At 45.3% G+C, this 72,089-nt stretch overlaps 1 protein-coding gene and 1 pseudogene across 1 annotated transcript; one reads left to right on the top strand and one right to left on the bottom strand.

Annotated features, from left to right (window-relative positions):
• Positions 1 to 33,390: 33,390 nt before the first annotated feature.
• LOC121565544 lies at positions 33,391 to 36,507 on the bottom strand (annotated as a pseudogene).
• On the top strand, positions 36,398 to 48,139 carry LOC121540006 (tripartite motif-containing protein 16-like). Its single transcript, XM_045207877.1, has 6 exons — positions 36,398 to 37,156; positions 37,567 to 37,662; positions 46,627 to 46,860; positions 46,985 to 47,144; positions 47,270 to 47,329; positions 47,566 to 48,139. The coding sequence occupies exons 1-6, from the start codon at positions 36,575 to 36,577 to the stop codon at positions 48,111 to 48,113; spliced, it is 1,680 nt and encodes a 559-aa protein (XP_045063812.1). The 5' UTR covers positions 36,398 to 36,574; the 3' UTR covers positions 48,114 to 48,139.
• Positions 48,140 to 72,089: the final 23,950 nt, after the last annotated feature.

Raw genomic sequence — 72,089 nt, 5'->3', positions numbered from 1 at the left:
TTACCTTCATGACCTCATAGCCCAGGGTTGGGTTAGGAAGTCAAACTCTTCATATTCTTCACCTGTCGTGTGCGTTAGGAAGAAGGACGGGACCCTCCGGTTGTGTATAGATTACAGAGACCTGAACAGAAAGACACATCCCGACCGCCAGCCCATCCCTCGGGTCCAGGACATCATGGACAGTTTAGGTGGTAATTCCTGGTTCTCCCTTTTAGATCAGGGAAAAGCATATCACCAAGGGTTCATCTCTGAAGAAAGCAGATCACTGACAGCATTTGTGACCCCATGGGGACTCTATGAGTGGATACGTATGCCATTCGGCCTCATGAACGCTCCTGCAGCTTTTCAGCGTTGTATGGAGGAATGTTTGGAAGGGCTCCGGGACAACATCTGCATTCCTTATCTGGACGACACGCTAGTTTTCAGTAAAACTTTCGACAGCCATGTGAATGATGTGCAAAAGGTTTTGCAGCGTCTCAGAGAGTATGGCATCAAACTCAAGCCAAGTAAGTGTGATCTCTTTAAACCCCAGGTCCGTTATTTGGGCAGAATAGTGTCTGCAGACGGCAGCAAAGTTGACCCAGCCGATTTTGAAGCAGTAAGAGCATTGAAAGAGATCAGACCACAGACTGTGGGCCAGCTCAGAAAAATGCTTGGTTTACTCACTTACTACAGACAGTACATCAAAGACTTTTCTAGGAGGGCCAGCTGTCTGTATGACCTCAGATTCAGAGAAATTACCTGACCACCCACGGAAAGCAAAAACAAAGAAAGTAAGTCATGTGGTGCCCTCAAACAAGCCAATCCTGTGGACTGACCAGCATCAACAGGCACTTGAACAGCTGATTGAGTGTCTGCTTCACCCACCAGTCTTAGGTTTCCCTGACTTCACTCAGCCATTTGTTGTACACACTGATGCGTCACATCAAGGCTTGGGAGCAGTTCTTTATCAAGAGCAAGATGGGAAGCTTAGGGTCATTGCTTATGGCTCTCGAACCTTAACAGCAGCTGAGAAGAACTATCACTACCACTCTGGCAAGCTAGAATTTCTAGCTCTGAAATGGGCAATCACTGATAAGTTCCATGATTATTTGTACTATGCTCCGACCTTCACTGTATACAGTGATAACAACCCGCTCAGCTACATTCTGTCTACTGCAAAACTGAACGCAACCACTTCCAGGTGGGTTGCAGAATTGGCTGATTTCCACTTTACAATAAAGTACAGGCCAGGCAGAGAGAACGGTGATGCAGATGCTTTGTCGAGGATGCCACTGGATGTAGAGTCACTGATGAGAGAATGTTCTGAGGAGCTTCCACCAGACACCATTGCCGCCACTATACAAGCAGTAGAGGTACAGAAAGAGCCTTTTGTGCCTTGGTCAATTTCAGCTGCATCTATGTCAGTATCAGCTGAAGGTGAGACAACTACAGCAACAATCAGCTCGATCCCAAAAGAGGGGATAAGAGAGGCACAAGAGTCTGATCCGGTCATCCGTCCTGTGCTCGATTTCAAGCTGTCTGGTTCCAAACCGCCAGTTAAAGAGCAAAAGGAATTCAGTCCAAAGACAAAATGCCTATTCAGAGAATGGGACAAATTGACAATCGACAGTGATGGTATTCTTTACAGAATCACTACAGCCCGCAAGCAGTTAGTTCTACCAGAGCAGTACAAAGGTAAAGTGATGGAAGAGTTGCACAATAACATGGGACACCAAGGTACTGACCGCACTGTATCACTAGTACGTGACCGCTTCTTCTGGCCTTATATGCAATCTGACATCGAGCACTATGTGACTAAAACTTGTAGCTGTGTCAAGCAGAAAAAGCCAGGCCATGAAACAAGAGCTCCTCTGACAAACATTGTGACAACACAGCCATTTGAACTGGTATGTATAGATTTCCTCCATCTCGACAGATGCAAAGGGGGGATATGAGTACATCCTCGTGATTGTTGATCATTTTACACGTTACACTCAAGCCTACGCCACCACATCAAAGTCAGGAAAAACTGCTGCAAATCTCATCTTCAATGACTTTGCCCTGAAGTTTGGGTTCCCCTCCCGCATCCACCATGACCAAGGGGGGAGAATTCGAAAATCAGTTGTTCCATCAGTTAAAGAAACTCAGTGGCATGGCGGGGTCCAGAACAACACCCTACCACCCGATGGGGAACGGTCAAGTGGAACGAATGAACAGAACATTGTTGCAAATGCTAAAGACACTAACTGAGACACAAAAGTCAAACTGGAAGGAGTCTCTAAACAAACTGGTTTATGCCTATAACTGCACCCGTTGCGAAGTGACTGGCTATTCACCATTTTATCTTCTGTTTGGGAGATCACCCAGGCTTCCAGTTGATATGTTCTTTGGATTGTGCACAGAGGCAGGTTCCAGTAACCAGCGAGACTACGTGGAGAACTGGAAACGAGGAATGGAAGAAGCATACGCCATTGCAAATGAAAATGCTCAGAAAGCTGCTGAAAGAAGTAAAAAGTACTATGACACTAAAGTTAGGAGTTCAGTGCTACAGCCTGGCGAGCGAGTTCTGATTAAAAACCTGACACCAAGAGGAGGACCAGGCAAACTCCGTAACTATTGGGAAGATCAAATTCACACAGTAGTGAGACAAATGGGTTCAGACCTGCCGATTTATGAGTTGAGACCAGAAAAGGGTAGGGGACGCTCCCGGGTCCTGCACAGAAACCTGCTCATGTCCTGTGACCACTTACCTTTTGAGAGACAACCAGAAATGACTAAAGATGACAAAAGTAAGAAAAAGAGACATCAGCCTGGATCACAGCCTCTAGATTCTGATGAAGACAGCGGGGATGAATATGACCTTCATCATGAGCCGCTACAGGTCCCCACATCTCCTACAGTACCTGAGAGGTATGCTGAACCAGCGAGAGAGTCGGAAAACAGGCCCCCCACCAGTGAAACAAACAGTTGCGGTGCCAGTTCCTGATACGCTACCAGCACAGCCTCTTGTTGAAAATCAGCTGGAGGAGAAAACAACAGTTAAAGAACTGCCTGCTGAGGAGATGAACTTGCCTGCTGAAAATGTGCTGGATGATCGTCCACTAAGTGCCTTTCCTTCATTAACTGCTGCTGCTGAACCTGAGGAACCAGCTTACCAGCTGCCACAAAGAGAGAGACACCCTCCAAGACGTATCACCTATGATCAGCTTGGTATCCCTTCCTGCTACAGTATACAGCCACAGCCACAGTTGTTCCCTGTCTACCCTGCACCAGGACTGGTTCCATGGCTGCCATCACTACAGGGATATTACCTTCAGCCACCCTACATGTATGGACTTCAGCAAACTTGAGGCCACAGACAGAGTTGACATGTTTGACCATGGACTACTGACTGATTTCACAGACTTTCACAAGACAATTAGCAGACTATGCATATAGATCATTAAAACTGATGGACTGTTGACAATAGTATGAGAAAAGACTGCTTATGGACTGTTTATACAGCTGGTCAACAGATATGGACTGTGAATATAACTTCTTGGTTCTATTTGAACTGTGAACTTTGACCTCTGCTCAAGGACTAGCTTACAGAAGAGGATTTTCTACGTCCAGTGCTTATAGACTGTTTAAGAAGATAATGTTGGTAATGTTGGGACAACATTTATTTTGTCGGGGAGAGTGTGACAGGTTAAAGGACATATTCATAGCCTGTTATACACTAAAAAGTATTAGTAAGTTCATGGTATGTAAGGATCTTAAAATATCTAAGGTTAAAAAGATTATGCATCCAGTACTAGTTCATAGAGATTGATAAAATGCATAAATGTGTTTAAAATCCGTCAAGAGTCAAAGGGTTAATATTGTAAGAGGAATGTGTAAATGTTATATTGACTACTTTATTTTGTGGTGCCTAATTTAAGGGTAAAAGTGTTAATCTGTGATCTACTAAATGCTCTTAATCTATGAGCCTGAGATCGATTGCTCTGGTCTCCACCCAACTTCCTGGGGAAATCGCGGTCTTTTTCTCATTACACTAAATTTGTCAGTGAGGAAACATAACTGCGTCACGTTCGTGATTATTTCTTCCCTTTTTCAGGGGTGTAACACAATCACTTTAACAGAGTCTGTAAACACCACAGAACGTAGAGTAGACAATGTGTCCTTACACTCCCAAGCCACCTGGACTATATTTCATCGTTGTGAGCAGGTAATACAGGGAATAATCTTTTTACAAGATGCTCCATTAGTTTATGATAAGTGCTGTATGTCACACACAAGGCCCTTCGTCTCCATCGCACTTTTCCAGAACAATGACAAGAAGTATCAAATAAATGCTCAATTTGACTTTTATAAGACCGTATAAGAAGAAGGTATTAGTTTTTTTCCAACAATCTCTGAATCTCTGATTCTTCTTCTTTTTTCTTTTTTTTTTTTACAGTAAATGCCATACATGTTGCGAACAAATAATGTGTTAGATGATGAATACTCATAAACATGTATTGGAAATAGTAGAGGGGGAGAGGTCAATGCTAAATAGTGATCTATCGCCAGACATCAGAGAACTGCCAAGTTTATATTTATTCACATGAGTTATCAATTCAGCACACCAACTTTAGCAGAGGGCTGGTGGTCAATGCACTACAGTGGTTGAGTGACTGAATAAAGGCATGATTTAAGCTCATCAACCCCCTGCTCTTTCACTGCACTGTTCGATGCTGCTTTCTGGGACACACGCTCACACACGCACACATATAACCACACGCACGCATGCACACACACACACACGTTTAGCCATGTTTAGACATGTTTAGCCATTTATGCATGGCAAGAAGGGAAACTGTTTGTGTACTGCGTCTTGCACAGAATATTGGTTTATTTATTCTGATGTGGGCCCACGTCCGTGATGTGGGATGTAATCTCTTTGTGCAAACAGAAGATTCACAATAGTTGGCACATTGGTTTGTCACTTCTTCAAACCTAGACAATATCCTACTCTGTGTCACCCTGGCCCTTTTTAACAGAAAATCCTACAGACTGCCCCCGAATAGACCAGGAACATGTCTTTATTTTCCACCATAATTTGCAAATAAATTCATAAAAAATCCTACAATGTGATTTTCTGGAGAAAAAAAATCTCAATTTGTCTGTCATAGTTGACGTGTACCTATGATGAAAATTACAGGCCTCTCTCATCTTTTTAAGTGGGAGAACTTGCACAATTTGTGGCTGACTAAATACTTTTTTTCCCCACTGTAAATCCCCCTCATTTACATTACATTACATTTTAGTCATTTAGCAGACGCTCTTATCCAGAGCAACTTACAGTTAGCGCATACATTATTTTATCGAACCCACAACCCTGGCGTTGCAAACGCCATGCTCTACCAACTGAGCTACATCCCCTGCCGGCCATTCCCTCCCCTACCCTGGACGACGCTGGGCCAATTGTGCGCCGCCACATTGGTCTCCCGGTCGCGGCCGGCTACGACAGAGCCTGGATTCGAACCAGGATCTCTAGGGGCACAGCTAGCACTGCGATGCAGTGCCTTAGACCACTGCGCCACTCGGGAGACCCTCCCTCACATCACTGTTTTGTCATGCTGTCAGGAATTGACCAGATGGATAAATGATTTCAAACAATTCACATTTTAACCTTAAAAATATTACACAGCGCCATTTAGATTGGGACTAATTAGCACTGTGACAACCAATCCGTGAGACAACCAACCCCAGTCGCCCCTAATTGGATTAATCTCCATCATAAAAAAGGTAGAAGATCATCTTCCTTGATATACTTGATATACTTTACAGACCATGAAGGTATACCTTCTAGCCTAATAAACACTTCACATTAGTCATAGCAAGGTTTTCACTGCTACATAGAGGTATATAAGTCTCTGATCTACCCACTAGGTTCTCTCTCCATGTTCTTTTTCATATTTGAACTCTTCCTTTGTGAAGAGACCAGCCTGGCAGATGTATTTGTATTGCTCTCAACACTTCAATAATTTAGCCACAGGAAAATTCTCATACGACCTGCTTTCACTTGAGTCCCAGCTAGATTATCGTTTGTGCTTTTATTAAAGAATGAATATTGAAAATGGAATTTGCACACAGCAATGGGATGGGCTGTGCTAACAAATAGATGCTTGACAATCAGCTGGTTAATTTGCCACATGTCTGTGCTCTGGGGTTTTCTTTTTATTACGGTGCAAAATTGTATTTTCTTATCAAGGGTGAAGTATGGTAATTCGTTTTGCTATGTCGTTGGAAATGGAGGTCGGTTCAGTGTTGTGTATTGAGGGTAAATAAATGCTATATTGATTCTAGCCTAATCTTTTACAATACAGTACAATATGTATGTGTACATGTATTATACATGAAATATTTGTACTATGTTCTCTTCTCATGTTTTTTTCTTCTTTGTTTTTTGCTCTTGAGCTAGAGATGAGGGATAACAAAGAGCTTGACATTCTGAGAAGGTATCCTATCCCTGTCTTATAGCTAACTTCCACACTGTACTGTAGCAGAGCAGGTCTCCATATTGTCTCAAAGGACCTCCAGTCGCTGGCACTTTCATTCAGATTCAATGGGCTGGCATGCCGCCTCAGCTAGAAAGGTATCAGCTTTCTAGCTGAACAAGAGAGACATCCCTTTGTTTCCCTTACCGTGTTATAAATAAACCTGCCAGAGACATCGCTACCCTAGTGCGATGGATGCTATAGCAATGGATGCTATATCTGAGTGCAATCATCCAAAACAATGTGAAACCATACAGGGACGGCCTGTTCAATAGGGCGATATGGGCGACGCACTGCCAAACGGGAAAAGGAAGGGATTTTTTTTCTAATCAATTATATCACGGCAACAGTAGTTATCAGTGTTGTAATCTATACGTCTGATCTGCCACAGTGCCACACTGCCACTAAATGTCGAATCAGGCTAAAGTCGTGCTTCAAATGGCTCCACCCCCTTTTGGGGCGATTTCAGTCAGATTGAAAATCGCCCAGAACTTCTGTCATAGACTCCCATGTAAAATCTATTTTTTTCAAATTTCAGAGCCTTCAATACAATCTCAATGGGTGTCTGTGGGCTTGCACTTACGCGCTTTCGTCACATGAACGTAACTAAGAAAAGAGAGGGTAGCAGCGTCAATCAATTCACTACTACTATCAACATGGCTAGGCTTCAGTGCAACTCGATTGTGTCTTTGAAAGAATTTCCTTTTTGTCGGCGAACAAATGAAGATAAATTGGCAACGAAACAATTAGGACCTCCCAGACCAAATTTAATAATTCAACAGGTTTCTACTAAAGGGGGGAAGTCCTACACCCGAGGATTTTCCAAAAATTGGTATGAACGAAAATCTGGCTAGCAGGCTGCGATGTAGCTAATGCAGTTTTCTGCTACCCCTGCTTACTCATTCACCCTGAAGGCGGCACGGCAGACAGCACCGCTTGGACAGCGACTGGTGTAACCGACATGCACCATCTTTCAGAAAAGATTAAGAAACATGAGCTGTCAAAGACCCACATGGATAGCTGTTTGAGAATTTCTGCTTTGGGGAGAGTGAATATTGCCACTCAACTGGATGAGGGATACAGGCTAGCTGTCCGCCGCCACAACGATGAGGTTAGCAAGAACCGCCATATCCTCAGCCGGCTAATCCAGTGTGTGAAGTTTTGCGGCGTGTTTGAGTTAGCTTTTGCGAGGCAAAGATGAAACTGAGGGCTCCACCAACCCTGGTATTTTTCTTGGACTTGTCAACTTTGTGGCACAATTAGATGAGGTGTTTGATGACCATCTTAAAAATGCTAAAGTTTTCAAGGGCACATCAAAGACCATTCAAAACGAGCTACTGGAGTGTATGCTAGCGGTCACGAGGGAACATATTGTGGAGGAGGTGAAGTCTGCGAACTTCGTAGCTATCCAAGCTGACGAGACCACGGACGTTTCTACACAGACACAGTTGGTGCTTGTGCTGAGGTACATAGATAGCAAGCACAAAGTGCAGGAGCGATTTTTTGAGTTCCTTCCCATCTCGGAATCAACCTCAGTCTCAATCGCCAGTGTACTTTTGGAGAGACTGAACGGTCTTTTTCCCGATGACGAGAAAGTCAAACTCATTGCGCAAGCTTACGATGGAGCCAGTGTGATGAGGGGAGAGAAGGCTGGTGTGCAGAAAAAGGTGCGTGAGCATTTCAAGAATGCCCATTACGTGCATTGCTATGCGCATCAGCTGAATTTGATCATGCAGCAAGCTACTTCTCGCATCAAAAAAGTGAACATTTTCTTTTCCGATCTGAGCGGGATTACAACTTTTTTTCCCGGTCACCCAAACGCACCAGCATTCTTGACCAGACTGTTGCACGAAGACTGCCCAGACCTTCATCCACACGGTGGAACTTCAACAGCAGAGTCGTGAACACTGTCTACGAGAATCGAGACGACCTCATAGAATGTTTTGAAGCCATCCGGACGGGTTCATTGGGTTCATTTGACCAGGGCACAGTGAGAGAGGCATCTGGCTACGTGAGGATGCTGCATGATGAAGATTTTATTTTTTTTCCTGCGGCTTTTTCACAAAATCATGCCCCACGTCGACATTCTGTACCAGAAGCTACAGAAGAAGGACATCGATGCTGTCTTTATCAAAAGTGCCCTCGACAGCTTCACAAGCAGTGTGCAGGCCATAAGGTAAGATTAAACAATATCATTCGATCTTTCTCAAAGCAGAGCTTTATTTGAAAATGTATGCATGAAAGGAGACTGCATTTGTGTTTGAAATTACATTATTCTCATTATATATGGCCAGTGGTGTAATCTATTTTATTTTATATACTATGTGTACTGTGCAGTGGTGCTCATAAGTGTATGAACACATTCTAAAGTTGACTAAAAGAGGAATAAAAAAATAAAAAAATAATCTTTTGGAAATTTATCTTAATGACTTAATTAAAAAAGTTGGAAAATCCAACCTTTATGGACACCAATTTTCTTTTCTTTTTATTCCTCTTTTTAGTCAACTTTAGCATGGGATCATGCTTATGAGCACCACTGTATACTGTGCTGAACATCCAGGCTATGTGAGACACAAAGGCTAACTTAAACACTAAAGACTTTATGCATCCCTGCCCATTTTAAGTGGAACTGAAGTATTTGTACTATACATCATGGATACATTGCATATACCTGTGCATCACATAGACAACAATACTGTACAAAGCCAACAAACACATTGGTCTGTTTGCCTTCAGGGACTCCTCTCAACAGCAGCTGCAAGAAGCAACAGGAGCCAAAAGACCCAGAACAGCTTTGAGAGAAGAGGAGAAGCAGAGGCTGTCTGAAGAGGTCTGCAACACCATCCTGGATCACATCAAAGAAAGGTTCTCTTTCTCTGGCCACCTTGTGAGTGCTACCTTACTGCAAGCAGACATGTTTGAAAGGTACTGCCATTCATTTCCTGATGAGGCTCTGAATGCCACTGTGAATGCATACCCCATGCTGAGCAAGGCAAAGCTCAAGACAGAACTATCTCTGATCTATGAGAATCCTGAATTCAAGGGAGGCTGTGGTGCACTGGCACTGTACCAGGTTCTCATGAGCTACAACCTCCAGGAGACGTTCTCTGAGACTGTGACTCTGTTGAACATCCTCATAACTACTCCCATGACAACAGCTGAAGCTGAGAGATGTTTCTCAACTTTGACACGAGTTAAGACATTCCTGCGAAATTCAATGGGCCAGGAACGTCTGAATGCACTGGCCATGCTTTCCATGGAGAGGGAACTAGTCCTCAGCATGCCTGATTTCAATGAGAAAGTCATTGAACGCTTTGCTGTATTGAAACAGAGAAGAGAACAGTTTCAGTACAAGTAATGTAGCCTCTCTCTCTCTTTGTCCCTCCCTCCCTGTCTCTTTAACACACACACGCCCAAATCAGTTCACAGTTGATGTTGTTTAAAATAGTTATTTTTCATTTAAAAAAAAGTAAAACAAAAAAAAATATCTGTTCATGTTCATTTTTACAAATCTATACAATTGGCCAGAATATGGTTGTTCATATTTACAAATCTATACAATTGGCCAGAATATGGTTGTTCATTTTTACAAAGCCATACAGATAGCTGTGTTTACCTTTTCTAGAAATTACTTTCAAATTCTGTTTTCAAGCAAAATGTCTATCACTGTTCATTTTCACAAATCTATACAAGAGGGCAGAATATGGAAGTCTATAAAAATGTCTTATTACCAATAACTTGCATCAATGTTTTCAGTAGCCTCTATCAAAAGCTCCTGCTTGCTTGTTGTGAATTATGCTCAGGTGCACATATTTCCAATTCAACCATGAGGCAAAAAATGTGGTAAAAGCTCTTGTTGATCCTGCAATCTGAACAAATACCAAGATGCTGTATTTTCAGCTGATATTTCATTTGTTTATGGAAATGCATATTGTTTATGCAGTGTTGAGGAATGTGAAAGAACACCCTTGATTATTTTTACTGTGATAACTTATTTTGATTTTGTAAGCCAACACTTTTGAGATCAGTCAATAAATGCTTCTGGTATTGACTTATATGCTGCCCCTGTCTTCATGTTGTTGCTGGACATATCTTTTTAAAAATGTGTGTAGGTCACCTAAATCATCAGAAAAATTGCCCCCCCTGAGAATTTTTTCAGGAGCCGCCACTGAAACCATACATGCAGAGAGAATCAGAGTTCTTTAGTGTGTGTTTTGGTGTGTGTTTTGGTGTGTTTGTTTGAAGTTGTGAATGCGCGCAGGGGGTGAACATCGCCATTTAGCCTTCAGCATTTATTTTAAAACTACAACAATAAAAACTGTATAAAGCGCTAACGAGTTGAATCCCCATTAAAGCCACAACCTGCTGAGAAGGGAGCTTACATCCTGTATTGGGGACGAGGCCCACACTATCCCAGCTTTTCCAGTCTGATGCATCTGAGAGGTGGGTCTCGTACACAACTTGGAAGTAGCGACCTTGAGATCATCAGCCAAACCATCAACCGATGGAGGTGTGTGTGTGTCCAAGGAGGTTGCACCTTACACAATGTTCAGATAGAAATACATTGTGAGGGGATATGTCTGTCATGAATAGTGAATCATGCCTGCTCTAGTGATTACATTTCTGTCTGCAACGTTCTGAGCCTCAATGAAAATAACCCCAGGCAGTGGCCCCTGCAACATGTCTCAGACAGAGCCACAGCCCCCTATGTCTCATGAGGATTATGGTCTAGAATGAGCATTGACAAAACCAGCTGCTGGATAGAGATATCAGAGCTTTTCTAGCAGTGATACATATGTTAATATTTTCTTGAGTGAAGTCAAATGAAAATCGGTCTCTGCCAAAATACTTAGAACTGTTGAAGGATGTTTTGAGCATTATGATTCTGTCAGTAATGTATTTATTTGACCTGATGAAATTTATATTTCTAATGGGCCAGAGCGCAATTAGACTACAGTACCACTGTGAGCCACCATGAAAGCTCCCTCATTCTGGCTATCGCTGGGGTTCCGGGTTCCAGCCCCTTACTCTGAACAGGGCTGTCATTCTTTTAGGATGCAATGCACGGGCCATAGTGAAGACTTCCACACACATAGTGAAGACTTCCACACACATAGGGAAGACTTCCACACACATAGGGAAGACTTCCACACACATAGGGAAGACTTCCACACACATAGTGAAGACTTCAACACACATAGGGAAGACTTCCACACACATAGGGAAGACTTCCACACACATAGTGAAGAGACTTCCACACACATTGTGAAGAGACTTCCACACACATTGTGAAGAGACTTCCACACACATTGTGAAGAGACTTCCACACACATAGGGAAGAGACTTCCACACACATTGTGAAGAGACTTCCACACACATAGGGAAGACTTCCACACACATAGTGAAGACTTCCACACACATAGGGAAGACTTCCACACACATAGGGAAGACTTCCACACACATAGGGAAGACTTCCACACACATAGGGAAGACTTCCACACACATAGGGAAGACTTCCACACACATAGTGAAGACTTCCACACACATAGTGAATACTTCCACACACATAGTGGAGACTTCCACACACATTGTGAAGAGACTTCCACACACATTGTGAAGAGACTTCCACACACATAGGGAAGAGACTTCCACACACATTGTGAAGAGACTTCCACACACATAGGGAAGATACTTCCACACACATAGTGAAGAGACTTCCACACACATAGTGAAGAGACTTCCACACAGCCCCCATGAGAGGAAGAGATTAAACAGATGAGTCCAACAAGAGAGCAACTTTCCCTCTGCCCATGATAAATGACTCGTCCCTCACCGGCAGGTACCACAGCACGATACGGGGAGATTGGTCATTGTCCAGACAGGTCAGGGTTATAGAATACAGATGGTGTGGCCTTTGTTACCGCTCTTGTGCTCTGTGATGCATCATTTTATGAGGCCTCCCCAGCTGTGTCCACTCAGGTGATGTCATCTCAAATGGACGACTCCGGTGCACTGGAGCAGATGTCCCCAGCGCCATTCGGCTGGAGCCATACTCTCTGCCTTACCAACTGATCACTGGTCAGCTCTCCCAACAGCAGTTCTAGTCTTTGCCATTTAGAGCAAGGCAATGAAACTGGTATTGAACGGGGGTCACAGGTACCCTCCCTGGAGAGAGAAAATGTACATTACTGTCTGACTGAGATAAATGCAACATTTGGGAATTATAATAGATTGTTTAATTAACAAAGGGGCGTACAAATTTATTGTCAATTTTTTTGCGTCTGGCTGTGCCAATGAGGATTCAAAGGTGCACAAAGAGAAGAGACAGCCCATGCACGACTTCAGGTTTAATGAGTTGTGTGCTTTCCTCCATTAAGTTTCATTGCCTTGCCCGTTATACAGCTAGTTGGAACTCAGTGTGTCAAGCTCTCAAGCATCTCCAAATTTATATGAGTGCCTACATTGGTATGCACATGTGTGTGTGTGTGTGTGTGTGTGTGTGTGTGTGTGTGTGTGTGTGTGTGAATCTCACTCCACCTGGAGCCCACTGTCTGGAGCCAGCGAAATGGATCATAATTAATGACCTCCTCCTCTTCATTTTAATTGTCTCCATGATATCTGAGGGAGGCCGCATAGCACGCTTTAAATAAAGTGTGCCCTTATGTTCTGACAAGTGAGCACTTCCTCCTTCGACCTGCTGGGACCTCCAGAGGCGTTTAATTATGGGCTGGTAGAGGGCTGAGACCACTGCGCCCTTAACACTTAAGGAACTGTGATCTGCTTTGGCTCACCAAGCCTAGTGTAATGATCATACTTATCATCTCTGTTGAATGGAGGGGGAGCCCATAGAGAGTCACAGTGGTCTTGTGGTGTACTCTGCTGTAAATATTAAAGAGGTGCTATGGTGTCTTTGTTTGAATGTTTGCTTTTTGAATTTTTTGTATTTTTATATCTCACTGCCATACTGTATACAACCGTGTTGCCATCTTGTTACAAGAGGACCACAATGGAAATAGGTCCCAGACTTTATTGTGTGATATCCTCCATGATTTTACTCATGTGCATGTATGGCTTTTTCAAGTTTAATTTGTGCTTGTTTTTAAAATGGTCTAATTAATAAACTAAACTAAACTAAAGGGCTGTAAATGCCATAGTTATATTTTGGCCATTACTGTTATGGGTAGAATGAAGATGCCAGATCTACACTGTGGGGGATATTCCAGAGCAGGGTTTTTAAAATATTTTTGTATTGAATTTTAAAACATACAATCTACCTGCAGTGAAGACACTCAACATTTGCATTACATTCAGTCATCTAGCAGACACTCCCATCAACAGCGACCTACAGGAGCAACCAGGGTCAAGCGCCCCGCCCAAGGGCACAAGGACAGATCACCCACCCAGTAGAATCGGGGACCTGAACCAAGCTCCCAACCGCCAGGCCACCAACCATCCAAGATCCCCCCACAGCTCCCCTCGAGAGCTGCCCCTCAACAGAGCAGGGGGTTTCAATTTCAACCTGTGTTGTCAGCTGGCCTGTACTCTCATTGGGATGAAGTTGTTAGTGTAAATTCCCAAATTTGCCACTCAAACAAAAGCACTCAAGCTCAAAAGATTAAAAACTGCCACAAAGTTTCTGCCACAACAATGGTGTTATATGAAAGTGTAGTTGGGCCTTTCCACGAAATCAGTCCATTTTGGGTAGTGTAACTTGGTGAAAAATATTAATAGTAACATTCTATCATAAAGAGCACGTCTAACTTTTAAAAAACTGTTTTCCTATCTCAAGAGGTAAAACAATAATAATATCTATAGCAAGTGCCTATTAAGCGCCAAATAAAGTAACAGGGTTGACCGTAACAGGGTTGACGATTTCTTATTAAATCAGCCATTAATCATCTGTCACACCCTGGCTCTGGGACTCATTATGTTGAGCCAGGGTGTGTGCATTCTATGTGTTCATTTTCTATGTTTGTATTTCTGTTGGGTTTATTTCTATGTTTGGTCAATGACTCCCAATCGGAGGTAACGAGTGTCAGCTGTCGGCTCGTTATCTCTGATTGGGAGCCATATTTAATCTGTATGTTTTCCTGTGGGTGTTGTGGGTTTTTGTTCCTTAGTCGGTCAGTGTAACCGTGGACTTCACGAGTCGTGTTTTGTTTGTTATTTAGATACTTTAACTAAATAAAGTCATGTTCATTTCACACGCTGCGCCTTGGTCTACTACTCCTTTTGAAGACGATCGTGACAGAAAAACCCACCTCAAAAGGACCAAGCAGCGTGTCCAGGAGCAAGGAGATTGGACATGGGAGGAAGCGCCGGGTAAGGAGATCGAGAGGCTGGCGATGGCCCAGGTGGGCAAATCGTGGTCCTGGGAGGACATGCTCGGGGGCAAGGGACCTTGGGGGAGGATCAAGGCCCTGGCGAGAGAGGAGCAACGGCGGCAGCAGGGCCATCGTCGGAAGGACGAGAGGCAACCCCAAGAACTTTTTAGGGGGGGGCACACGGCATGGACGACGGAGGCAAAGATGGGGCGAATCCAGGAGGCCACCAGGCCAGGGGTACACCGCCCTGTACGTCCTGTGCGGATGCCTCACACAGAGTGTGTGAGGGTAGGCATTCAGCCAGGACGGGTGGTGGCCGCTGTTCACTCCAGGCCTCCTATCCGTCTCCACAGCCCGGTCCGGCCTGTTCCTGCCACCCGCACCAAGTCTACGGTGCGCGTCGCCAGCCCGACCCGGCCTGTTCCTGCCACCCGCACCAAGTCTACGGTGCGCGTCGCCAGCCCGGTCCGGCCTGTTCCTGCCACCCGCACCAAGTCTACGGTGCGCGTCGCCAGCCCGACCCGGCCTGTTCCTGCCACCCGCACCAAGTCTACGGTGCGCGTCGCCAGCCCGGTCCGGCCTGTTCCTGCCACCCGCACCAAGTCTACGGTGCGCGTCGCCAGCCCGACCCGGCCTGTTCCTGCCACCCGCACCAAGTCTACGGTGCGCGTCGCCAGCCCGGTCCGGCCTGTTCCTGCCACCCGCACCAAGTCTACGGTGCGCGTCGCCAGCCCGACCCGGCCTGTTCCTGCCAATCGCACCAAACCGACGGTGCGCGTCGCCAGCCCGGTCCGGCCTGTTCCTGCCACCCGCACCAAGTCTACGGTGCGCGTCGCCAGCCCGACCCGGCCTGTTCCTGCCACTCGCACCAAACCGACGGTGCGCGTCGCCAGCCCGGTCCGGCCTGTTCCTGCCACTCGCACTAACCCAGGGGTGCGAGAAGTCAGCCTGGTAAGGCCTGTTCCTCCTCCACGCACAAAGCCAGGGGTGCGAGTCGTCAGCCTGGTAAGGCCCGTTCCTCCTCCACGCACCAGGCCTACGGGGTGCGTCGTCAGCCCTGTCCGGCTCGTTCCTGCTCTCCGCACCAGGTCTGTGGTGCGCGTCGCCAGCCCATTCCGGTCCATTCCTGTTCCACGCACCAAGCCAGGGGCGCGTGTCGTCAGTCCGGCTCCGGCCAGCGGGGCTAGACAGGACCAGGGGTACTTTGGGGGGTGTATCGGAGGGTGGTGGTCTAGGCCGGAGCCAGAACCGCCACCGAGGAGGTATGCCCGCCCAGCCCTCCCCTGTTTGGGGTTTTTGAGGCGCGGTCGCAGTCCGCGCCTTTAGGGGGGGGGTACTGTCACACCCTGGCTCTGGGACTCATTATGTTGAGCCAGGGTGTGTGCATTCTATGTGTTCATTTTCTATGTTTGTATTTCTGTTGGGTTTATTTCTATGTTTGGTCAATGACTCCCAATCGGAGGTAACGAGTGTCAGCTGTCGGCTCGTTATCTCTGATTGGGAGCCATATTTAATCTGTATGTTTTCCTGTGGGTGTTGTGGGTTTCTGTTCCTTAGTCGGTCAGTGTAACCGTGGACTTCACGAGTCGTGTTTTGTTTGTTATTTAGATACTTTAACTAAATAAAGTCATGTTCATTTCACACGCTGCGCCTTGGTCTACTACTCCTTTTGAAGACGATCGTGACATCATCTTGTGACAGGAGGAATGGAAGCATGAATTGAATGCAAGCTTCACCATTTTTTTGAAATGTTATAGGTCCAATGCAGCCGTTTTTATCTCAATACCGCCGGATGATGTCAACATGGCAGGCCAAAACTCCATCCCACTAAACCAGGCTCAATACCGCCGGATGATGTCAACATGGCAGGCCAAAACTCCATCCCACTAAACCAGGCTCAATACCGCCGGATGATGTCAACATGGCAGGCCAAAACTCCATCCCACTAAAACAGGCTGAAATTTCACAAAGCTCTTACACTAAAAGGGCATTATCATCATTTTCACAATTTCCCAGTATTATTCCAACCTCATAGTGTGGAAATATATATACACACACAGGGCCGTTAAGACATATCAAGCCTGTCTATGGGTAACAGGGTTGACGTGTTATGCTTCGACCCGCTCAGTTTTCCACCACAAAACATCAGAAAATAGTAGAACAAGCTCACCTGCTTTTACACTCTGATTTTACTATTAGATGTTCAATGTTTCTTAAAAAAAAAAAAAAAAGGAATAGTTTCACCATTATTCAAATGAGGGACACATTTTTTCTTTGTTTTACCTTAAAGCAGCAATCAGCAGTAGAAACAATAACAAAGCGTACTCCCAACTCTTGTTTTAGTAAAAAGCTGAGGGATGGGGCTGGAGAAATGTAATCCCTTTCAAATTCAAATACAGAGCTATGGAAGCAAGGACTGACCATCCATGACATAAAAATGATAGTTTTAACAATATTTTGAGGCTATACAGTATTTGTTTACATTTACTTTGTTTACAAACATCGGAGTAAAACAAGCTTATATTTTGGGTTCTGATGGGGTACGACAGTTGAACTAAGCTCATGAGGCATTTATAGGTTATATTCTTCAAGAATCAATGGATGTTGCAACTGCTGATTGCCCCTTTAAAATGAATCACTAATCACATTAAATAAATCACAATCTCCCGAACTGACGTTGTCAAAGCAACAAAATAACTAGGGCTTTACAATGATCCTGACAACTTGGGGGAATTATGGGGTTAAGTTGGTTAAAATAGTCCTAGAAGTCACAGAGGGTGCACAGAGGGACATGCCAAAATGCAGAATTTTAGCACTTTTGCAAGTCTTTATTCATATAAAAAATCTGATTTATTGAATTTTACACGTGGTCTATATTAAAGGGCACTTCATTTAATATAACAGGCTTTTAAAAATGCAATATTGTTGCACAATTTGTATGTAGCCCTTTACAGTATACAGGTTGAAAATGGCACTGATAAACGCCTAAATTGGTACGCAGTGGCTGTACAGTAACATGCTATACATGACTTCAGACCACAGGCTCTACGCTTCAGAGGACTCAATGTATTTTGAAAGATGAGACGTTGAGGACTATAATAAATACTGCTTTGATGTCATACAAGCAAGCCAAACACCCATGAGTCCAAATGTGCACTTCAAATTTCCTTATTATAAAACTCATGTCAAATACAGTGTCAACATTTATGATCACTATATTTGATGTATAGTTACAAGATGACATGACGTCATACCCTGGGTTTTTCTGAACAGAATGAGCCTGTTTGTCTACTGTGAATAAACTTAGCCGTGGCATACGCACCTGAATGCACTCATGATTCCTATGCGCATCAAAATTACAATCTGTTTCCAGGAATTTTATTGTGAAAGCCTAACTCTGTAATATACTTTTTTATAACTTAGCTAATCATGTTGGCAATAGAACAAGTTTTCAAATGATGCCCACCTGACCCAGATTGCGATTTATAGTGGACCGTTTTTGGATTGCGTAAATAACAAAGTGTAGAGATGGCGCCGACAGAAAGGGCTAACTCGCTTCTAGTCCTTAGGAAACTTTGCAGTATTTTGTTTTTTTTTATGTATTATTTCTTACATTGTTAGCCCAGAAAATCTTAAGTGTTATTACATACAGCCGGGAATAACTATTGGATATCAGAGCGGTGTCAACTTACCAGCACTACGACCAGGAATACGACTTTCCCGAAGCGGATCCTTTGTCCGCACCACCCAGGGCATTTGAAATGATTCCAGAGGCCGACCCAAAACAACGCTGCCTGAGGAGAGGGAGCCGGAGCGGTCTCCTAGTCAGACACACCACCCATCGCTTCCGAGTATATTACTCGCTAATGTCCAGTCCCTAAACAACAAAGTTGACGAGATCAGGGCAAGGGTTGCTTTCCAGAGAGACATCAGGGATTGTAAAATACTCTGTTTCACGGAAACATGGCTCTCTCGGGATATACTGTCCCCGTCCATACAGCCATCTGTGTTCTCAGTACATCGCGCCGACAGGAATAAACATCTCTCCGGGAAGAAGAAAGGTGGGGGGTATGTTTCATGACTAACGACTCATGGTGTAATTGTACCAACATACAGGAAGTAATTTTGTTCACCTGACCTAGAATTCCTCACAGTCAAATGCAGAGCGTATTATCACCCAAGATAATTATCTTTGGTTATTGTTACAGCCGTGTATATCCCCCCTCAAGCCGATACCACGACGGCCCTCAAGGAACTTCACTGGACTTTATGCAAACTAGAAACCATATATCCTGAGGCTGCATTTATTGTACATACGATAAAGCAAATTTGAGAAAAAGGCTACCTAAATTCTATCAGCATATTGACTGTAGCACTCACACTGGAAAAACACTGGACCATTGTTACACTAATTTCCACTATGCATACAAGCCCTCCCCCGCCCTCCTTTTGGCAAATCTGACCACGACTCAATTTTTCTCCTTCTTTCCTATAGGCAGAAACTCAAACAGGAAGCACCCGTGCTTAGGACTATTCAACGCTGGTCTGACCAATCGGAATCCACGCTTCAAGATTGTTGTGATCACGCGGACTGGGATATGTTCCGGGTAGCCTCTTAGAATAAGATAGACGTATACGCTGATCCGGTGAGTGGGTTTATAAGGAAATGTATCGGAGATGTCGTACCCACTGTGACTATTAAAACCTACCCTAACCAGAAACCATGGATAGATGGCAGCATTGTGGCAGGGTTTACAGACAATCACGGACTACAATTGCTAAACAAGTTAGTTGCCCTCTTTGAGGATAAAACACAGTGCCACCAACGCGGCCAGCTACCAAGGACTGTGGGCTCTCCTTCTCCGTGGCCAACGTGAGTAAGACATTTAAACGTGTTAACCCTCGCAAGGCTGCAGGCCCAGACGGCATTCCTAGCAACGTCCTCAGAATATGCGCAGACCAGCTGGCTGGGGTGTTTACGGACATATTCAATCTCTCCCTATACCAATCTGCTGTCCCCACATGCTTCAAGATGGCCACCATTGTTCCTGTACCCAAGAATGCAAAGGTAATTGAACTAAATTACTATCTCTAGTAGCACTCACTTCTGTCATCATGAAGTGCTTTGAGAGACTAGTCAAGGATCATATCACCTCAACCTTACCTGTCACCCTAGACCCACTTTAATTTGCTTACCACCCCAATAGGTCCACAGACGATGCAATCACCATCACACTGCACACTGCCCTATCCCATTTGGAAAAGAGGAATACCTATGTAAGAATGCTGTTCATTGACTATAGCTCAGCATTCAACACCATAGTACCCTCCAAGCTCATCATCAAGCTTGAGGCCCTGGGTCTCAACCCTGCCCTGTGCAATTGGGTCCTGGACTTCATGACGGGCCGCCCCCAGGTGGTGAAGGTAGGAAACAACATCTCCACTTCGCTGATCCTCAACACTGGGGCCCAACAAGGGTGTGTGCTCAGCCCCCTCCTGTACTCCCTGTTCACTCATGACTGCGTAGCCATGCACGCCTCCAACTCAATCATCAAGTTCACAGTAGTAGGCTTGAATACCAACAACGATGAGAAAGCCTACAGGCAGGAGGTGAGGGCTCTCGGAGTGTGGTGTCAGGAAAATTACCTCTCACTCAATGTCAACAAAACAAAGGAGATGATCGTGGAAAACAGCAGAGGGAGTACTCCCCTATCCACCATTGACGGGACAGCAGTTGAGAAGGTGGAAAGTTTTAAGTTCATCGGCGTAAATATCACTGACAAACTGAAATGGTCCACTCACACAGACAGTGTGGTGAAGAAGGCACAACAGCATCTCTTCAACCTCAGGAGGCTGAAGAAATTTGGCCTGTCACCTAAAACCCTGACAAACTTTTACAGATGCACAATTGAGAGAATCCTGTCGGGCTGTATCACTGCCTGGTACAGCAACTGCACCGCCCACAACTGCAGGGCTCTCCAGAGGCTGGTGCGGTCTGCACAATGCATCACCGGGGGCAAACTACCTGCCCTCCAGGACACCTACAGCACCCGATGTCACAGGAAGGCCAAAAAGATATAGCACAGAGATGCTGCTGCCTACATACAGACTTGAAAATCACTGGCCACTTTAATAAATGGAACACTAGTCACTTTAATGATCTTTACATATCTTGCATTACCCATCTCATATGTATATACTGTATTCTATACTATCTATTGCATCTTAGCCTATGCCACTCTGATAATGACATTGCTGCACTGTCGGAACTAGAAGCACAAGCACTTTGCTACACTTGCAATAACATCTGCTAACCATGTGTATGTGACCAATACATTTGATTTGATTTGATTTGTAATTGTGTGATGGCAAGGATGCAGGGTTGTGTTCCAAACAAAACATCTACAAGTGTGCTTGCTCTAGTTCCTCAACGGCACAGCTAGGAGAACTCAAAAAGCACTTTATAAACTCAGCAAAAAAAGAAAAGTCCTCTCACTGTCAACTGCGTTTATTTTCAGCAAACTTAACATGTGTAAATATTTGTATGAACATAACAAGATTCAACAACTGAGACATAAACTGAACAAGTTCCACAGACATGTGACTAACAGAAATGGAATAATGTGTCCCTGAACAAAGGGGGTGTCAAAATCAAAAGTAACAGTCAGTATCTGGTGTGGCCACCAGCTGCATTATGTACTGCAGTGCATCTCCTCCTCATGGACTGCACCGGATTTGCCAGTTCTTGCTGTGAGATGTTACCCCACTCTTCCACCAAGGCACCTGCAAGTTCCCGGACATTTTTTGGGGGAATGGCCCTAGCCCTCGCCCTCCGATCCAACAGGTCCCAGACGTGCTCAATGGGATTGAGATCCGGGCTCTTCGCTGGCCATGGCAGAACACTGACATACCTGTCTTGCAGGAAATCACGCACAGAATGAGCAGTATGGCTGGTGGCATTGTCATGCTGGAGGGTCATGTCAGGATGAGCCTGCAGGAAGGGTACCACATGAGGGAGGAGGATGTCTTCCATGTAACGCACAGCGTTGAGATTGCCTGCAATGACAACAAGCGCAGTCCGATGATGCTGTGACACACCGCCCCAGACCATGACGGACCCTCCACCTCCAAATCGATCCCACTCCAGAGTATAGGCCTCGGCGTAACGCTCATTTTTCGACAATAAACGAAATTCCGACCATCCCCCTTGGTGAGACAAAACCGCGACTCGTCAGTGAAGAGCACTTTTTGCCAGTCCTGTCTGTTCCAGCGATGGTGGGTTTGTGCCCTTAGGCGACGTTGTTGCCGGTGATGTCTGGTGAAGACCTGCCTTACAATAGGCTTACAAGCCCTCAGTCCAGCCTCTCTCAGCCTATTGCAGACAGTCTGAGCACTGATGGAGGGATTGTGCGTTGTTGTTGTTGTTGCCATCCTGTACCTGTCCCGATGGTGTGATATTCGGATGTACCGATCCTGTGCAGGTGTTGTTACACGTGGTCTGCCACTGCGAGGACAATCAGCTGTCCGTCCTGTCTCCCTGTAGCGCTGTCTTACACGTCTCACAGTACCGACATTAGAATTTATTGTGCTGGCCACATCTGCAGTCCTCATGTCTCCTTGCAGCTTGCCTAAGGCACGTTTACACAGATGAGCATGAACCCTGGGCATCTTTCTTTTGGTGTTTTTCAGAGTCAGTAGAAAGGCCTCTTTAGTGTACTAACAGAGCTCTGCACAAGCAGCAGTGGAGGACAGTGATAAGATCTTTACTGAGCTGATCCGCTCCATTGAGAGAAGGCGCTCTGAGGTGAAGGAGCTGATCATAGCCCAAGAGAAGGCTCAAGTGAGTCAAGCTGAAGGACTCCTGGAGCAACTGGAGCAGGAGAAAGCTGAGCTGAGGAAGAGAAGCATTGAACTGGAGCAGCTCTCAGACACAGAGGATCACATCCATTTCCTCCAGGTAACTAAATTGCCTTGTTACATGTGATATGAAATTAACTTCATGTGAAACTCTCAATCATTCTATTCTTGTCTGTCTGTGTGTCCATCTGTCTCTCTCTCTGTCTCCAGAGTTATCAGTCTCTCTCCAGTATCAGTGTATCTTCAGACTTACCCAGTATCGTTGTCGGTCCTCTTCAGTACTTTGGAGATGTGAGTAAGACTGTGTCTGAACTGAGAGAGAAACTAGAAGACGTCCTTAAAGGAGAATGGACCAAGATCTCCACTACAGGTGTGTTGAAAATAATAAGAACATCAACTTTAGACCATTGAAAGTTCCCTACTAGTCATATACATGTGGAATATGGTATGATGATAACATTCCCTCTCTCTGTGAATGTGTTTGTGTGTCTGTAGTGAATATAGTGGATGTTGTACTGCCTCCAGAGCCCAAGACCAGAGAACAGTTCTTACAATGTGAGTCTCTTTATTCTGAAGTAACTAACAGTCTCTTTTTACTGACACTCCTAACAATCCCTCTAGAAATATATACAGTGCCTTGCAAAAGTATTCATCCCCCATGGCATGTTTCCTATTTTGTTGCATTACAACCTGTAATTTAAATGGATTTTTATTTGGATTTCATGTCATGGACATACACAAAATTGTCCAAATTGGTGAAGTGAAATGAAAAAAATAACTTGTTTCAAAACATTCTAAAAAATAAATAACGGAAAAGTGGTGCGTTCATATGAATTCACCCCTTTTGCTATGAAGCCCCTAAATAATATCTGGTGCCACCAATTACCTTCAGAAGTCACATAATTAATGAAATAAAGTCCACCTGTGTGCAACCTAAGTGTCATATGATCTGTCACATGATCTCAGTATATATACACCTGTTCTGAAAGGCCCCAGAGTCTGCAACACCACTAAGCAAGGGGCACCACCAAGGAAGCGTCACCATGAAGACCATGTAGCTCTCCAAAGAGGTCAGGAACAAAGTTGTGGAGAAGTACAGATCAGGGTTGGGTTTTTTTAAAATATCAGAAACTTTGAACATTTCACGGAGCACCATTAAATCCATTATTATAAAATGGAAAGAATATGGCACCACAGCAAACCTGCCAAGAGAGGGACGTCCACCAAAACTCACGGATCAGGCAAGGAGGGCATTAATCATAGAGGCAACAAAGAGACCAAAGATATCCCTGAAGGAGCTGCAAAGCTCCACAGCGGAGATTGGCGTATCTGTCCATAGGACCACTTTAAGTCGTACACTCCAAAGAGCTGGGCTTTACGGAAGAGTGGCCAGAAAAAAGCCATTGCTTTAAGAAAAAAATAAGCAAACACGTTTGCTGTTCGCCAAAAGGCATGTGGGAGACTCCCCAAACATATGGAAGAAGATACTCTGGTCAGATAAGACTAAAATTGAGCTTTTTGGCCATCAAGGAAAACGCTATGTCTGGCGCAAACCCAACACCTCTCATCACCCCGAGAACACCATCTGAGGATGTTTTTCATCGGCAGGGACTGGGAAACTGGTCAGAATTGAAGGAATGATGGATGGCGCTAAATACAGGGAAATTCTTGTGGGAAACCTGTTTCAGTCTTCCAGAGATTTGAGACTGGGACGGAGGTTCACCTTCCAGCAGGACAATGACCCTAAGCATACTGCTAAAGCAACACTTGAGTGGTTTAAGGAGAAACATTTAAATGTCTTGGAATGGCCTAGTCAGCCCAGACCTCAATCCAATTGAGAATCTGTGGTATGACTTAAAGATTGCTGTACACCAGCGGAACCCATCCAACTTGAAGGAGCAGGAGCAGTTTTGCCTTGAAGAATGGGCAAAAATCCCAGTGGCTAGATGTGCCAAGCTTATAGAGACATACCTCAAAAGACTTGCAGCTGTAATTGCTGCAAAAGGTGGCTCTATAAAGTATTGACTTTGGGGGGAGGGTGAATAGTTATGCACAATCACAATAAACAATATTTTGCATCTTCAAAATGGTAAGCATGTTGTGTAAATCAAATGATACAAATTCCCAAAAAATCAATTTTTTATTCCAGGTCGTAAGGCAACAAAATAGGAAAAATGCCAAGGGGGGTGAATACTTTCGTAAGCCACTGTCGCAATAGTAGATTTAATCAAAGACTGGGTATCTATCTGACTCCTCATATCTCTCTGATTTTATCTCTGCTGTGCTCTAATCAAAGACAGGGTAGATACAGTATCTGACTTAACTCATTGTTCTAACTCCCCTCATTGGTCTCTGCTCTGCTCTTCTCCCAGATTCCTGTCAGCTCACACTGGACCCAAACACAGCACACACATACCTATCTCTGTCTGAAGGGAACAGAAAGGTGACCTATACAGGTCAAGTCCAACCATATCCTGATCATCCAGACAGATTCACCAACGACTACCAGGTTATGTGTAGAGAGGGTCTGTCTGGATGCTGTTACTGGGAAGTGGAGTGGAGTGGTAATGTTGTTACAGCAGTCTCATATAAAGACATCAGCCGAACAGAGACAGGTAATGATGGTGTATTTGGATTCAATGACAAGTCCTGGAGTTTACTGTGTTATAGAGGTAGTTATTGGTTCAGACACAATAATGTTGTTACTAAAGTATCAGGCCCTCAGTCCTCCAGAGTAGGAGTGGACCTGGATCACAAGGCAGGTACTCTGTCCTTCTACAGTGTCTCTGACACAATGACCCTCCTCCACAGAGTCCAGACCACATTCACTCAGCCCCTCTATCCTGGGTTTGGGATTGGTACAAAATCATATATCAAAATATTTACCAGTAGATATAGATGATTTCAACTATTTCAGATATATAGATGGAGAGCTTCTTGGTTATTAACAGTCATCCATCAGGCCTACGACCTGGTTCAATTCCCCTTCTTTAACATTATTGTAAAAAAAAAGAATTCTTTAAACATAGCACATACTTATTAGCCTGGTCCCAGATCTGTTAGTGCTCTTATAATATGCCATTTAGCAGACGCTTTTATCCAAAGCGACTTACAGTCATGTGTGCATACATTTTTTTTCTTCTTTTAACGTATGGGGGGTCCCGGGGATCGAACCCACTACCTTGGCGTTACAAGCGCCATGCTCTACCAATTGAGCTACAGAGATGGAATGATGGTAGGTACAGATGATTTCAACCATTTCATACATATTGATGGAGAGCTTCTGGGTTATTAACAGTCTTCCAGTAGGCCTATGATCTGGTTCAATTCCCCTTTTTTAAAGTTATTGTAAAAATAAAAATAAAAGCCTGGTCCCAGATCTGTTAGTGGTCTTGCTAAACAGATGGCATGATGGCACATACAGACTGACACTCAGGCTTCAGACTTTTACTGTCTACCTGATCACCTCTTGGCTGTTGCAATCCTCTGTAAATGGGTCTCTTTTTCTCTTGATGTAAACTATAGTACTGGCAAACCAGTCAAATCAGAAACTGGGATCATTGTTGATCCATTTATGATCAGATGAGAATAGTTAAATCACCCATGTACATGTATGAATCCAAACAATTCTGTATTCTGAATCAATTACTGAATCAATGTGATCTTTCAAAATAAAAGTCATCATCATGACATTGGAATTGCTCTACTATTGAATTGATTGACACAATGAATCAGCTATTTCCAGTAATCTATGTACCAATATGTATTTAGACAAATAGATGATACATAAAACACTCCCACATCACATCCATTTAGACCAATAGACGACACATAATACACCCACACATTATATTGGAGTAGGAAGGAACACAAAGGTTGAAGTCTATGACCGTCTAAACCAGTGGTATTCAAAGTCGGGGTCGCGACTCCTAGTGGGGTCACGGGGGAAACCAAAAATGAAGAGTACAGATTATTGTATGGGACAATATACAAACGTTTTGGAGAAAGATCATTATTGAGTAAATATATTTATTCTGATGAATACCGCTGATCTAAACTGACTGTCTAAAACTGACTGTTGATTACCGCTGATCTAAACTGACTGTTTAAAACTGACTGTTGAATACCGCTGATCTAAACTGACTGTTTAAAACTGACTGTTGAATACCGCTGATCTAAACTGACTGTCTAAAACTGACTGTTGAATACCGCTGATCTAAACTGACTGTCTAAAACTGACTGTTGAATACCGCTGATCTAAACTGACTGTCTAAAACTGACTGTTGAATACCGCTGATCTAAACTGACTGTCTAAAACTGACTGTTGAATACCGCTGATCTAAACTGACTGTCTAAAACTGACTGTCAATTAAATGAATACACAGTACATACAATATATATATACAAAAGTATGTGGACACCCCTTCAAATTAGTGGATTTGGCTATTTCAGCCACACCCGTTGCTGACAGGTGTATAAAATCGAGCACACAGCCATGCAATCCCCATAGACTTGATTTGATTTATTAGGATCCCCATTAGCCGACGCCAATGGCAACAGCTAGTCTTACTGGGGTCCGACATATAACAATAAATACATTACAGACAAAATACTTTACAATTTACATACATTTAAAAACATTAACATGTAGTGTGTGTGTGTGCATCTATCAGTTACACATACATGTCAGTACATACACACAACAAGTAGGTCACATGGGGGAGAGGCGTTGTGCCGTGAGGTGTTGCTTTATTTGTTTTTTATATATATAATATGCCATTTAGCAGTCGCTTTTATCCAAAGCGACTTACAGTCATGCGTGCATATATTTTTACGTATGGGTGGTCCCGGGGATCGAACCCACTACCCTGGCGTTACAAGCGCAGTGCTCTACCAATTGAGCTACAGAGGACGACAGTTTGCTGTTCACTTGCACTATATAAGATGGAAGGGAGTTCCATGCTATCATGGGTGGCTCTGTATCCTGTAATACTGCACGTTTCCTTGCATTTGTCATGGACCTGGGGACTGTGAAAAGACCCCTGGTGGCATGTCTGGTGGGATAAGTGTGTGTGTCAGTAAAGTGTGTGTGTGTCACTGAATTTCCAACACATTAATGTTTCTTATAAAAACAAGGTGACATAGTCAGTCTTTACTCAACTCTTAGCCAAGAGAGACTGGGATGGATACTATTAATATCAGCTCTCTGATTACAATGAAGAGCAAGACGTGCTGCTCTGTTCTTTTTTTTAATTTTTTTATTTCACCTTTATTTAACCAGGTAAACCAGTTGAGAACAAGTTCTCATTTACAACTGCGACCTGGCCAAGATAAAGCAAAGCAGTGCGATAAAAACAACAACACAGAGTTACATATGGGGTAAAACAAAAACAAAAATCAAAACAAAACAAAACAAAAAAAATATATATATACAACAGAAATACAATTAATATACAGTGTGCAAATTTAGCAAGTTATGGAGGTAAGGCAATAAAATAGGCTATAGTGCAAAATAATTACAATTTAGTATTAACACTGGAATGATGTGCAAGAGATGATGTGCAAATAGAGATACTGGGGTACAGATGAGCAAAATAAATAACAATATAGGGATGAGGTAGTTGGGCGGGCTAATTTCAGATGGGCTGTGTACAGGTGCAGTGATCGGTAAGGTGCTCTGACAACTGATGCTTAAAGTTAGTGAGGGAGATAAGTGTCTCCAGCTTCAGAGATTTTTGCAATTTGTTCCAGTCATTGGCAGCAGAGAACTGGAAGGAATGGTGGCCAAAGGAGGTGTTGGCTTTGGGGATGACCAGTGAGATATACCCGCTGGAGCGCAGACTACGGGTGGGTGTTGCTATGGTGACCAATGAGCTAAGATAAGGCGGGGATTTGCCTAGCAGTGATTTATAGATGGCCTGGAGCCAGTGGGTTTGGCGACGAATATGTAGTGAGGACCAGCCAACAAGAGCGTACAGGTCACAGTGGTGGGTATTATATGGGGCTTTGGAGACAAAACGGATGGCACTGTGATAGACAACATCCAATTTGCTGAGTAGAGTGTTGGAGGCTATTTTGTAAATGACATCGCCGAAGTCGAGGATCGGTAGGATAGTCAGTTTTACGAGGGCATGTTTGGCAGCATGAGTGAAGGAGGCTTTGTTGCGAAATAGGAAACCGATTCTAGATTTAACTTTGGATTGGAGATTCTTAATGTGAGTCTGGAATGAGAGTTTACAGTCTAACCAGACACCTAGATATTTGTAGTTGTCCACGTACTCTAGGTCAGACCCGTCTAGAGTAGTGATTCTAGTCGGGTGGGCGGCTGCAAGCAGCGTTCGGTTGAAGAGCATGCATTTTGTTTTACTAGTGTTTAAGAGCAGTTGGAGGCTACTGAAGGAGTGTTGTATGGAATTGAAGCTCGTTTGGAGGTTTGTTAACACAGTGTCCAATGAAGGGCCAGATGTATACAAAATGGTGTCGTCTGCGTAGAGGTGGATCTGAGAGTCACCAGCAGCAAGAGCGACGTCATTGATATACACAGAGAAAAGAGTTGGCCCAAGAATTGAACCCTGTGGCACCCCCATAGAGACTGCCATAGGTCCAGACAACAGGCCCTCCGATTTGACACATTGAACTCTATCTGAGAAGTAGTTGGTGAACCAGGCGAGGCAGTCATTTGAGAAACCAAGGCTATTTAGTCTTCCAATAAGAATGCGGTGGTTGACAGAGTCGAAAGCCTTGGCCAGGTCAATGAAAACGGCTGCACAGTACTGTCTATTATCGATCACGGTTATAATATCATTTAGGACCTTGAGCGTGGCTGAACTGCATCCATGACCAGCTCGGAAACCGGATTGCATAGCAGAGAAGGTACGGTGGGATTCGAAATGGTTGGTGATCTGTTTGTTGACTTGGCTTTCAAAAACTTTTGAAAGGCAGGGCAGGATGGATATGGGCCTGTAACAGTTTGGGTCTAGAGTGTCACCCCCTTTGAAGAGGGGGATGACCGCGGCAGCTTTCCAATCTCTGGGGATCTCAGACGTTACGAAAGAGAGGTTGAACAGGCTAGTAATAGGGGTTGCGACAATTTCGGCGGCTAGTTTTAGAAAGAAAGGGTCCAGATTGTCTAGTCCAGATGATTTGTAGGGGTCCAGATTTTGCAGCTCTTTTAGAACATCAGCTGTCTGGATTTGTGTGAAGGAGAAGCGGGGGGCATGGGCAAGTTGCAGCGGAGGGTGCAGAGCTGGTGGCCGGGGTAGTGGTAGCCAGGTGGAAAGCATGGCCAGCCGTAGCAAAATGCTTGTTGAAATTCTCGATTATTGTAGATTTATCGGTGGTGATAGTGTTTCCTAGCCTCAGTGCAGTGGGCAGCTGGGAGGAAGTACTCTTATTTTCCATGGACTTTACAGTGTCCCAAAACTTTTTGGAGTTAGTGCTACAGGATGCAAATTTCTGTTTGAAAAAGTTAGCCTTTGCTTTCCTAACTGCTTGTGTATATTGGTTCCTAACTTCCTGAAAAGTTGCATATCACGGGGGCTATTTGATGCTAATGCAGTACGCCACAGGATGTTTTTGTGCTGGTCAAGGGCAGTCAAGTCTGAGGAGAACCAGGGGCTATATCTGTTCTTAGTTCTGTATTTTTGAATGGGGCATGTCTATTTAAGATTGAGAGGAAATTACTTTTAAAGAACAACCAGGCATCCTCTACTGACGGAATGAGATCTATATCCATCCAGGATACCTGGGCCAGGTCAATTAGGAAGGCCTGCTCGCTGAAGTGTTTTTGGGAGCGTTTGACAGTGATGAGGGGTGGTCGTTTGACCGCGGACCCGTTACGGACGCAGGCAATAAGGCAGTGATCGCTGAGATCCTGGTTGAAGACAGCGGAGGTGTATTTAGAGGGTAAGTTAGTCAGGATGATATCTATGAGGGTACCCATGTTTACGGATTTAGGGTTGTACCTGGTAGGTTCGTTGATAATTTGCGTGAGGTTGAGGGCATCTAGCTTGGATTGTAGGATTGCTGGGGTATTAAGCATATCCCAATTTAGGTCACCAAGCAGTACGAACTCTGAGGATAGATGGGGGGCAATCAATTCACATATGGTGTCCAGGGCACAGCTGGGGGCTGAGGGGGGTCTGTAGCAAGCGGCAACAGTGAGAGATTTATTTCTGGAAAGGTGGATTTTCAGAAGTAAAAGCTCAAACTGTTTGGGCACAGACCTGGATAGTATGATGGAGCTCTGCAGGCTATCTCTACAGTAGATTGCAACTCCACCCCCTTTGGCAGTTCTATCTAGACGGAAAATGTTATAGTTGGGGATGGAAATTTCAGAATTTTTGGTGGCCTTCCTAAGCCAGGATTCAGACACTGCTAGAACATCAGGGTTGGCGGAGTGTGCTAACGCAGTGAATAACTCAAACTTAGGAAGGAGGCTTCTGATATTTATGTGCAGAAAACCAAGACTTTACGGTTACAGAAGTCAACAAATGATAGCTCCTGGGGAGTAGGAGTGATACTGGGGGCTGCAGGGCCTGGGTTAGCCTCTACATCACCAGAGGAACAGAGGAGGACTAGAATAAGGATACGACTAAAGGCTTTAAGAACTGGTCTTCTAGTGCGTTGGGTACATAGAATAAAGGGGGCAGATTTCCGGGCGTTGTAGAATAGATTCAGGGCATTATGTACAGAAAAGGATATGGAAGGATATGAGTACAGTTCAGGTAATCCTAAGTGTTGGGTAACAATGAAAGAGATAGTGTCATTGGAGGCATCGATTGAGCCGGTCTCGGCGTGTATGGGGGGAGGAACAAAGGAACTATATGAGACAGTTTGAGAGGGACTAGGGGTTCTACATTGAAATTGTATAATAAGAACTAACCCAAACAGCAATAGGCAAGGCATAATTGACATGGGAGAGAGGCATAAAGCAGTCACGTGTTATTAGAGAGAGCTAAGACACAACTGGAAATAGCGATAACGTTTGGGCTAAGACTAAACAGAATAAACAGGACAGAGTACCGTGTAAAGGAACAGCCTGTTCTGGGCCAGCTGCAGCTGCAGCTTAACTAGGTCTTTCTTTGCAGCACTTGACCATTATGACTGGACAATAATCTAGATAAGACAAAACTAGAGCCTGCAGGACTTGCTTTGTGGAGTGTGGTGTCAAAAAAGCAGAGCATCTCTTTATTACGGACAGACCTGTCCCAATCTTTACAACCATTGAATCTATATGTTTTGACCATGACAGTTTACAATCTAAGGTAACGCCAAGTAATTTAGTCTCCTCAACTTGTTCAACAGCCACACCATTCATTACCAGATTCAGCTGAGGTCTAGAATTTAGGGAATGATTTGTACCAAATCCAACGTTCTTAGTTTTAGAAATGTTCAGGACCAGTTTATTACTGGCCACCCATTCCAAAACAGACTGCAACTCTTTGTTAAGGGTTTCAGTGACTTCATTAGCTGTGGTTTCTGATGTGTATATGGTTGAATCATCAGCATACATGGACACACATGCTTTGTGTAATGTCAGTGGAAGGTCACTGGTAAAAATTGAAAAGAGTACAGGGCCATGAGACAAACATTGGCAGTAGAATGGCCTTACTAAAATGCTCAATGACTTTCAACGTGGCACCGTCATAAGATGCCACCTTTCTAACAAGTCAGTTGGTCTAATTTCTGCCCTGCTAGAGCTGCCCTGGTCAACTGTAAGTGCTGTTATTCTGAAGTGGAAACGTCTAGGAGCAACAACGGCTCAGCCGCAAAGTGGTAGGCCACACAAGCTCACACAACGGGACCGCCGAGTGCTGAAGCGCGTAGCACTTAAAAATCGTCTGTCCTCGGTTGCAACACTCACTACTGAGTTCCAAACTCCCTCTGGAAGCAGTGTCAGCACAAGAACTGTTCGTCAGGAGCTTCATGAAATGGGATCCGTGGACGAGCAGCCGCACACAAGCCTAAGATCACCATGCGCAATGCCAAGCTACGGCTGGTAGTGTAAAGCTCGCCGCTATTGGTCTCTGGAGCAGTGGAAACGTGTGATGAATCACACTTCACCATCTGGCAGGCCGACTGACGAATCTGGATTTGGCGGATGCAAGGAAAACCTACTTGCCCCAATGCATAGTGCTAACTATTACGTTTTGTGGAGGAGGAATAATGGTCTGGGGCTGTTTTTCATGGTTTGGGCTAGACTCCTTAGTTCCAGTGAAGGGAAATATTAACGCTACAGCATACAATGTCATTCTAGATGATTCTGTGCTTCCAACTTTGTGGCAACAGTTTGGGGAAGGCCTTATTTGTTTCAACATGACAATGCCCCCATGCACAAAGCGAGGTCCATAGAGAAATGGTTTGCCGAGATCGGTGTGGAAGAACTTGACTGGCCTGCACAGAGCCCTGACCTCAACCCAAACGAACACCTTTGTGATGAATAAGAATGCCAACTGCGAGCCAGGCCTAATCGCCCAACATCAGTGCCCGGCCTCACTAATGCTCTTGTGGCTGAATGGAAGCAAGTCCCCGCAGCAATGTTCCAACATCTAGTGGAAAGCCTTCCTAGAAGTGTGGAGGCTGTTATAGCAGCAAAGGGGGGACAAACTCCATATTAATGCCCATGATTTTGGAATGAGATGTTCGATGATTAGGTGTCCACATGCATTTGTCCAGCGCTACAGGGGACTAAGGTAGTGTAGAGGTCACAACACTGTTTCTATGGAGACTGTTGTGGAGGAGCGTTCCATGGTGTCGTGGAATCACAAGCAGGTCTTGTACTTTAGGAGTTTCTCTGCCAGAAGGCTGCTTCCTACTCCTCTACTCTGCACCACACTCAGGTCTAGGTACCTGGGACACAGGGGAGGAGAGACTGCTAGGGTGGATCTGTCTCAATACTGTCACCTGCCTCAATACTGTCACCTGTCTCAATACTGTCACCTGACTCAATACTGTCACCTGTCTCAATACTGTCACCTTTCTCAATACTGTCACCTGTCTCATCTGCACAGACTATATTAATACTTTGTTCAGGTCACCTCAAGGGGTCAAGGAAATTCTCAAATGTGTATCACTGAAAATCCTCATGTCCTCTGCCTCACATACAATGACTATATTGATACATGAGAGGTTCTCATACTGGACCTGGAAGATATCCACCAGAACACCCGAGTGTTTATGGTCATCAACATGGCTAAGAAGAAGAAGAAATGCTCCAGATTCCCTTCATGCAGTGTGTTTGGGTACAAGTTACCTGTAGTTGGACAGGAGAACAGTGCTATCAGTGGCCATAGGACTGAATCACCATAATGCAGACAGAACCCCATCAACCATTCCAACATGAATGTATGTTCCTCTTAAGTTTCTATGGTTACGATGATGCATCTGTTAGTGAAGCCTTTACCTCCAGAGAGTAGGTAGACCAGCTGGATGATGAGGGCTCCCAGGAAATAGCTCCCTCTGTAGGACAGGGGGAGGAAGTGCAGGGAGATGCCTCTGATATGACTGGGTGTCCGGTGGAAGGAGATCACAGAGCCTGGAACAGAGAAGAGAGGAAGGCTGGGAAGAGAAAGAAGCATTCATTTGTTTCAAACGTCTCTTGTCTGTCTCTAATACGCCAGTAGGGGGCATCCTAACCCTAGCTTCCAGAGTTCAGAATACTATCCTCCATGTTGGCAGTTGGTTCCAACACTCCACATTTTAACTTCATCCCAACTACATATGGTGTCCATTGACATTCTAAATCTCAAACCCAGTTTGTCTCTGTGTACGAACAGTGTAGCAGCAATAGGTGTGTCAGAAATACGTGCTGGCTCTCTGTCACTCACAGGCAGGGGTGACGAGGGCCTCAGCCAGCCCCAGTAGGATGTACTGGGGAGCCAGCTGGAAGCAGGCCATGGAGGACACCTGGAGCACCTTCCCTGACAGGGCCTGCTCCGTCAGAGGATAGCCCTTCCTGTGGACCTGAGACAGGCCCGCTACCAGGACAGACTGGGCCGCACACACATGATCCAGCACTGAGAGAGGAGAGGAGGGAGGGGACAGGGAGAGAAACAGAGAGAGAGAGGGAGAGAGAGACATTAACATTGACTGGCTCATTGACTGGCTCAACTGTTCTGCCTGCGGCTACGAAACCCCTACCTGTCCCAGACCTGCTGTTTTCAACTCTTAATGATCGGCTATGAAAAGCCAACTGAGAGACCTGAGCCCTAGGACCATACGTCGGGACTACCGGCCGTGGTGACTCCTTGCTGTCCCCAGTCCGCCTGGCCTTGCTGCTATTCCAGTTTCAACTGTTCTGCCTGCGGTTATGGAACCCCCTACCTGTCCCAGACCTGCTGTTTTCAACTCTTAATGATCGGCTATGAAAAGCCAACTGAGATTTATTCCTGATTATTATTTGACCATGCTTGTCACTTATGAACATTTTTGAACATCTTGGCATGGTTCTGTTATAATCTCCACCCGGCACAGCCAGAAGAGGACTGGCCACCCCTCATAGCCTGGTTCCTCTCTAGGTTTCTTCCTAGGTTTTGCCTTTCTAGGGAGTTTTTCCTAGCCACCGTGCTTCTACACCTGCATTACTAGCTGTTTGGGGTTTTAGGCTGGGTTTCTGTACAGCACTTCGAGATATTAGCTGATGTAAGAAGGGCTATATAAAATAAAATTGATTGATTGATTGATATTTGTTCATGTGTGTGTGTGTGGCTGTGTGTGTGTCTGTGTGTGTGTGTGTGTCTGTGTGTGTGTGTCTGTCTGTCTGTGTGTGTGTGTGTGTGTGTCTTTCTCTGTGTGTGTTTGTGTGTGTATCTGTGCCGTGTGTGTGTGCTTACTGATGACTCTGGCGGGGGAGAAGGGTGTTTTCTCCATGGACAGGTAGCAGGAGGTGACACACTCCATGAGAGGGGCCAGCAGCAGCAGAGGTAGGATGCTGATGACGTTCATGGCACTGATGAGAGGAGGAAGCTGTTCAGGTGCAGGTTAGAGTTCATGGTCTGAATGTAGTAACCTGATGGAATCTGTGGGAGAGGTCAGGGTAACAACAGATTCAAGGACAACTTTATGGAGCCTAAATAAACATTATAGATTTGCCAGTTTTACCCCCAACATCTGAAAAATAATGTATTTGGACTTTCCACTGAAAACAAACAATGACCTGTAAATGTTCTAAAAATCAATGAATGAATGGAACCATTTATTTGTCTCTACAGTTTGAAGGAAGTTTCTAACTAACATTAGCGCTATGAAGTCTATAGTACCTGCTAGCTGCCATAGACTTCCAGTCATTGCGCTAACGCTAGTTGGCATTGGCTCACAAAACGACCTCTAACTTCCTTCATACAGGATACAGAGACATTAAAATGGTGTCCATGAGTTCATCTGACTCTGGGGAAATAGATAAAGGGCTTCATTGCCTAAATCCCGAAGAATCCCTTTAAATTGAGTTTTTCAGTGATTGCAATTATTAATTTTTGCAATTACATTTACATTGTAATCATTTAGCAGACACTCTTATCCAGAGCGACTTTCAATTAATGCAAAATGTGAATCACAATTTTTTTTAAATGGTATAGAAAAGTATTTAGTATTTTGAAAAATTTAGTTCAGCCCAGTGTGATTCAAATGACAAAATACTCAGAAGTCATTAAAATACGTATTTCAAATAGATGTAAGAGAAATACTGAACATCTCTGGCTACTACCCAACACTCTGTCACACTTCCTTATCAAAGAAACCACACCCCCTCTACATACAGAGTACACAGTCAAGTAGGAAGCCACTTCCTGTCCTCTGGTGTAGAGTTCCATGAAACAGAAAGTCATCTTTGACACTGAACAGAAAGTAATCTTTGACACTGCCATTGCTTAACCTACGGGAGAGAGCACCAAAATGGCAGAGAATCAGGAACTGTTCTGTTGCACCATCTGTCTGGATCTACTGAAGGATCCGGTGACTACTGCCTGTGGACACAGCTACTGTATGGGCTGTATTAAAGAAAGCTGGGATCAGGATGATCTGAAAGGTGTCTACAGCTGTCCACAGTGCAGACAGACCTTTACCCCAAGGCCTGTTCTGAACAGAAGCACTGTGTTGGCTGAAGTTTTGGAGAAACTGAAGAAGACAGGACTCCAGGCTGCTCCCCCTGCTGCTCTGTGCTATGCTGGACCTGGAGATGTGGCGTGTGATTTCTGCACTGGGACCAGAAAGCAGAAAGCCCTCATGTCCTGTCTGTCGTGTCTGGCCTCTTACTGTGAGACTCACCTCCAACCTCACTATGAATTTCCTGGTTTCAAGAAGCACAAGCTGGTCAAAGCCACCGCACAACTACAGGAGAAGATCTGCTCTGATCATGACAAACTGCTGGAGGTTTACTGTCGTACCGATCAGCAGTGTATCTGTATGCTGTGTACAATGGATGAACATAAAGGCCATGATACAGTGTCAGCTGCAGCAGAGAGGACTGAGAAACAGGTAAGACCAGAACTACTTGTTGGTGACTGTCTGATAAACAAATAATAATTACAGTAGGAACTAAGGCTGTTTGAATATGAGATCATTCAAATGAAATCGATCCATGGCAGAACAAATATGAACACAAACCTTGATTAAATAGATGTGTTAACCCAGAGTCTCCAAATGTATCACCATTTTCTAAAGTCAAACACCATTGTAATTTGTTATCAAACACCCAATCAGCTCACCTGTTTTGTGCACTGTTAAAACTATAATCATTCACATAACAACATAATAATATAATTTCACACAGACTCTTCCTCAACATTTTAATCCCTATCTTCTATGGGATCTATGTCCCATTACTATACTATTGATCTACTCGACAAATAAAGCTTGATAGCTCATTGAAGAGTGATTCTCCACAGAGGCAGCTGGGGATGAGTCAGCAGAAGGTCCAGCAGAGATTCCAGGAGAGAGAGAAGGACCTGAAGGAGCTCCAACAGGCTGTGGAGTCTCTCAAGGTGAGTATTGTTGACCAGAGGAGAGGCATCATTTCACATCTCTCCTCCAGTCAGAGAGAGGGGCCCCTATCCAATCCCACTGACCCCACTGTTGGGAACAGGCTGTCTGGACCCCTTTCAGAGAATATACTGCTTAATGTAACCGGCGGGATATGAACCCGGGTCTACTGAGGGAGAAAACAACATCTTGACCGTTACACCAAGAGGACATTCCCTATTGGGCTGAGGGCCGACACTGATTTGGAAGTCGAAGGTGGGGGCTACCTCATCACATAACCATGAGTAACCATGACCGACTCATGTCCCCTATACATTAACATGGAGCTCTCTCTCTCTCTCTCAATTCAATTGAATTCAAAGGGCTTTATTGGCATGGGAAACATATGTTTACATTGCCACAGCAAGTGAAATAGATACTAAACAAAAGTGAAATAAACCACCAGAAATTAACAGTAAACATTACACTCACAAAAGTTTCAAAGGAATAGAGACTTTCAAATGTTATAACTCAAGTGCAAACAGAGTGAGCCGTGCGCCAGACCGAGTTCTGGAGGTGAAATGGAAATGAATGAGGGAAAGTTAAGTGAGTTAGAAGGTGTGGTGAAGAGCTCAGAACCAGAGCCTGGCATCAATGGACATGATAAAGAAGAATTTGGTGCAGTAGGAGTTACATTTTTGGAGAAAGTGGATCCATACCTTTTGGCAGATCAATTTGGGTTTCAGGGTGGGTGGGAAAGGAGTTGGGTGCAGTTGAATCAGTGAAGGTAACCTGTAGTGGACTTGTGATATTTGTTTGTGTTTCTTCTGACCAGAGGGAGTGGGCGCTCCGTGTCACGCAACTTCGGTCAAGATCTGTTTCTTGCTTTGCTCTTAGAAACAGGGCACCATTGAATGAGTTATTTCTGGGGTAATGTTAAGTGTGGAGGTTGAGCAATTGAAGTTGAAGATTCCTGGTGTTTGTGATGCCCGCCGTTTGGTGCAGACCCGGTGTTGAGCGTGTTGAAACAGAGGAGTCACTGTCAGTCCTTTTGAGTTTTGAGTCTTTACCCGACAAAGTCATGGTAGGATATATCAGTTATCCTGTTAGAGCTTTGTGCCGAATCCACTGCACTGATTCAGGTGCAACTTTTATGATCATGTTGCAGCAGTTTGTAGGAGGGAGATTCCAAGATGTGGGAAGTGTGCAGGAGGGCATGGGATAGAGGATTGTGTAGTTTCGGTGGATAAAGTTGTGTGTCAACTGATGGGATGCCCATGTTGCTGGGGATCGGAGGTGTCCGGTGCGAGAGAGGCAGGTTGAGGTGCCTAGAGTCAGAGTAGTGCAGAAGGTGTCGTATAATGAGGCAGTGAAGGAAGTAGAGGAGGATGGGTCAAGGGTGAGAGATCCTGAGAGGATCCCTGTGAGTAGTAGATCTGTGCCAGCACAGAGGGATAGGCCAACGAGTGATATATGCTTCAGTAAAGATAGCTTCTTAGCATTCATAGCAATGGTTATCAACTGTACCGCACAAATGGAACGTAAATCAAAGAAACAATATGTTGTGGTGGCAGCTGCAGAGAACTATTTGGGCATGCAAGATTTGACTTCAGAAGAGTTACAGGGTGTGTTGAGTGGTGGTGTCCCGTCCTCCCAGGCCGTTGGCATGGTGCAGGAGCAGATAGGGTCAAAGTAGTGGAATGGGGTAGTGGGTATTTAATGAGTTTAGGGTTAGTTGGAAGGGTGTTTTTCTGTATCATTATAATTTCCCCTTTTCCCATTTTGTATCGCAAAGTAAAATCGTTTTATATTATGGTCCAGTTGGGGGCGGTAATGCAACATATTGGATGCCAACCGCCGTTAAACTCCAAAGAAGAAGAACCGTTATATTATGGCTATGTACAGTGTTGTAACGATGTCTCTGTCTCTCCCATTCCATCACTTTCACGGTGGTTGGTTGTGTGGGTCTCTGGTTATGAATGGGGTGCTGACAGACAATCGTTGATGGATATTTATAGAGCTCTGATCAGAACGACAATTGATTATGGGTGTATAGTTTATGGAACAGAGGCAAAGACTTGCCTTCAGAACCTGGACAGAATCCAGTATATAGCTTTAAGGATATGTATTGGTGCATTTAAATCAACATCTGTATGTGCCTTACTAGTGGAGGCAGGTGAGATGCCTTCGGATATACAGCGTAAAAAATGGTCATTATCTTATTGGGTTAGGTTGAAAGGCTGTGAGGTTGAGCATCCCACTGCTACTGTTCTAGATGACTGTTGGGAATATACTAGTAGACAAGGCAGTGGTTTTGAATGGACAGTTGGAAAGCTTGCTGATGAGAGTGGTTTGAGGGAGTTGGAGGTTGGCCCTTCTGTGGTGATAGGGGATGTTCCTCCATGGTTACTCCCAGACCCTGTTGTTGATCTAACCTTGGTAGAGAAAAGGAAAGATTGGTCAGAAGTCAGAGATATAGAGAAACTGGTTGACAATTACATTGGTATAAGTTTTTATACTTTTTTACCGCTTTTCACAGATGGATCCAAGGACCCAGATAGTGGGCGCACAGGAGCAGGCGTTTACGTTCCTGAATTTGATGTGCAGATATGTAGAAGACTAACAGATGAACTGTCAGTATACTCAGTTGAACTGTTGGCGATAATAGTTGCCCTCCAGTGGGTGGAGGACGTACAACCTGTTAGAATTATAGTATTCTCAGATTCTCTGTCTGTATTGAATAGTTTATCATCTGGTAAATCTAATAGGAGTTACCTGCTATTGGAGGTATTAATGTTATTATGGAGAATTGAGAGAAGGGGTTTAGTAGTGAGATTCTGCTGGGTCCCAGCACATTCAGGTGTGGAAAGGAATGAAATTGTAGACCAGTTAGCTAAAATAGCTTTAAAACGAGATATAATTGATATTAATGTTCCACTGGGTAGAGGTGCGGCCAAATGTAAGATCAGAGCCATTTTGATAGATGTGTGGCAGAAGAGATGGTACTCTGAGCACAAGGGCCGGCATTTATATGAATAGTTGACAGTTTTACAGAAAGGTCGATGGACCAAGATTCAAAGATCAGATTCGGAAGGAAGAGGTGGTGTTTACTCGATTGCGCTTAGGACATTGTACATTGATCTCGTCATTACATCTGGTTGGCAAGCATGGGAATGGTTTGTGTCTGGAGGGTATGGTCGATGAAACGGCGGAGCATGTGTTGTTATATTGTTGTAAGTATGTTGAAGAGAGGGAAAGATTGAAGTGTAGGGTCATTGGGGTTGGGGGGTTTGGAAGGGATTTGGGGATGGGGGAGGGTCTATTAGAAGTTAGTAGGGCTCTTCTTTATTTTCTCAGAAGTACTGAGTTAGGTAGGAGGATTTAGAAATGTTGGAAACCGTGATTGACCACACACTCCAGCACAGTAGGTGGCGGCATGCACCTTTAACGTTGGTTTGTGGACCGCCATTATATCATAGAAGAAGAAGTTGGTTGTGTGAGAGATTTGCTGTTCGTGAGGAGGGCTACTATTCTTTTTTCTTTTGGTTCTTGCGTATTTTCTGAATTTATTTTCTCATGGTGGAGGGTTTGTTTATTGGTTTCCACTGTTTATCGTTTAGAGTTGAGGGGGGAGTAGGGGTAGTTTGTTAGGGCGGCGTGATGGCCTCAACCGAGTGGAGAAGAAACGCTGTCACTTTGGGTCCGTTCCGGAGAAAGGTGTGGAGGAAGTTTTGCTCATGGTCGGCGAACAGGTTGGAGCAGAACATCTGCACTCTGCATCCAGAATGAACAAGGCGGTGGTTGTGTTAATGAAAAAGGTTTGTCTTGTTGTGAGTGGGATTTTTGTGAGGGGTGTGTTGGTGCAGATGTCGCCTCTTTCTATAAGAGTTGTGGTGGCTAATCTGCCTCCGTTTATTACTTACGAACAGACCGCAAGTACTTGGTTAGTTTTGGTAAATTTGCAAGTGGTTTTCGTGTGCTCTCGGCTGGGTGCCAAGTGGAATCCGTTAAACATGTCTCTTTTCATAGACAAGTGTTTGTTTCTTAACAAACTTCAAGGTTACACAGGGGAGGGGTGGAACACAGGGTTTGCTAGCACAGATAGTTTTCGGTGTTTCTAGTGTGGGGATCATCAGTTATAGGCTACAAGCAGCAGTATGATTGATAGGTAGGACAGGTATTGAACCCAAATAATCCCTACTCAGATGCGCTAACCTCAACCCTAGTAAACATGCATTATAAAAACCTTCTATATAAAATTATCTCATATTGGTAGTAAATAGCCTCTGAATAGAAAAGAAAAAACACTGCATCTTCCAGCCCACCAATAAATTACAAAATGCAACCGTCACGGTTAGCATATTTACCTCAACATGCCCCTCGCTTGCGTGAGAAGGCAGAGTGCTCGATGCTGGTTGATGAATTTGACAATTAATGTACTAGGAAAATACGTTTTTGTCGACCGGAGGTGACTGAATTAATGTTCAGGCGTATTGATAATCATTATAGTAATGAAGTATAATTTCAAAACATGACCATAAAAACAGGTAATAATAAACATGAATCATCATTATATTACTTCACAGTAATGTGTTAAATGCTTTTTCAGTCCTTCCTCTTGCGTTAGCAGTGTGGAAAGGGACAGTAAAACGCTCAGGCAGGAGGAGTTTTCCTGTGAGGTGGAGTGGTGGTGTATCCAGGGAGAGAACTAAACTAATCTTCTGAAATGTCATTCATGGTCTTATGCTGCCATCTATTGGAATTATTAAGCAACTGCAGTAGTACTGAATAAAGTGTTTTTCCTTACTAATCCGTACTAAAGTAGTGATTACTCAGAATTGCAAAATAAATGGCAGGGGTACCAGGAGGGAGAAGAGTACATTTTAGTCATTTAGCAGATGCTCTTATCCAGAGCGACTTACAGTTAGTGAGTGCATACATTTTCATACTGTCCCCCCTTGGGAAACGAACCCACAACCCTGGTGTTGCAAGAGCCATGCTCTACCAACTGAGCTACACGGTAGTAGTGCATGGCCAAGTGGTGGTGCGCAGGCCGTGGAGAAAGCGGTGGTGGGGAGGGTTGCAGCTGGGCTACATGAGCTGAGGCAGGTTTCTGTAGTAACAGAGACTCCGGTGGGCGAAGGCTTGGTGGGCTCATCCCAGGAAATATTGCCTGTCATTGGGGAAGAGGCTCTGATCAGGGGGGAAGTGCAGCGGGGCAGAGACTGGGGAGGAGGAGGACGGTACCGTGCCAATGGAGGAGGAGGAAGAGGGGGGAGGTGAGTCTGCGGGAGCGGAGGACAAGGCGTCTCGTTTTCAGACGGCTCATTGGATCCAGAGCTGACAGCCAGTCAGGCTGAGGGCCCAGTATATATGGTGAGAGAACTTTCTAGGTTCCTGATGGAGACTAAAGGGGAGAAAGAAGGTTCTGCTGGAGTCTTATTTGATTGATCCTGGAAGGTTTGTAAGCTCAGTACAACACGTGATGAAGAATGAGGGGTTTAGTGTCCTCTCACCCAGGAAGCGGTATAGACTGAGAAAATGGGTCATGGGTTCTTAAGGGCATGTCTTCAGAATCTGCTTAAATTGATGTTTTTTTCTGGCATGGCGGCTTTATGGGCTTCTCTACTGGTTTCTGATTGTGGTGATTTCCCTCCCACCTCTTATGGAGATTTCACGGTTAGACTTCCTTAACATGAACGGCGACAAAGACTGGGGGAATATGTAAACCAAAAACATTTAAATGCCATGGCAGAAATCTTAGTGCAGGGGTAGCAAAAGAGGTGTGTAAGTGTAGGTTGTTAGTGTTTAGAGCCCAAATAATGACCTTGTCTTTGCTTTCATAAATGTGTCTGCACCTGGTCCTCTGTAGCTCAGCTGGTAGAGCACGGCGCTTGTAACGCCAGGGTAGGGGGTTCGATCCCCGGGACCACCCATACACAAAAAAAAATATATATATATATATATGCATGCATGACTGTAAGTCACTTTGGATAAAAGCGTCTGCAAAATGGCACTTTATATTATATTATAGTACAGGGCTCAGTTCTCTGTTTCACCAGAGGGGTTGGAAAAACAGAGTGGGCAAACCAAGAAAATCCCTTGTTTTACGTTTGTCTGATGGGCGGGTAACTTCTGTTGTGGGGAGATGAGGGAGCCTGATGGGTGGGTAACTTCTGTTGTGGGGGAGATGAGGGAGTCTGATGGGTGGGTAACTTCTGTTGTGGGGAGATGAGGGAGCCTGATGGGTGGGTAACTTCTGTTGTGGGGGAGATGAGGGAGCCTGATGGGTGCGTAACTTCTGTTGTGGGGGAGATAAGGGAGCCTGATGGGTGGTTAACTTCTGTTGTGGGGAGATGAGGGAGCCTGATGGGTGGGTAACTTCTGTTGTGGGGGAGATGAGGGAGCCTGATGGGTGGGTAACTTCTGTTGTGGGGGAGATGAGGGAGCCTGATGGGTGGGTAACTTCTGTTGAGGGGGAGATGAGGGAGCCTGATGGGTGGGTAACTTCTGTTGTGGGGGAGATGAGGGAGCCTGATGGGTGGGTAACTTCTGTTGTGGGGGAGATGAGGGAGCCTGATGGGTGGGTAACTTCTGTTGTGGGGGAGATGAGGGAGCCTGATGGGTGGGTAACTTCTGTTGTGGGGGAGATGAGGGAGCCTGATGGGTGGGTAACTTCTGTTGTGAGGAGATGAGGCTGTGGAGTTGTACTCTGATTTATAGAGGGCAGAAATCTGTGGTCCTCTGTAGCTCAATTGGTAGAGCATGGCGCTTGTAATGCCAGGGTAGTGGGTTCGATCCCCGGGACCACCCATATGTAAAAATGTATGCACATGACTGTAAGTCGCTTTGGATAAAAGCGTCTGCTAAATGGCTTATTGTTATTATTATTATTATTATTACTATTATTATACTGGGTTTTCTCAGGTTCTGCTCACAGACCTTTCCAAACTCTCTCTGTCAAAGATAAATCAAATAGACATTTCCCTGGCCTTTCACAAACTCTCAGCTGCTGTCTCTCAGACGGTCTGCCTGTGGATTTTTATAAAAAGTTCTGGGGAATTATTTTACAGGACGTGTGTTGTGTGTGTGCGTCGGGGTGGGGGAGCAGTCACTAAGCTATAGACGGGAGGCTTTGACTCTCCTGCCCAATCAAGTAGATTTGAGCGACTTAAAGAACTGGAGGCCTGTGGCATTGCTCTGTTTGGACTATAAGGTCTTTACCAAGGTCCTCGTTAAAAGACTGAAGTCCCACCTGGACTCTATTGTACACAAGGACCAAACGTACTGTGTACCAGGACGCTCAAACACAGACAATCTGTTCATAATCAGGAGAAAGCCTTTGATAGGGTGGACCATGAATATCTGTTCAATGTGTTGTTTTGGTTGTGGGGATAATTTTGTGGCCTGTGTTCAAATGCTGTACGCTGGGGCTTCATGTATGGTCAAGGTGTGGGGAGGGCTCAGTAGGCCAGTCTGGTTAGGGAGGGGCATTCACCAGGGATGCCCTCTGTCAGGGCAGCTATACACGCTTGTTATTGAGCCCTTTCTGGGCCTGCTACGCAGGAGGCTACAGGGAGTGTGGGAGCCAGGCATATGGTTGGGGACAGGCATAGCAGTGTCAGCATACGCTGATGACGTCTGTGTTGGTAAGGGATGAGCAGAATCTACAGGGCCTGGAGAATAGTTTGAGGGTGTACGAGGGGGCGTCTTCTGCTTAGGTAAACTGGGGCAAGAGTGAGGCTCTGTTATGTGGGGCATGGAGGGACAGGGCACCTCCGCAGCTTCCAGGGGGGTTGCAGTGGGGCTGTGAGTGGCTCAAGATGCTTGGGGTGTATCTGGGCTCGGAGGGTTGGGATAGGAAGAACTGGGAAGGAGTGTCACAAGCGGTGGTGTCGAGGCTGACGAAGTGGAGGTGGCTCTTCTCCCAAGTGGCATACAGAGGGACGGTGCTGATCATCAACAACTTGGTGGCATCCTCTCTATGGCTTAAATTGGCCATTCTCAACGCCCCCCGGTGGTCTGCTTGTGGACCTGCAGCGCAAGTTAGTGAATTTTTTCTGGTCAGGGTGGCAGCGTTCTGACTCAGCAGCACAGAGGCTACTGTACCGTACGGAGGTGGGCTGGAGGGAACCAGCATGTGCTCTGTTGAGGAGGGCTGGTGGTTTGGGGCTGGATCAGCAGCTCTTCATCATGCGGCAGGAGAGACTCAATACAGCAGGGGTCTCTGATTTCTATGCTGCAGTACTTAGGGCTGGAGCAGCCTGAGGAGGGGCCACCACCGTTTCCACCACTGCAAGTGACAGCAGAGACTGGGGACTGGCAGGAGAGTCCAGAGGACTTACTGACTTTTAACACTCTGAGCCTGGGGGAGTTTGAGGAGGTGGGGGGTAAGGTGCTGTACACCCTCAGTTTCAAGGTTAGACACATCAGGAGCTTAGCGGGAGTGAAGGGGCATCAGTGGCAGGGGGTTGTGGGGGCTGAGAGCATGGCAGGGTATAGGTGGAGGGGCTCTATAAGCTCCCAGTGCTGGAAAGGTCAGGGGTCCTCCAGTGGAAGGTATTACATGGAGCCCTGGACACCAATAGCTGGTTGGTTGGCTCGGGTTGACCTGGGAGTTGGGGAGGGGTGTCCGTTTTCTGCAATGACAGACTGTTCATCATGTTTTTTCTGTGTTGCCAGGGTAATGCCATTACTGTTGACGCCTTAGGGTTGAGTTTGAGTTGTACAAAATGATCAACAGTGTGGAGATGTTTCAGGAGGTATGGGGGCTCAGGGGGCTGTCTGTACGGCTGGAGAGGAGGGGTTGGATGGACGGTTGGAATGTGGTGCTGGATGGTGTATTGTACTGTGGTGTTGGGTACTGGATAATGTGATTGTGTAGAGGTTGTGGTGTCACGCAATGTGCTTTTAGGGGTGGGGGTGTTAGTGTAATGAGGATGGCTCATTAAAGTAAGACAAGTCTCTCTCTCTCTCTCTCTTAACAGCGCTCTGCACAGGCAGCAGTGGATGACAGTGATAAGATCTTTACCGAGCTGATCCGCTCCATTGAGAGAAGGCGCTCTGAGTTGAAGGAGCTGATCAGAGCCCAAGAGAAGGCTCAAGTGAGTCAAGCTGAAGGACTCCTGGAGCAACTGGAGCAGGAGATAGCTGAGCTGAGGAAGAGAAGCACTGAGCTGGAGCAGCTCTCACACACAGAGGATCACATCCATTTCCTCCAGGTAACTCAACTGCCTTGATACATGTGATATGAAATTAAAACTCTCAATCATTTGGTTCTGCTCCCTCTCACTCTCTCTCTCTCTCTCTCTCTCTCTCTCTCTCTCTCTCTCTCTCTCTCTCCAGAGTTATCAGTCTCTCTCCAGTACCAGTGTATCTTCAGACTTACCCAGTATCGTTGTCCGTCCTCTTCAGTACTTTGGAGATGTGAGTAAGACTGTGTCTGAACTGAGAGAGAAACTAGAAGACGTCCTTAAAGGAGAATGGACCAAGATCTCCACTACAGGTGTGTTGAAAATAATAAGAACATCAACTTTAGACCATTGAAAGTTCCCTACTAGTCATATACATGTGGAATATGGTGTGATGATAACATTCCCTCTCTCTGTGAATGTGTTTGTGTGTCTGTAGTGAATATAGTGGATGTTGTACTGCCTCCAGAGCCCAAGACCAGAGAACAGTTCTTACAATGTGAGTCTCTTTATTCTGAAGTAACTAACAGTCTCTTTTTACTGACACTCCTAACAATCCCTCTAGAAATATATAGCAATAGTAGATCTAATCAAAGACTGGGTATCTATCTGACTCCTCATATTTCTCTGATTTGATCTCTGCTGTGCTCTAATCAAAGACAGGGTAGATACAGTATCTGACTTAACTTATTGTTCTAACTCCCCTCATTGGTCTCTGCTCTGCTCTTCTCCCAGATTCCTGTCAGCTCACACTGGACCCAAACACAGCACACACACTCCTCTCTCTGTCTGAAGGGAACAGAAAGGTGACCTATACAGGCCAAGTCCAACCATATCCTGTTCATCCAGATAGATTCACAAACTACCAGGTTATGTGTAGAGAGGTTCTGTCTGGACGCTGTTACTGGGAGGTGGAGTGCAGTGGGGGGGGGTTTGTTTATACAGCAGTCTCATATAAAGACATCAGCAGAACAGGGAGAGATGGTGCATTTGGAGAGAATGACAAGTCCTGGAGTTTACACTACTATAGTGGTGGTTATTTGTTCAGACACAATAATGTTGAGACTAAAGTATCAGGCCCTCAGTCCTCCAGAGTAGGAGTGAACCTGGATCACAAGGCAGGTACTCTGTCCTTCTACAGTGTCTCTGACACAATGACCCTCCTCCACAGAGTCCAGACCACATTCACTCAGCCCCTCTATCCTGGGTTTCGTTTAGATCGTTTTTTCTCTAGTGCTGCTGGGTTTTGGCTCTCTGGTGCTGCTGAGCTGGTTAAACTGTAGTAGGGTCCACATAGATACCAGTCATGCTGGTGTAGTCTATAGCTGAGCTGGTTAAACTGTAGTAGGGTCCACATTGATACTAGTCATGCTGGTGTAGTCTATAGCTGAGCTGGTTAAACTGTAGTAGGGTCCACATAGATACTAGTCATGCTGGTGGTGATGGTCCCCAGATATAATACTCTGTTTTTCTGTACAATTATTTTTGTCTGACTGATTTAATCTTCAGAGTTTAATTAAAACTTAACGTATTTTTTATCAAATGTAATGTTTTAATTGGCTACATTTACATTAATTATGATGTTTGCTGTTAATGTACGTTGGTTGGCATTCAGAACAATTGATATGTTTTCTCAATTGGTTCTCTGTCTCAATGTCATTTTCCTCAGTTTCATGGCACAGGTAGTGTTACTTACTTGCTAATTGAACTATATGGGCCAGTTTCCTGGACACAGATTAAGCCTAGTCCTAGACTAAAAAGCATGTTCAATGGAGATGTCCGGGAAACCGACCATACGTTTGGCATCTTTCATTCTCCCATACTGCTCAGTCAAAGCAACATTAAACCTGTCCAGCAGGTGGTGCTATTAACCAAACAATAAAAACAGCAGATATCTTGACTTGCCGCTCAGTATATCAGTAATGTTCAGAATTGTACTTTAATATCATTGGAGATTGATGGTGTAGTGTATGGAAATTATGACTGTTTTAAATGTTTTTCATGAAGAAATGGAATGTTGGTTATGTTAGTATCAAAAGGCAATGTTTAGTATAATGTAACATATAATAGACAGGAAGTGTATTGTAAAACTGGCCAGAAGAGGGAGCCCATCTTGTTGCATTGGTTATAAATAGGGGTACACGAAGAAGATAGGACAGAGCAGACATTGGAATTGGAGGACACTGCTCTCCAGACCTTGCAAGTCTGTTACTCATGCTGAAGCTTGTGATCTGAATAAACCTTATGATCAACGTTCAGTATGAGCAGACTCCTTTGTTCATCAGCAATGACGACCACCATTCATCATATACGACATAATGGCGAGCTTGCCAGGAGGGATGATGCAATCCTTCTTTGCTGCATTTGGAGTCGCCAAGCTAACTCAAGCTAACTTCGGTCTGGAGTCATGACCCGACCAAACACAGCTAAGTTGTTGGTTTTGTTACTGCTTGTGTACACTGGAGGAATGTACCCTTATGACTGTGCCTTAGGTGGTGTTTTTGCTGATGACTGGGGTCTGGCTAATCATTATACAAATTTTAAAAATTGTTTATAGAGATGTGTTGCTTGAATAGTAAGTCAAGAACAGTCGGGGCCAAGATATGTATACAATTTTAGAGCATTGCAGGTTTAGATAAGCCCTCGTGACGAGGCGACCAACAGGGTGGGCCAAAATCCTGGCAACGCATTATGAGTTTCAGGTCAGTCTGGGACTGGGGTTTGGTTGAAAATTTATTGGGGATGGCTTGCTCAACTTCTGTCCGACGGGATATTTGCATTGGGGAGGATCGCTCACTTAAATAGCCTTACCCACGGCAGAATAAATTTAGGGCAAACGAAACAGTACTCAATTAAAGGAACGCAATGCTGGGTTTTGTTACATGTTGTAGGCCGCAGTTAGCGAAAGGCTAATGCTAAAGGCTAATTGTGTTGCGTGCTACATGATAATCTCAACCTTAGAGGTCCACTGCGATGGATTCAAGCCTCTTAAACTTGTTTGTATGTGGTGGAACTGAAAGTTTTACGCAAATGTGAGCTCTGTTATGTGTAATTGTGTGAGTATAACGTATAAAATAGTGACGCTGTAGCGTATCGGTCTATTGTGTGGTCAGCATGGGCTTAAGGGGATGTGTGTGTGGGAGTTTACAGGGCGAAAACTACGACATGTGGGCGCGTTGAGCCTACAAAACAAAATGGTGGCTTAAGGTCAGAGGTCTTTGGGGTTTCTTTGCAGGGGTTTAATAGCTACCGAGAAGGAAAGGTGGACACGAATCTTTTAAAATCGTTAGAGGGACTTTTATTTGAACGGGAAACTATTTGGCGAGATGTAGTAAAGTTATAAATCAAATATATGTTGACGGAGTATAATTAATTAAATTAAAAGACGATTAAAATTAAATGAAATGTTTTGGAGCGATCTATGTAATAAATGATATTTGCGCATGCGTGGGATTCTGCAAAACAACACATTGGTTAAACTGCAGGGGGAGACAGAGGAACACAGACGACGGAACAAATAGACAGACAGAGGAGAAATTTTAACACGATGATTCTAGTTTAAACGGCGGTGGGTTAAGATGAAACTTGTTTGGGTACCTATTGAATTTATAAATTAAATATATGGTAACGGATTATAATAGAGTGAATTAAATAATTAAATAACGAATAAAAATAAAAATAAATGTTTTTGAGCGATCTATTTAGTTCTGAGTTTAGTCTTAGAGTGAATAATGTAGAACGAATGAATATTGAATGGTTGGAAATACTCAGTGATGGCATTAACTATTAAAAGCTGTTTCTGTGTCTTTGTCCCTTGTCATGAGAGACAGGAGAGAGGGGGAGCGAGGAGATACAGGAAGTGATCACGTGACGCTGCAGAGGATCAAGTCATAAAACAGGTTACTGTTACAAGATATGTGATGTTATGACGATTTTGCATAGGCTTGGCAAATACTATTTCATTAAAAATTGCATTTTGGGTGACTCTGTGTATCACTGGCATTTGATGGGAATTGTAGTATTGAAGGGTTAGAGGCTTTGTTTTTGGGATTGCTTTGGAGTTGACTAATTTACTTGCATTTGATGGGTTGTGGTAATATAGTCAACACTAATGGATAAATTGGGGACATAGGATATAGGAATAAAAATTGGTTTTAATTATTCATGATTTTTAATTGACTTATTTGGATTTATTTGGAGTTGTTAGGTTTATATTAATAATTTAAGGGGGGAAGCCTACATAGGCTATATAGTTTAAAATAAGATAGTTCACAATAAAGGAATATAAAGGGTTGTTACAATGGGGAAAAAGATATCAGGACTATGAAAGTCATTACACGGGTTGATATAGTGCATAGTGGTAATCCTTTAACTAAAGTGTTGCTAGGTTATCCGGCAAGTGAAACAAAAGTTGTCCTTCATTCTCAAACAGAAATTGATAAAATATGTCAGCGATAAGATAGGTTTAAAAAGTAGAGCTTAGGGATGTTTATTCTCAGCTTACAATGATCATCCAGGAGTGATTATTGCATCAGAAATATAGACAAATAATAGATAGGGTACCCGCAGAAACAACGATGAAGATGAATCCAGAAGACGGAAGAAAATGAGATGTCTGGAACGTGAAGGAGAAGAGGATGATGAGGATGAGAGTGATTGATGAGAGGTCATGGGTGGAGGTGACTCTGTGATCAGAGGGAAGTGGCAAGAGAGGAAAGAAGAAATGGATACTAGAGATTTGATCTCTGATGAAAGTTGAAGGTACAAGAGCAAAGAAGAAATGGAGAAGTGGAAGAAGTAACACGACTGGATGAAGACCTCAAGAATTGAAGGAGAAGAATAATACAGTGAGGCCAAAGGAAAGGCCACTGGTAAGAAGATGATATTTCAAGAACAGAACTTAGAAGATAACATTTTGAAAATTACTGATAGGTCCACGACGAGAAGGAACAGGACCAAGAAAACTGCTGAGAGAATCCCAAGAATTGGAGGAGAAGAAGAATACATTGAGGCAAAGATGCTGAAGAAAAGTAAGAAGATGATGGAAGACGATATTTAGAGGACAGAACTTAAAATATAAGCTTTTGAAGAATCCTGATATGTCAACAACAAAGAACAGGACGAAGAAACTCTGAGAAGTCAATCATACAACTGGTGGAGAAGAGAAGCTTGTGTGATGAAGAATCAGGGTGAACCAAATCAACAATCACTGTTACAGCTTCAACTGAACAATATCAAAGGCAATTATACCAGCCAAGGGGGGACCAGATGGTCCATATCGACCGCCAGTTTCTGGACAGACACAGAATTGGAGAGGGAGAAGAACAAAGAAGAAGGAGGAATATTTCAGCTACACTTTCAGCAACTTTCAGAAGATTGGTATAATTATGGACAGATTGGGTACTTTACCTGTTCATGCAACAAGTTAGGAGGAAGAACAGAGAACATTTTTAAGGAAGATACAGGGGCAATTCAAGATCACCTGTTAGTGCCTAGAAGAGACGAAGGGGGGTGCATTGCTGAGAGCCTCGATTAGAGGAGAAGAGAAAATAGCTAACAGTTGAAACAACTGGCCATTAGAAGTGATAGTGAATAGTGGGAAAATTTATGTGTTCAGCCTAAAGAGGTTAAACATCTCACTATGTAAAATTAATTAGGGTAGGATAGGGATTTGATGTAGTAAAACAGTTTAATTACTCTTAAGGAATCAATTGAGCTCTGCTATAGAAGTCAAATAGGAATTAAAAGAGACAATATACCAATGACATTGTGGGAAGAGATGCATGGTGTAAATTGAAGTGTTCAATCAGAGGCACACTAGACGACTGACTGTCTGGTAGAATATTTTAAGAAGTAGGGTTTTTTGGGAATCATTTGCTTAAAAGATAATATCATAGGAAGGATGATAATGTATTAGATTACCTGTTAGACAATCTGTCTGGGAAAATAAACTTAATAGAGTGACTGTTATTCTGGGTTACATCCTGACACAAAGAGATTTGAGGTTAGGCTAAAGGTGTTTAGTCGTTTTGCCAAGTCTGTGTGTAATGAGTCAGAAGCAGGTGGGGAACTTTCCCAATCACATATTCTAAAATTTGGTGGTAAGAGATTTTGTCAATAAGTCAGGGGAAAAGGTTTTAAATGTTATGAGAGAATAGATTAGATTAAAATAAGTTAGGGGTAGGCTAGGTTGAAGGGACTCTAAGACAGTAAGCTAAGTTTCAAAGTTAGTAGTGAAAGAGAGAGAGAGAACAGTAATGAATGACACTTTAGAATAGGAAGATCAAGGTAATTGTGGGTACCTTTTGTTATAATCAGAAGGTTTAAAGTTTAGAGGTAGAACTGAAAGGGGGAAAAAGTGACACTAGTGGTGATGGATGGAAGTACAAGTAAAGAGTTCAGAGCTTTGGGAAAACTAGGAGTAAATAAGGACATTAACACGTGAGTCTATTAAAACAACAGTGAGAAGTAATTTAACTCTTTCAACATTGATAGTTATTAAAGCCATAAATATAGCGCATTTGATTATAAGGGAACCAATACAGCACCAATTTTAGGGGGAAAAATACTTATTAGGGTTTAGGATGGGGACGTTTCTCCCATATGGAGAGATAATTATGGAGAATAAGTATTGTTATCAGGACCAGGAGTAAAAGGAGGTATAGTTTAGAAGAGGGTTAGGAGTGACTGTTCACTTATGTTGCGTAATGTTATAGAGAAAGGGTAGGGAGAATATATGTGTACTTATCTAGTGCAAGCATTAGAAGTTGTTCCGGTTAAGAATTATTGGTTAAAGGGCTATGTAATTCATAAAGTAACGCTTATAATGGAAGATTTGAAGTCTGTAGAAGTTTCCACAGTCACAGAGGGAGTTAAGGATAAGTTTATTACAGTAGTCACTCCAACAGTGAATAATACACATGGGATATGGGTAGCTTTTCCACTAGAAGTAATTAGGGTTGATACAGCAGCTAAATCAACTACTTTAAGGGTAACTTTGGAAGGGATTAATGATACGATGTAGGGAGTATGACATCGACAACAACTTTTCTGAAATTAATGACTCAGGAGTTTATGTTACGGATGGAGAGGGCTGTCAATGATAGTACGAATAGGATTAAAATAGGAGAGCAGATAGAAACAATATAGATTAATCTGAAATGGAGAATATAGATTCATCATGGAAGCTGCAGGATGGGGTCTTTTGATATTGATGACAGAGGGGGGGGTATCTGATCAGTACTGCTCGTTCCTCTGTTGTGAAAATTAGAGATAGATTAACTCATTCTGTAAGAATCAGTGAGGAATCTTGGGGGTTGATGTCTGTTGGGGATGCCAGCCCAAGACGTGTTGGACGGTTGCGCAGCCTCTAGCGGGTCTGGGTCAGGGTTATGCTTTGTCATGACTGTGGTATCGGCAACAGTCATTGACAGATAAAATAATGTAGTTGTCAGAACAGTAGGGTTTAAGTGTTCTTGGGTAAAGGGAGTACCCTATGGGAATTGTTCAATGGGAAAGGAAAATCAGGTAACAACGGAACCCTGAAGTATTCAGGTGAAACAGTGAGGATAAAAGTTGTTGTTGTTCTAATAAAACATATGAGGTAAGGGGTATGTTTATGGGAATATCAGAGGGTGATGAGTATAGTATAACTTTGGATAAGTATGACTTTAAGGGTAGTAATGACAAATAATAGGTTATTTTTTATATACCAGGTAGTAAGAAGAGCAGGACTTTGATGGTTAAAAGATTAGCTTTTGACTGACAATGTAACTATGGGAATTTGAGAGATATTTGGTGGGTTTGTGATGATAGAGTATATTCTTACCCTATGGGGGATAGGATGTTGTTACAGGTCAATGTTTAAGCTTCCATATGAGGTTTTTACCATTAAAAGAGGAGTGGTACGAACACAGAAATCTGAATCTAGGGTTAAAAGGGTGACATGGCTACATGTCATAGTCTTCAAGCCTACCATTGGAGAATAAGTCTAAGGGAGAAGGGGGACTTCTTCCATGGTATGGTGTAACATTTGGGAAGATCATATGGATAAATATTAGTTATACTTTGAGTCCAGATAGGTCAGATAATATCACTGGGGTTATAGATGCATTATAAGGGATGTGTTTGAGAGATTTGAGAAGAGTTGGTTGCAAGATCAATTAGGCCAGTAGGGGCAGTGATGGGTCAGATTTTAGTTTCAGCTTTGATAACACTGTGTGATGTTTGTACTGACTTTTGAGAAAGTTATGAGATTGAGATAGGTTGGAGAAGTGGTGCCTGGAGACAACACTCAGATACCGGTGTTGACTGTTCCGGATCTGGATAAAGATGGACAAGTGGAACTGATGGATAAATATCATTTTGGATTATTTGATGATTTTTCAAATTGTTTTTTTTTTTTTTTTCTCAATATTAGTATGATTTTTAGAATGATTTTATGAATCAAGGGGGGATAGGTTAATATGATTCATACATCATTGATATATCATTTTTTAAATTCTTAGGTGAAATTGAGGTTTAATTTGAAAGTGGTTGTTTTGCAAAGGATACTGTTTGGTCGTTTCTTTTCTTTTCATTCCAGAGGCATTTGGGGGAGCATGTGACTCAAGCAAGGACAATATGAAGGGACAATAGGACTGGAGGAGATGAAACAAGGAGGGTGTGGCTGATTCCATCATCAACGATGCAGTGGAAGTCGAGATTACGGAGGAGACTACGGAGGAGATGAAGTGTAGTGGACTACATTCCAGTGTCAGCAATGAAATATAGACATATTTGATGTGTAATACATAATTGTGTCATATTCTTAGGTATTGATTTTAGTAGAATGATGTTTGATGTTATTGAATGCAGATGAGGATCTTAGATGCTTTTGTTTATTTCGGTGGGGTTAGGGAAAAGGACGTTTAGGCAGGGAGAGATTCCCTTTCAGGTCCTATGGGTTGACCAGCTTGAGAGTGGATGTTTCTGGATAGGATTTTGTTTGCAGGGGAAACATGTGTATTTAATGGCATCATAGTTTCAAATGTATTTACATGGTTTATGAGTTTATCTGGAGTACCGCGGTGGTTGCCTGGGGCAGAGGGACCGTGAGAGAATTTTACTGTCTTGATTGATGGATGGATGGATTTGGAACAAAGGTTGCCTGACAGTTTTTCGCTCTCACACTCCATAAAGATTTATTCATAATTCATAGTAATGTGTTCACACTTCATAAAGATTTATTCATAATTCATAGTAATGGGTTAACATTTCATCAACAGTTATTCATATTTCATAAGAAAGGTATTTACACTCTAGAGGAGAATGTTTTTGGGTTTAAGGTTAAGAATATTCAATAAGATAAATGTTACTGGTCATAATTATATTCTGTTTGTTTTCGAGACTTAGTTTAGTCTCGAAGGGGGGAAATGTAGTGTATGGAAATTATGACTGTTTTAAATGTTTTTCATGAAGAAATGGAATGTTGGTTATGTTAGTATCAAAAGGCAATGTTTAGTATAATGTAACATATAATAGACAGGAAGTGTATTGTAAAACTGGCCAGAAGAGGGAGCCCATCTTGTTGCATTGGTTATAAATAGGGGTACACGAAGAAGATAGGACAGAGCAGACATTGGAATTGGAGGACACTGCTCTCCAGACCTTGCAAGTCTGTTACTCATGCTGAAGCTTGTGATCTGAATAAACCTTATGATCAACGTTCAGTATGAGCAGACTCCTTTTGTTCATCAGCAATGACGACCACCATTCATCATATACGACAATGGTCTTTTTAATCCACTACCCAGAGTCAGGAACAGATGAAGTTAGGTCTGCTACTGTTCAGTTATTAAATATGATTCATGGTGATGGGAAATAAAAAATACATCTAGTAGTAGTTTTCCTTTGCTATTTATTCCAAGGTGTGTCTTTAACTTGTAAATGGATTGTGTTGAAGCTGGCATGTGGTGTGGATGATAGAATAGAGTGAATAGAGGAGAGAGGAGAGGAGAACATAATATAGAAGACAGATAAGATAGAGAGAGAATTCATACCCAGGGGAGTTACTGACTCTGTCCCAAATGACACCCTGTTCCCTACGTAGTGCACTAGGCTACTTCTGACCAGATCTAAAGTAGTGCACTACATAGGGAATAGGGTGGAGATTGGAGATTTGTGTGTCTTTAACTTGTAAATGTGTGGAAGCTGGCTAGTGGTGTGTCTTTAACTTGTAAATGTGTGGAAGCTGGCTAGTGATGTTGGTGATAGAATAGAATGAATAGGGAGGATGGGAGGGGAAATGGGCAGATATATAAGACAGATGAGGGAGAGAGAGATTTCCATCCAGGAGTTACTGTCTCTGTCCCAAATCTCTCCCTGTTCCCTACGTAGTGCACTAGGCTTCTTTTGACCAGATCTAAAGTAGTCTTCTAGATTTTACATGTTTTCTCCCTGTCATTAGAAAATGACAATATGGTAATGACTTTAGTGGTTTCCTCCCCCTTTGTGTTTTTATTGGTTGTGTGTTATGTGTGTGTTGTGTTAGGTTTTCCCCCTGTGTTCCTAATTGACAATCCATTAACAATTAATCAGAAACAAATTATATTCCAGTTGTGTTTAGACAACTTCATGGCTGACATCCCCCAGAACTTTACCTGATGTTTTCTCTCTCTCTCAAACCATCCCCATCCCCTCTCTAGCAATCAAGGAGGAAAACTTCAAGGAAATGTACATAGTTCTCCTTGAACCCAGAGTATGACTACTGTTTTTCTCTGAACAAAGTTTCAGCCACTTGATTGCTAGAGTGTTGGATGGAATTGTCTGTCTGTCATTACTTCAAGTTCCTGTTACCTCTACTTTGTCTTCAGTTCCTACCTCACAGCTAAATGGCATATTATTATTATATATATTTTTCATACTGGCCCCCATGGGAATCGAAACCACAACCCTGGCATTGCAAACACCATGCTCTACCAACTGAGCTACATCCCTGCCGGCCATTCCCTCCCCTATCCTGGACCAATTGTGCGCCGCCCGGTCGCTGACGGCTACGACAGAGCCTGGATTTGAACCAAGATCTCTAGTGGCACAGCTATCACTGTTATGCAGTGCCTTAGAACACTGCCCCACTCGGGAGACTATAGAAAGCAGACAACCTCAATATGGTTTCATTCCTGTAGTTATCAGGACACATGGGGTGTGGAACTATTATCTCCTTTCTAAGTTTGAACTTGTCCACTTCCCTTCATGGATTTAAAAGGAAATGACTGGTATGTGTAAACTCCCTCTACCCCATGCCAACACCAATCCAATGCTGTACAATTAATTCCATAGCTTAACATGGGAAATGCTCACTGCCTCCCATAAGAGTCATTGAAGCGTTGGATAAGATAGGCCCCTGCCTTCACCAGGGGATATTTGTTGGACCCGTCACAACAGGTGAGGAGGGCCTCATCCTCCAGCTGCACAAAGAAAGCCAGGGACTGCCTTGTGCTCCAGTCTCCAGCAGGGGGCAGCAAAACCCTATAGACCTGAATGGGAAAGTGAGGAGTAAAAGTCTAAGGTGAATTTACATTGATGTTTCCATAGAGACGAGTCAAATTCACTAGGCACCAAACGGAAGATAATTAGCTGAAAGTCATCATTAACACTGTACTGAGTGTAGCCTATGGATATAATATATTATCATATAATATAATACAATGATCTTTGACATCATTCAGTAATTGAGTCATGTAGGGGATGGATGATCTTGGACATCGTTCAGTAATTGAGTCATGTAGGGGATGGATGATCTTGGACATCGTTCAGTAATTGAGTCATGTAGGGGATGGATGATCTTTGACATCGTTCAGTAATTGAGTCATGTAGGGGATGGATGATCTTTGACATCGTTCAGTAATTGAGTCATGTAGGGGATGGATGATCTTGGACATCGTTCAGTAATTGAGTCATGTAGGGGATGGATGATCTTTGACATCATTCAGTAATTGAGTCATGTAGGGGATGGATGATCTTCGACATCGTTCAGTTCTTGCTCTGACGGGTCTGAGTTTGTGTGAGGGGCGTGTTTTTCTTTCAGAGTTTGTGATGATTGGTTGTGGTAGGAAGTTCTGTTGTCAGACTGGAGGAGATGATGGTCAAACTGGAGGCAGACTGTTGGGTTCTTCTCTCAATCAGGGGTCAGAGGTTGAGGGTTCAGTGTGCTGATGCATAGCTGCTGTATCATGTGTGACTTTATACATCTCAATTTGATTGAAATTACAGCTTATATACTCAGTGAATGCATCTGAATAGATAAGGCCTGACAAAATACTAACTCTATATGCTGTGGTCTACATCCTGGGGTTTACCCAGGACATCCTCCAGTATTACTACCATCACCACAGCAGCTAGATAACTGTGGTCTACATCCTGGGGTTTACCCAGGACATCCTCCAGTATTACTACCATCACCACAGCAGCTAGATAACTGTGGTCTACATCCTGGGTATCCTGCCTATGCAAAGTACTCTGGTCAGATGAGACTAAAATTGAGCTTTTTGGCCATGAAGGAAAACACAATGTCTGGCGCAAACCCAACACCTCTCATCACCCCGAGAACACCATCCGTTTTTCATCAGCAGGGACTGGGAAACTGGTCAGAATTGAAGTAATGATGGATGGCGCTAAATACAGGGAAATTCTTGAGGGAAACCTGTTTCAGTCTTCCAGAGATTTGAGACTAGGACGGAGGTTCACCTTCCAGCAGGAAAATGACCCTAAGCATACTGCTAAAGCAACACTTGAGTGGTTTAAGGGGAAGCATTTAAATGTCTTGGAATGGCCTAGTCAAAGCCCAGACCTCAATCCAATTGAGAATCTGTGGTATGACTTAAAGATTGCTGTACACCAGCGGAACCCATCTAACTTGAAGGAGCTGGAGCAGTTTTGCCTTGAAGAATGGGCAAAAATCCCAATGGCTAGATGTGCCAAATTTATAGAGACATACCCTAGGAAACTTGCAGCTGTAATTGCTGCAAAAGGTGGCTCTACAAAGTATTGACTTTGGGGGGGTGAATAGTTATGCACGCTCAAGTGTTGTGTTTATTTGTCTTATTTCTTGTTTGTTTCACAAAAAAAATGATTTTGCATCTTCAAAGTGGTAGGCATGTTGTGTAAATCAAATGATACAAACCCACAAAAAATCAATTTTAATTCCAGGTTGTAAGGCAACAAAATAGGAAAAATGCCAAGGGGGTTGAACACTTTCGCAAGCCACTGTATAGCATGTGTCAAAGAAGTCAAGTTGGGAATCACTATGTCAAATTCTGCAAACATCTTTAATCCATCATGTGACACCTGTCCTTGTTCTCATCACATAAAGGGCTGTTAAAACAATGAACACAATATATTTTGGGATGTAAACCAGAAATATGAATCACTGATGATCCATACTGTTCTGATCTAATGAGATGGATGTAGGGTCTTCTGGGCCTTTCCCAGTCATGGAGGACAGAAACATGCAGCTGTGCACCTCACTGAAGACCACTACTGAATTGGGGGTAGGGAGGATATTGTGTCAGTAAATACATTTATGACAGGTTAGGGTTAGGCATGATATTCCATGTCAGACTCAAACGTTACTAGTTCTAGTGAGGGAGAACTATCATAGTTTTAGTAAGTGAGACAGTTGTTTTGCTATTCCACTACATGTCATCCTGATGGGTGGTGCTGGGAGCCATTGACATGTGTGTTCCTCAGGCAGCAGCAGGTGTCTTCTACAGGGCTGGGTAGGGCGGTCTGGCTGGGAGCCTCTTCTATAGGGGCTGGGTAGGGCGGTCTGGCTGGGAGCCTCTTCTATAGGGGCTGGGTAGGGCGGTCTGGCTGGGAGCCTCTTCTATAGGGGCTGGTTAGGGCGGTCTGGCTGGGAGCCTCTTCTATAGGGGCTGGGTAGGGCGGTCTGGCTGGGAGCCTCTTCTATAGGGGCTGGGTAGGGCGGTCTGGCTGGGAGCCTCTTCTATAGGGGCTGGGTAGGGCGGTCTGGCTGGGAGCCTCTTCTATAGGGGCTGGGTAGGGCGGTCTGGCTGGGAGCCTCTTCTACAGGGCTGGGTAGGGTGGTCTGGCTGGGAGCCTCTTCTACAGGGCTGGGTAGGGTGGTCTGGCTGGGAGCCTCTTCTATAGGGGCTGGGTAGGGTGATCTGGCTGGGAGCCTCTTCTACTGTCACGGTTAACTAAGCCAGAACCCAGAAGCAGACCAGGACACGGTACGTGAGACAAAGGTGAGTGTTTATTTATAGAGTCCGAGTGAAGCTGAATAATCCAGGGAACAGAGCGGGTGGCGTGGATGGGTTGTTGAGGGTGCAGTGGTTGGTCCGGTACTGGCTCGGCAGCCGCCGACCATCAGGCAGAGGTTGGGTGAAGGTTCCGGGTGAGAGACTGCAGACAGAACAAAACGGAGGTGAGTACACAGCAAATCAACAAGGTGCAAAACAACAAAACTAACGCTAGAACTCAAAGGCTGATACGCTGACAAACATACTGTTCATGGCTAACGATCCGGCAGGAACTGGATGTTGGGCCAGAGCCTAAGAAGGGTGATGATCAGGACCAGGTGTGCAGATTGCTGATGGGATGCAGGTGCGGAAAACCAGAGCGCTCCCGGGAGCGTTCCCGAACCCTCGGGAAACTGGAGAATACGAGCAGGAACACTAGTCACCAGGCAGGACCCGACTCAGACAGCCGGGATCGTCACAGTACCCCCTCCGACGAACGCCACCGGGCGGACTTCCCGGAGCGCCAGGATGGAGGCGGTAGAAGTCACTGATGAGGTCTGCGTCTAGGACCTGTCGCCGCGGAATCCAACTCCTCTCTTCAGGGCCATACCCCTCCCAGTCCACGAGATACTGGAAACCCCGGCCCCGCCCGTCTGGAATCCATGATGCGACGCACCGTGTAGGCAGGACCACCTCCGATCATCCGAGGAGGAGGAGGAGGAGGCGGAGGAGGCAACAGAGGACTGAGGAAGACAGGCTTGAGGCAGGAGACATGAAAGGTGGGATGGACTCTGAGCGTCCTCGGTAGTTTGAGTCGAACTGCCACTGGATTGATCACCTTCTCCACCACAAACGGACCAATGAACTTCGGCAACAACTTCCTAGACTCAGTCCGTAACGGAAGATCCCGTGTGGCCAACCAAACCCTATCTCCGATGGTATAGGTGGGAGCGGGAATCCGGCGACGATTCGCCTGGAGCTGATACCGGTCCGAAACTCTAAGGAGTGCCTTTCTGGCCCGATGCCAGGTCCGGTGGCAACGCCGAATATGGGCCTGAACAGAAGGCACTGAGAGCTCCTTCTCCTGAGAAGGAAACAGGGGAGGTTGGTAGCCATACAGGCACTGGAAGGGAGACATCCCAGTGGCAGATGTAGGAAGAGTATTGTGGGCATACTCAACCCAAGGCAACTGAGAGACCCAGGAGGTGGGGTTGGAAGAGACCAGACAGCGTAGCGTTGATTCCATCTTCTGGTTGGCTCTCTCCGCCTGACCATTGGATTGGGGGTGAAAACCAGATGTGAGACTGACCGTAGCTCCAATGGCCAAACAGAAGGACTTCCAGACAGCAGAGGTAAACTGAGGGCCACGGTCGGAAACGATATCACTGGGCAAACCGTGGACCCTGAAAACCTCCCTAACCAGGATCTCGGACGTCTCCGAGGCAGAGGGAAGCTTGGCAATAGGCACAAAGTGGGCGAACTTGCTGAATCTGTCCACGATAGTCAGAACGACCGTGTTCCCCTCAGAAGCGGGCAACCCCGTGACGAAGTCCAGGGCCAGATGCGACCATGGTCGCCGGGGAATAGGAAGGGGGTGAAGTAGTCCAGAGCTGGGCCGATTGGTACTCTTATTCTGCGCACACACTGGACAGGCAGCAACAAAACCCCGAGTATCCTCGGCCATGGCAGGCCACCAAAAACGTCTGCGAAGAAACGCCATAGTCCGAGCCACGCCAGGGTGACAAGCCATCTTGCTGGCGTGGGACCATTTGAGGACAGCAGGACGAACCGACTCAGGCACAAACAACCGACCGGGTGGACCGTTACCGGGACCGGGCTGAGTCCGAAGGGCCGCCAGCACCTCCTCCTCAATCTTCCACATAACTGCTCCCACGACGCAGTTCCGGGGGAGGATTGTCTCGGTCTTGGACCCACTCTCCTCCGTCTTGGAGAACATCCGGGACAAGGCGTCCGCCTTGCCGTTCTTAGATCCAGGTCGGAACGTCAGGGCAAACTTGAATCGTCCGAAAAACAACGCCCACCTGGCCTGACGGGGAGTTGAGACGTTTAGCCGATTGCACGTAAGCAAGATTCTTGTGGTCCGTCCAGACCATAAACGGTTGCTCCGCCCCCTCCAACCAGTGGCGCCACTCCTCCAAGGCAAGTTTCACCGCGAGAAGCTCCCGGTTGCCCACATCGTAATTCCTCTCCGCAGGCGAAAGGCGACGAGAGTAGTAGGCGCAGGGATGGAGTTTACTGTCCGTGGAGCATCGCTGCGACAGGATGGCGCCAACTCCCACATCAGACGCGTCCACTTCAACGACGAACTGACGGGCCGTGTCCGGTTGAGAGAGAATCGGTGCGTTGGTGAATCGCCTCTTCAAATCCAGAAACGCTCGATCCGCCTCCGGATTCCACTTGAAGGTCCTGATGCTGGAAGTCAAGGCAGTTAACGGAGCGGCCACACGGCTGTAATCCCGGATGAATCTGCGGTAGAAATTCGCAAACCCCAAAAATCTCTGGAGCTGCAATCTCGTACCGGGCTGGGCCCATTCCAGAACCGCTCTAACCTTCTCCTGGTCCATCCTAATCTCTCCCCTGGAGATGATGTACCCGAGAAAGGATGTCGTGTGGGCGTGAAACTCGCACTTCTCGGCCTTCACAAACAGGCGATTCTCCAACAATCGCTGCAGAACCTGCCGGACATGCTGGACGTGGTCGGAAGGTTCCTTCGAGAAGATCAGAATGTCATCCAGGTAAACAAACACAAAGAGACCGATCATATCTCTCAGGACGTCGTTCACCATACTCTGGAATACCGCTGGAGCATTGGTCAGTCCAAACGGCATCACCTGATACTCGAAGTGACCCATCGGTGTATTGAAACCCGTCAACCACTCGTCCCCCTCTCTGATCCGGACCAGGTGATACGCATTGCGTAGGTCTAGCTTGGTGAACACCGTAGCACCCTGTAAGGAGTCGAAGGCAGAACTCATCAAGGGCAGGGGATACTTGTTCTTGACCGTGATGTCATTCAACCCCCCGATAATCAATACACGGTCGAAGAGAGCCATCCTTCTTACCCACAAAGAAGAATCCTGCCCCCAGGGGTGATGACGAGGGACGAACGAGACCAGCAGCTAGGGACTCCTTGATGTAGGTCTCCAACGCCTCACGTTCAGGTCGGGAGATACTGTATAACCTTCCCTTGGGGTAGACAGCTCCAGGGACCAGGTTGATGGCACAATCATATGGTCGGTGGGGAGGGAGTGACAGAGCCTTCTGCTTACTGAAAACTTCCCCAAATCGTGATATGTCTCGGGAACCAGGGACAAATCTGGGGGTTTAGCCTCAATCACCTGACTGGGAACCGAATGGGGGCAGGCAGTCTTGAGACAGTTAGCATGACAATCAAGGCTCCAACTCGTTACCTTGCCCGTCACCCAATCGAACGTGGGATTGTGTTCCTTCAGCCAGGGGTATCCAAGGACCAGAGGAACATGGGAAGACGGCAGAATGAAGAATGAAATCATCTCAGAATGATTCCCCGACAACCGCATCTTAACCGGTTCAGTCCTCATCGTGATACGTGCCAGACTACTGCCGTTCAGAGTGGTAGCTTCAATGGCTTCCGGCAATTGCTCCTTGGAAAGCCCCAGCTGTTCCACCAACTCGGCATCTAGAAAGCTTCCATCGGCACCTGAATCGATAAAAGCGTTAATCGCTAAGCTCTGATTCCTGTTCATAAGGGTAGCCGGGAAACGGGGTCTGACAGAGGTATTGAGAGGTCGAAACTGGCTCGCTAAAAGTCCTCCCAACTTTAGCGAGCCGCGCAGTTTGACGACCCGACTGGATCCTGAGAAGCTGATCGGTTGGACGGAACCCATTGCTTCTCCCTCCTTCGCTCTCGGACTCGATTATCCACCCGAATAGACAAAGCTACCAAGCTGTCCAGGTCACTAGGCTCCGGATAGGAGATCAACTCATCCTTGAGCTGCTCCGACAGACCCTGGTAAAAGGCCGCTTGCAGAGACTCCTCGTTCCACCCACTCTCCACAGCCAACGTCTTGAACTCGATCACGAAGTCGGCCACGCTGCAGTTCCTTGGCGAAGCGAAAACAGGCGCCTAGCTGCGTCCCTCCCTCGGACGGAATGGTCGAAGAGCTTCCTCATCTCGGCCGTGAACCCCTGGTATGAAGCCATGCAGGGATCCTGTCGTTCCCAAACGGCTGAAGCCCACTCCAGCGCTCGACCACGCAGCAACTCAATCACAAAGGCTATCCTAGCCTTGTCTGTGGCATAAGAGTAGGGCTGTAGATCGAACACTAGTCCACACTGCATAAGGAAGGAACGGCATCTTCCCAGCTCTCCCTCATACTTATCCGGCGCCGGAACCTTGGGCTCACGGATGGACACAGCTTCAGAAGCGGCAGGCGAGATGGGTGAAACCGGTAGTGGATCCTCCACCGGACACTTGCGTTGGTTCTGGACCTCCGTCAGACCGGTAGAAAGGTTCCGAACTGACAACGCGATCTCCTGTAGTACCGTGCTATGATAGCCCAACATCTTCTCCTGCTGGGTAATAGCATGGCGAACAGAGTCCAGGTCCGCTGGGTTCATTACTGGCCGGATCGTTCTGTCACGGTTAACTAAGCCAGAACCCAGAAGCAGACCAGGACACGGTACGTGAGACAAAGGTGAGTGTTTATTTATAGAGTCCGAGTGAAGCTGAATAATCCAGGGAACAGAGCGGGTGGCGTGGATGGGTTGTTGAGGGTGCAGTGGTTGGTCCGGTACTGGCTCGGCAGCCGCCGACCATCAGGCAGAGGTTGGGTGAAGGTTCCGGGTGAGAGACTGCAGACAGAACAAAACGGAGGTGAGTACACAGCAAATCAACAAGGTGCAAAACAACAAAACTAACGCTAGAACTCAAAGGCTGATACGCTGACAAACATACTGTTCATGGCTAACGATCCGGCAGGAACTGGATGTTGGGCCAGAGCCTAAGAAGGGTGATGATCAGGACCAGGTGTGCAGATTGCTGATGGGATGCAGGTGCGGAAAACCAGAGCGCTCCCCGGAGCGTTCCCGAACCCTCGGGAAACTGGAGAATACGAGCAGGAACACTAGTCACCAGGCAGGACCCGACTCAGACAGCCGGGATCGTCACATCTACAGGGCTGGGTAGGGTGGTCTGGCTGGGAGCCTCCTGACTGGTCCCCAACTGGAGACGCTTCGTGACGGACCACCACTTTGGCATTAAGCGCTTGCTGCAGGACCAAACACATTTCCATCAGAGACTTACGCATTTATAAATCATTCATTAACCATTAATAAAAAAATTATAAACCCTTTATAAACCTCTTGTAAAGAGACCCTTATTGTAAAAGGCCATTTTGCACCATAAAGCTCCCAAAATGTTCCATGAAGGTATAACAGCTGATAGCAGCATAGGACAGTAAGAGTAACCCACCCTCCATTTGCTCTTGGCAAAGTTCTTCTTGATCTGGGCGCTGACAGACTCATGGATGTTCTCATCCAGGGCTGTGTCTCCATCAATCCTGAGGGAGGGAGAGACATGAGGGCCGGGCTCTGTTGGGGGCACAACAATATGTACCAGAAGGTGTGTGTGTGTATGCGTGTGCATGCACTGTACCAGGACTGCTGAAGAGCCTGGTCACATGTGTAGTTACATATCGTGATATTCTTTTTCATATCAATTATATATATCACATCGTGTCAGTTTGACAATATCGCAATATTATATTTGTGCTACTTGGCTGTACCTGAACCAAAACTCCATTATTTTTTCTTCATAGTTTGTTCTCCATCTTTTTAAACAGGGAGCCAATTTGTTTTCAGCACTTGTATTTCCATGACTGATCAAAACTTGTTTTCTCATGTCTCTCTCTTGTCCCTTTGCAGCAGACATATGGTGAGCAATATGTTTGGAACATCGAATCACAATAAAAATGAGAGAATGAGAATCGCAAAACATATCATATCGGTACCTAAGTATCTGTCACGCGTGCTGTAGGTGGGTGTAGTGGTGGAATCAAACGCAGGACACCGAAGTATAGTCCAACAGACTTTAGTAAATCTCCAACAAGGAAAAATACGAGAACACTTGCCCGAAGGCGAATATTTCGCACGAAGGCGAACAAAACAAAAGCGCACTACAACAGGTGCGTAAACACTCCATGCAGTGGAGGGAAACTCAACCGAGCGAAATAGCGAAAATAAGCCCTACACACGACAGACCAAAAACAATAACACACAACACAACGAGAACTAAATAGGACACTAATGACACTAAATGAAAACAGGTGTGACAACAATCAGACAAAAGCAAACGAACATGAAACATACAACGGTGGCAGCTAGTATTCCGGAGACAACGAACGCCGAAGCCTGCCCGAACAAGGGAGAGAGGCAGCCTCGGCCGAAACCGTGACATTATCGTGATAATATCGCATCATGAAGTCCCTGGCAATTCCCAGCCCTAACCAGGAGTGGACAATCTTAGGCCCATTTACGACTAGTCCATAATGTAATAACTGACAATAATGTAATAGCTTTTCCATTTCTAATGTAATAACCAGTCTCCTGGCCCCTAGCGATAGATAGAGAAAGAAAGAGAGAGAGAGAGAGAAAGAGAGATAGCGTGATGGAGACAGATAGAAGGGGTAGTACCCATGACTCTATAGTCCACACCAGTCTCCTGGCCAGCATCACAGTGAGGTGATAGTCCATCAGACGGAAGTTCTGCAGAGACATGAGACAACATAAACACACTGAAGGAATGAGTGTGTGTGTGCTCAGCAGAGAGGTAGAGACAGCAGGATGACTATAGGGTGACCACCACACAGTCCTGTATATATTAATGTACTGTGTGTCTGTACTACAACCCACCAGAGAGGTAGAGACAGCAGGATGACTATAGGGTCCTTTTAGATGTTGATGTACAGGTTCCGCTGTGATGAGGGCAGAGAGAGACACACAGTTACTGCTCCTAGACAGAGGGGACTACAGGTAGTGGGTTAGCGTGTGTTACTGCTCCTAGACAGAGGGGACTACAGGTAGTGGGTTAGCGTGTGTTACTGCTCCTAGACAGAGGGGACTACGGGTAGTGGGTTAGCGTGTGTTACTGCTCCTAGACAGAGGGGACTACAGGTAGTGGGTTAGTGTGTGTTACTGCTCCTAGACAGACGGGACTACAGGTAGTGGGTTAGCGTGTGTTACTGCTCCTAGACAGAGGGGACTACAGGTAGTGGGTTAGCGTGTGTTACTGCTCCTAGACAGAGGGGACTACAGGTAGTGGGTTAGCGTGTGTTACTGCTCCTAGACAAAGGGGACTACAGGTAGTGGGTTAGTGTGTGTTACTGCTCCTAGACAGGGGGGACTACAGGTAGTGGGTTAGCGTGTGTTACTGCTCCTAGACAGAGGGGACTACAGGTAGTGGGTTAGCGTGTGTTACTGCTCCTAGACAGAGGGGACTACAGGTAGTGGGTTAGCGTGTGTTACTGCTCCTAGACAGAGGGGACTACAGGTAGTGGGTTAGCGTGTGTTACTGCTCCTAGACAGAGGGGACTACAGGTAGTGGGTTAGCGTGTGTTACTGCTCCTAGACAGAGGGGACTACAGGTAGTGGATTAGCGTGTGTTACTGCTCCTAGACAGAGGGGACTACAGGTAGTGGGTTAGCGTGTGTTACTGCTCCTAGACAGAGGGGACTACAGGTAGTGGGTTAGCGTGTGTTACTGCTCCTAGACAGAGGGGACTACAGGTAGTGGGTTAGCGTGTGTTACTGCTCCTAGACAGAGGGGACTACAGGTAGTGGGTTAGCGTGTGTTACTGCTCCTAGACAGAGGGGTGTGTGTGTGTGTGTGTCGTCTCCCCTCATCCATTCCTCACATGTTTCTGGGTCCGTTGACATTGCTGATGCTGCCTCCTACCAGTGTCTGTAGGGAGGGCAGAGCCGAGCGGCTCAGCTGCTATCTACTCGGCCCTCTCCGGCCCCCAGGGTCACGTTCGTTTAAGGACGGGTCAGACCAAGGCACAGCGTGAAATGCGCACATGTTTATTAAAATGATAAACACACGACAAAACAACAAACCAACGAAACGTGAAGTCCTAAGGCTGAACACTAAACAAGCCTTCACACGGAACAAGATCCCACAACTAACGCACGCCAACAGGCTGCCTAAGGATGATCCCCAATCAGAGACAACGAGCGACAGCTGTCTCTGACTGGGAATCACACCCGGCCAAACATAGAAATACAACACCTAGACTGAAACATAGAAAACACAACATAGAATATTCACACCCTAGAATATACACATTGTGATGTCACGAGAGGCTGTGTCCTGGAGGGACGTTACATCCCCCTGAGGTGGCTGCAAACCCAGACAGCTATGGCTCCATCTGCTGGTATGGTCGGGAACTCCACCCCTCTATGGCCAATCTTCCCACGCAGCTGAAACAAATGAGGAGCTGATGAGCTGAAGGTTTGGGAAGGGAAGAGACACAGTCTCCAACCTGGGCTCTCTGGAGGACAAGAGTGCTGCACGTCCACTTCCATGAGGAATCTAAGGATTTGGAGATACTTACCTTTGGGAAATACTCACCTTTGGATATATGCACCTGTGGAAATACGTGAGAGACATTTGGAAGGACTTTTTGCTGGGTTGGCCACTAGCTGCAACGTGGACTACAGTAAGGCTGGGGAAAAGTTATCTGAGCGAGTGAGAGTTATGACTTTGGATGTGGAAGAGACATCCCTGAACTGTTAACCCTTAAAGAGCCACAAGAGAACAGCATTTTGTTATATTTTCGTTAATTTCCCAAGACCTATAATAAAATCCTTGTTTTGTTTGAACCTTGTCTCCTTGCACTACTTGAGCAATCCCGCTGAAAGCTGTGTAGCCTCTCGTGACGTCACAGATGGTGGAGAATACGGGCACGCTCAAGCGTTAATAGTGCATGTCAGAGGAGGATACCGAAGGTTTGATCACCCAGTTTTCCAAGTTGGCCGTAGGCTCCCCGCCGACTGAAATGGAGGACATATTGAAAGCCCTTGTTGCTGGCCAGCAAGCCCAGATGCAAGCAAACGTGGCTCTCTTGGAGGAGCAAAAGAAAGCCAACCTTCTGAAGGCAGAGGAATTGCAGTTGCAGAGACAGAGGGTGGTCCAAAATACCCGCCCAATAAAGGCAAGTGACTTTATATCTAAGATGGGAGCTACCGATGACATTGAGGCATACCTGCATGCATTTGAGGCCACGGCCACTAGGGAAGCCTGGCCCAAGCAACAGTGGGTTGGTCTGTTAGCCCCCTTTCTAACCGGGGAATCGCTGAATGCTGTCCGGGACCTGGGCCCTGACCAGGTTACTGACTATGATGCCCTGAAGTCTGAGATCCTCAGCAGATATGGACTCACAAAGTTTGGTATGGCCCAGCGCTTTCACAGCTGGACCTTCCAACCAGACCAACCTCCTCGGGCGCAGATGCATGAACTTGTCCGAATCGCAAGGGAAATGGCTGGATCCGCAGAGGAATCCAGCAGCGGCGGTGGTGGAGGCCGTTGTGGTGGATCGTTACCTACGCGCCCCTGCCTTATGAGGCAAAACGGTTCATCAGTCAACAGGCCTTGACCACGGCTGATCTGACCGTGGAAGCTGTGGAAAAGTACCAGGCCACAGCGGAGATGCTGAATGCTTCCCGAAAAGACCCCAGGAGTGCGGCCCCACCACAAATGGGAAGAACCCGTCCAAAGGACCCCAAGGTCTCGAACCCAGCCACGGCAGGACTTATCCCGGCTCCAGGGGGAGCCAGAAACCAGGCGGGTCCAAGAAGAGTACACCAGGAGGGGGAAACTCGACAGTGTTACCGGTGTGGGGAGATGGGACATATCTCCTGGCAGTGTGGGAAACCAGCCGATGAACCTATGCCCACTGCGGAGTCCTCCAGCTCAGCACCCACACACCGTTTGCCTCGCTCTTGGGAGTCGTAGATGGCGGCCCAGATCGACCCCCCCACCTGCCCGGTAACTGTGAATCACCATGATGTGGAGGCCTTACTGGATTCTGGTAGCCGGGCCACCCTGGTGCGTAAGGATTTGGTGGGCCCAACGTGTCTGACCCCGGGGAAAGTCCTCCCAGTTTCCTGTGTCCATGGGGACACCAGAGAATACCCCATTACTGAACTTACAATGACCAGCACACGGGGAACCATACACACGACGGCGGGGTGGTTGATTCCCCCCCCGTCCCTGTCCTAATTGGACGAGACTGCCCAGCCTTTTACCCACTCTGGAGAGAGTCTCAGGAGAGGATAACCCGAGTACCTCGGAAACGGAGAGGCAAGACTCATCCTGGGAAGGCTCCGGTGCAATCCTCCGAGTTACTCACTCCCGCCCGGCTCTGATAGGGATGGCAGGTGCCCAGACCGACACAGAGACGGAGCTACAGAATCTGGACAAAGAACTGTCTGGTCTGAAGGGGACCGCTGAGAGGTATCGTTTGTTAAAGCAACAGTTAGACATGAAGACAGAAGAGTTAGATATCCTCCAGGCTAAACTCCAACAGAGCTCCTTCCCTAAGCAACAGGAGGAGCTGGAGAGGCTGCGCAGGACCATCGAGGAGTGTGAGGAGACCCTGCGCAGTAGTAAGGAGGTCCAGAAGAAGGCAGAGGAGAAGTACAAGGTGTTGGAGAACAAGATGAAGAATGCGGAGGCAGAGAGAGAGAAGGAACTGAAAGCTGCTCAACAGAAGCTAAACTCTGCTAAAACCAAGGCTGATGCGTTCAGTAAGAAACTCAAGGAGAGACAACAGGAGGCGGAGTCCCTGGTCCTAGAGTTGGAGGAGTTGAAGAGAGAGCAGTCTGGCAAGCACCACGGCAATGCGGACGCCCTCTCCCGGCGTGATGCCTTCTTCGCTGCCTTTACCCGACGAGGACGTCGGTCCCGAGGAGGGGGGATGTGTGATGTCACGAGAGGCTGTGTCCTGGAGGGACGTTACAT

Source organism: Coregonus clupeaformis, chromosome 26 (genome assembly GCF_020615455.1).
Source record: "Coregonus clupeaformis isolate EN_2021a chromosome 26, ASM2061545v1, whole genome shotgun sequence".
NCBI lineage: Eukaryota > Metazoa > Chordata > Actinopteri > Salmoniformes > Salmonidae > Coregonus > Coregonus clupeaformis.
This window is presented reverse-complemented; position numbering and strand designations above follow the sequence as displayed.

Bases quoted from the DNA above. Each gene is read 5' to 3' on its own strand.
- LOC121540006 (XM_045207877.1), top strand. From the start codon at position 36,575: ATGGCAGAGAATCAGGAACTGTTCTGTTGCACCATCTGTCTGGATCTA. The intron at 37,157-37,566 runs GTAAGACCAGAA...GATTCTCCACAG, and splicing joins CAGAGAGGACTGAGAAACAG to AGGCAGCTGGGGATGAGTCA. The intron at 47,330-47,565 runs GTGAGTCTCTTT...CTCTTCTCCCAG, and splicing joins CAGAGAACAGTTCTTACAAT to ATTCCTGTCAGCTCACACTG.